The sequence below is a fragment of the Ursus arctos genome, chromosome X (genome assembly GCF_023065955.2).
Source record: "Ursus arctos isolate Adak ecotype North America chromosome X, UrsArc2.0, whole genome shotgun sequence".
Classification (NCBI taxonomy): domain Eukaryota; kingdom Metazoa; phylum Chordata; class Mammalia; order Carnivora; family Ursidae; genus Ursus; species Ursus arctos.
This window is the reverse complement of record NC_079873.1, coordinates 70,798,176-70,859,123: the sequence shown is the minus strand read 5'-3', so window position 1 is coordinate 70,859,123 and position 60,948 is coordinate 70,798,176. Positions and strand designations below refer to the sequence as shown.

The window sequence follows — 60,948 nt, the reverse complement described above, 5'->3', positions numbered from 1 at the left end:
TTTTTAAAGTAATCTCCACACCCAAAATGAGGCTCAAATTTGCAACCCAGAGATCAGGAGTTGCAGGCTTCACCAACTAAGCCATCCAGGTACCCACCTCTTGTAATTTTGAAACAACATTTTAACTTTTATTAGTCACAGTATATCAAGAGGTTGATATATATGCATGTCAAGAGGAATAACAGTATTCTTAGGTTTGAGATTATTTGTATGAAATGCTTGGAAAACCATAAAGCACTATATGGAGTAAATGTGGTAATAATAACAATAATTATAGTTCAGCAATTGTGAGGATGATTCTATTTTGTTTTTATGGAAGTCATTAGTACTACTCACCAGTATTTCTTTTTTTTTTTTTTTAGATTTTATTTATTTATTTGAGAGAGAGACAGTCAGCAAGAGAGGGAACACAAGCTGGGGGAGTGGGAGAGGACGAAGCAGGCTCCCAGCGGAGGATCCTGATATGGGGCTCGATCCCAGAATGCTGGGATCACACCCTGAGCCAAAGGCAGATGCGTAACGACTGCGCTACCCAGGCGCCCCTCTCACCAGTATTTCTGATTCTTCTCGTTTTCAAGGTATAATGGACCATTGAACTTCCCTTCCCCTTTCAAAATAGGTATAGCCATAAGAATTATCTTGAACAGACAATAAAATGTGAGCAGGTCATAAGTGTTACTTCTAGGCAGAGCTCTTAAAAACAGGTGTCTTGTTCTCCTTCATAATTCCCTGTGCCAGTGAAAGTAAATGGCAGTCATCTAGACATTGGACGATGTGAAGCAGAATGGCCCTCCCCAATCTATACAATGGATATGTAGTACAGGTAGTATGAGGGAAAAACAAACTTAACTGTTTTTAAGCCAGTGAGATTTTGGTGTTGTCTTTTACCATAGCATATATTATTCTATCCTGATCAGTGTAACTTTATTAATTTTAGTCTTTCATTGTATTATTTTTTTTATTGTGGAAAAATATTTATGAACATAGGATGTCTTTCCACTTATGTCTTCTTTAATTTCTTTCAGCTACATTTTGTTGTTTTCAGTGTACAACTGTTTCATCTGCATAGTTAAGTTTATTCCTAAGCACCATATATATTTTTCAATATGTTACTTTTTATTGTAGTAAAATATACATGAGATAAAGTTTACCATTTTAACCATTTTTAAATGTTTAGTTCTGTGGCATTAATTATTTTCACATTGTTGTGCAATCATCACCACTATCCATCTCCAGAGCTTTTTCATCACCACAAACTGAAACTCTGTGCCAATTAAGTAATAATTCTTCATTTTCCTTACCCTAACTTCTTGGTAACCACTATTCTACTTTTTGTCTGTATGAATTTGACTACTCTGGGAAGTTTATATAAGAGGAATCATATATATTTGTCTTTTGCAACTGGCTTATTTCACTTTGCATGTCTTCAAGTTTCCTTCATGTTGTGACGTGTCAGAATTTCATTTGTTTTCAAGGTTAAAGAATAGTCCATTGTATGTATATACCACATTTGTATATCTATTCAACTGTTGATGGACATCTGGGATGTTTCTGCTTTTGACTATTGTCAATAATGATACTATGAACACAGATGTACATTCTTTAACTTCTTTTAGATATATACCACCCAGAAATGTAATTGTTGGATCATATAATTCTATGTTTAAATTTTGAGTAATTGTCCTACCATTTTTTATAGTATCTGCAACCATTTTACATTCCCACTATCAATGCAAAAGAGTTGCAATTTCCCCACATCCTTGCTGTTTTCTTTCTTTTTTCTTTTCCTTTCCTTTCCTTTCCTTTCCTTTCCTTTCCTTTCCTTTCCTTTCCTTCCTCTTCCCCTCCTCCTCCTCCCCTTTCCTCTTCTTCTTCTTCTTCTTCTTCTTCTTCTTTTCTTCTTCCTCTTCCTCTTCCTCTTTTAATAATAGGTGTTAGGAGACAAACTGAACAGAGAGAGAGAGAGAGAGAGAGAGAGTGAGCACTGAGCTATTAGGTGTCACAGTAGCAAATGAAAGCAACAAACCAAAAATGAGAGTTAAACCTTTAATAACTTACTGTGATAGTATAAACAAGAGGCCAAAACCAGAAAAAGAGCCACCTCCTCCTGTTGCATTTTCTCCCATGGAACAGTACAAAGATGAAAGGTCAGGTAGATCAATGCAGAAGTGGGGTTTATCTCACTATTGAGAGAACACAAACAAAAGTTTCCAACAGTTTTATGGATTCTGGTGTTGGAGGTTAAAATGTGGGAAGCGTTAGAAGTGGAAAAGTACTAGGTACTGAGTCAGAATGGGGAAAATTGTCTTTAAGTTTTTCTCTTTCTTCCTCCATAGGGAGGTCTTGGTAGAAGTGCCTGAAGAGGACCTCAGGGAAGTCCCCAGATTAAGAGACTTGGAAATCCAGGTATCAGGACTAAGGATGTAAATATGTAAAGAGCATGATCACCTAGGGGAGATTGAAACCTTGAATGCAACTCTATCAGAGATTGTGATGCACTGGCTATGCCTCAAGTCTGATGTGAGGATAGTAGCTTTCCCTGTGAGGCCTGTCAGGTAAAGACTTTCTAATTGCCTGTGGTCAAGCCTGAAAAATCACACATTGGTTTTTAACCAGGAATGGGACACCTCAATAGACATCCTAATGTGTATGAGTGGTGGTAGCTCACTGTGACTGATTTGTACTTCCCTAATGACTACTGATGGTGAACATCTTGCTTTTATGTGCTTATTGATCATTTAGATATCATTTTTTAAAAGTATCTATCCAAGGCCTTTGCCCATTTTTTTAAAAAAATCAATCTGGGTTTTGTTGTTCTTGTTGCTGTTATTGCTGCTGTCGTTGTTGCTGTTGTTGAGTTGTAGGAGTTCTTCATATATTCTGGAGAACAATCTTTTATCACATATAAGATTTGCAAATAATTTTCTTATTCCATGGATTACCTTTTCACACTGTTAATAGTGTCCTTTAATGCACAATAGCTTTAAATTCTGATGATGTTTTGACTTTTCTAGTTTTTCTTTGTTCTTTGTCTTTTTAGTGTCCTATCCAAGAAATCATTGCTAAATCCAATGTCATGAAGATTTTCTCTTAGATTTTCTTCTTTTATCACTGTAGCTCTTACATTTACATTTTTAATGTGGTATAAGATAAGGGCCTAAATTCATTTATTTTTGTATGTGGATATACAGTTTTCTCAGCACCATTTGTTGAAGAGACTATTGCTTTCCCTTTGCATGATCTTGGCATCCTTGTCAAAAATCATTTGGCCATTTGTTGTTTTGATTACCATGACTTTGTAGTAAGTTTTGAAATCAGGAAATGTGAAATCTTCATTTTTTTTTCTTTTGCAAGCTTATTTTGGCTATTTGGAGTCCCTTGAGATTCCATATAAACTTTAGGATGGATTTTTGTATATCTACAAAAAAAAAACAGCATTGGGATTTTAATAGAGATTGCATTAAATTTATACATCAGTTTGGGTAGTACTGGAATTTTCACATTAGTTCTCCATTCGATAAACATGGGATTTATTTCCATTTATTTGTGTCTTCTTTAATTTCTTTCAATCACGTTTTGTAATTTTTTAGTTTATAATTCTTTCACTTCCTTACTTAAGTTCAAGTATTTTTTTGATGCTATTGTAACAATTTTTTTAATTTCTTTTTTGGATTATTTCTTATTACTGCATATAAATACAACTGAATTTTGTGTGCTGATTTGTATCATACAAGTTTGCCAAATTTATTTTTCAGTTCTGTTTTTGGTGTGTGTATAACCTTTAGGCTTTTCAAAGTAAAAGGACACGTGGCCTTCAAACAGCTAATTTTACTTCTTCCTTTCCAATTTGGATGACTTTTATATCTTTTTCTTGCCTAATTGCTCTGGAGGGAAATTCCAATACTATAGATTGCAAGCACAGCCTGTATTATTCTTTCTTCATCTCCTTTTCACAGAACAAATTGTCTATAAAGATTTGGGTCTTCCCACTAGAGCATGGGATGAAGAAGTAACTTGGATTTCTTTTTGATACATACAAAATAGGCATCGAGGAAAGTTTAAAAATTATTAAAGTATAGGGGCGCCTGAGTGGCTCAGTCGTTAAGCTTCTGCCTTCGGCTCAGGGCGTGATCCCAGAGTCCTGGGATTGAGCCCCACATCAGGCTCCTCTGCTGGGAGCCTGCTTTTTCCTCTCCCACTCACCCTGCCTGTGTTCCCTCTCTCGCTGGCTGTCTCTCTCTCTGTCAAATAAATAAATAAAGTCTTTAAAAATAAAAAATTTAAAAATAAAAATTATTAAAGTATAACTAAAATTATTAAAGTATAACTCCCACCTTTTCAGTCTTTTACAAATCTTAGACCAAATGAAGTGGAGACCACTGAAGAAGGGAATGCTTAAAAATATAAAATTGAAAAGTAATTGGTCAAATAGTTTTATGACTGTTAACTGACTCAGGTATAATAGGATTTCTTGCTCAGGTACAGCGCATACTTGCAAAAAACAAAGAATAGAGAAGGAGCCCAAATATGTGTATCTTTTTCTTCCTGTGTGTGTTAAAGTTTGTGAGGGTCTTTTAAAAAATATTTCCTCAAGACTTTTAAAAAAGTAGAGACAAATAACTTGAGTCCTTTTGAGGAAAGACATTGTTTAATCTAAAATAATAATATAGAATCCTAGAACTGAAATTTATCTTTGTTTCTAGAAAGTAGGATTATTTTATTACATCAGAATATAATTTCTTTTAAAGACAACAAAGGAAGAAAGACTGCATATCATTTTACACATGTGTTGGTGCTCTTGTGATTTTTTCCAAAATATTTTATCTTTCATAACATTTGTGTTGCTGTCAAGACTCCTCCCTTTGCGTAATTAATGCCTTGTAGTTACTAGAGAAACATAATAATATTATAAAGATGTTTAAGATCAGTGCAAGTCTTTATATTCTTATAGACTCCTTCCCTGATTATGTAGTAAGCCGCTCACAGTCTTATCTTGTAATATCAACTACATCTTTACAAACATCTTCAACTGTCTCATAATATCCTGAGACAACATTGGAGACCAGGGAGAAAAGCTTCCTAAATAAGTAGACATTAAAATAGCATTGACTACCATAAAAAATTAGATGGTTAATTTATGAATACTTTCTGCTCATTTATCTCCTATTCTTTTTTGTTATTTACTCTGATCATTTCATATGTATTTTGATTTAAAATAAGTAAATAATAATAAATAATAACAAATAAATAATGTTTTTAAATAATAAGGCAGACATTCTTACCTTATCTGTACAGCCATTGGCTTTTTTTCTTTGCCTAGTACAAATTATTAACCCCATAGACTAGCCATCAACACTTTAAACTGTATCACAACCCAGGGAAATGAGAAGCTAATAGTGCCATTTTTACTGATGAAACCATTGAAACACAAAGATTTTTTTTAAAGATTTTATTTATTTATTTAACAGAGATAGATACAGCCAGTGAGAGAGGGAACACAAGCAGGGGGAGTGGGAGAGGAAGAAGCAGGCTCATAGCGGAGGAGCCTGATGTGGGGCTCGATCCCATAACGCCGGGATCACGCCCTGAGCTGAAGGCAGATGCTTAACAACTGCACCACCCAGGCTCCCCTGAAACACAAAGATTTGATTATATACCTGTGGTCACAGAACTGGCTAATAGTAAAGTAGGAAAAAAAAAAAGCTCTTAATCTCTCAACTTCTATCTTATTCTTTGATGCTATCTCATTTTATTTAATATCAGGAAATATGACTCAAACTTTAGAATATTTATTCTGTCATTTAACCCTCCAACCTTTTTTTTTTCTTGAATAGATATCAGGATAAATGATAATAAAAAGACTAAGTACAATAAAGATAATATTGAATGTCATTTCTGACTTATTCAATGGAGCAAAAACATAGAAAGTGAATAGATAAGAAAGTGCATAAATGCATGGAAATTTAAAACATTAAATTGAGAAAACCTTAATGATAAAGTTTAAATAGCATTTGAAGAACCATTGTCTATTTCTTATTTTCTGAAATAGCTTGTTCTGACTTCAGTATATAAATATTTTTAAAATAAAAAAAAGTGGTAAGATGATGGAGATATGATTAACAACTGTTACCCTAATTACCAATACATGTGATTCTCACTTGCACTTATGAGATGTGCTGTTAAAAGCTTGGAATGTATAAGATTGTTGAATCTCAATATTTTAAAATGTACAGATATTATCATTATTTTATATAATTGAAAAGATAATATTGAATGTGGCTTTTTTTGGCAGGTTTAATAGTGGATGATTGATAAAAGGAATGTGGCAGCATGAATATTCTAAAAACCTTGGGTTTTTGGAAATCTTATAAGTGAATAATCTTTTTCTAAAAAGTGGCTTATAAGCCCAGCTACAATAATTATTACATCTATGTGCATGACAGAGATTATATGGCAGTTAGCCTAAATTCAGAAAGTGTTTTTTTCTTAAAAAAAAAAAAAACAGGCAAATGCCTACATTGACCCTTTTACTGAGGTGTGGGAGGCACATGAAGTTGGTAAAGCATTGCAGAAATTTGTGTAAAAGAAATATGTCACCACTGGGAGCCATTGGGGGAATAGTTGAGTGTGGATTTTGGGAGCAATTTATTCAAGACCTTACTCTTATTCACAAAAGACTGCTCAACAGGGCAACTTTCATTCTCTGTAATCAAAAGGTGAGCAGCATGTGAATGGCATGTAGTATGTAGGCATTCTGTTCCCTTGAAATCTCCTATATCTTAGTATTTGATTAATATGGGAAAAGACCATAAAAAAGCTTATGCATAAACAGTGAATATTTTTTATTTAAATTCAATTAGCCAACTTATAGTTCATCATTAGTTTCACATACAGTGTTCAGTAATATATCAGTTGCGTATAACACCCAGTGCTCATCACATCATGTGCTTTTCTTAATGCCCATCACCCAATTACCCCATCCCCCCACACACCTCACCTCCAGCAACCCTCAGTATGTTTCCTGTAGTTAAAAGTCTCTCATGTTTTTTCTCCCTCTCTGATGACTTCCCATTCTGTTTTCCCTCCCTTCCCCTATGGTCCTCTGCCCAGTTTCTTATGTTCCACATATGAGTGAAACCATATGAAAATTGTCTTTCTCTGATTGACTTATTTTGCTCAGCATAATATACTCCAGTTCCATCCTCGTCTCTGTAAATGGAAGTTTTCATCATTTCTGATGGCTGAGTAATATTCCATTGTGTGTGTGAGTGTGTGTGTGTGTGTGTATTTACCACATCTTCTTTATCCATTCATCTGTCAATGGACATCTTGGCTCTTTCCACAGTTTAGCTATTGTGAACATTGCTTCTATGAACATTTGGGGTGCAGGTGCCCCTTTGGATCATTACATTTGTATCGCTGGGATAAATACCTAGTAGTGTAATTGCTGGGTCATAGGATAGCTCTATTTTTAACTTCTTGAGGACCCTCCATACCATTTTCCAGAGTGGCTGTACCAGCTTGCAATCCCACCAACTGTTTAAGAGGGTTCCTTTTTCTCTGCATCCTCTCCAAAATCTGTTGTTTCCTGTCTTGTTAATTTTAGCCATTCTGAACTGGTGTGAGGTGGTATCTCATTGTGCTTTTGATTTGCACTTGCCTGATGGTAAGTGATGTGGAGCATTTGTATGTCTTCTTGGGAGAAATGTCTGTTCATGTCTTCTGCCCATTTCTTTACTGAATTCTTCATTTTTTGGGGCTTGAGTTTGATAAGTTCTTTATAGATCTTGGATACTAGCCTTTTATCTGATATGTCATTTGCAAATATCTTTTCCCATTCAGTAGGTTGCCTTTTAGTTTTGTTGACTGTTTCCTTCACTGTGCAGAAGCTTTTTATCTTGATGAAGTCTCAATAGTTCACTTTTGCTTTTGTTTCCCTTGCCTTTGGAGATGTGTCTAGCAAGAAGTTGTGTGGCCGAGGTTGAAGAGGTTCCTGCCTATGTTCTCCTCTAGGATTTTGATGGATTCCTGTCTCACATTGAGGTATTTCATCCATTTTGAGTTTATCTTTGTGTATGATGTAAGAGAATGGTCGAGTTTCATTCTTCTGTATGTAGCTGTCCAATTTTCCTAGCACCATTTATTGAAGAGACTGTTCATTTCCATTGGATATTCTTTCCTGCTTTGTCCAAGATTAGTTGGCCATAGAATTGAGAGTCCATTTCTGGGTTCTCTATTCTGTTCCATTGATCTGTGTGTCTGTGTGCCAGTACCATACTGTCTTGATGATTACAGCTTTGTAATATAGCTTGAAGTCTGGCATTGTGATGCTACCAGCTTTGGTTTTCTTTTTCAACATTCCTTTGGCTATTTGGGGTCTTTTCTGGTTCTATACAAATTTTAGGATTATTTGTTCCAGCTCTGTGAAAACTGTTAAGTGTTTTGATAGGGATTGCATTGAATATGTAGGTTGCTCTTGGTAGCATAGACATTTTAACAATATTTATTCTTCCAACTCAGGAGCATGGAATGTTTTTAAAGAGTGGAGGAAACTGAGTCACTCCTGGTCTAAATTAACTCATTCATTTTACAAATTATTTTTCATCATCTTTAAGTTTTTGATAAAGCCACCAGTGGTTTACATTTTAAAGATACTAAAGGTCAAACTACAAAATTATAAATTTTTTAATAGAAAGAAATCCACTTTTGGATGGCTTAACGGTATCATTTCTATATTATAATAGGTTACACTGTTCCCTGCATCCTTTTGTTAACTAATCATAGCCATGTTCCCAAGATCTGAATCTTATTCCTTTCCTACATTAGTATGAAAGTAGTACTCTGTCTTGAGCTCATGTTCATTTTTTTGTTTCCCGCTTACTTGTATCATATTAATAATCAGAATTTTATTTTATAATAATTTAATCTTCACCTACTCTATTTTGGCCACTCTACTATGAACTGGAGCTCTCAAGATGAATCAAGTATCATCATTGCTTTCAAAACTCTCAAAGTCTAACAGGAGAAAAACACATAGAAAATTGAAATACAGTGTGATAAAATTGATATGGAAAAGGCTTAGAGGGCACAAAAGATAATATCTGTATGTATGTTTGAATGAAAGCAGTACCTGGGTAACCTCTATATAAAAGGAAATACTTAAGCCCTGAAATAAAACAATTAGTAGTCATGAGAATAAAAGGAAAATCATTCTTGATAGGGAGAATAGTGTACAAGAGAGATATAAAAAAGAGATTTAAAAAAGATGTTGGTGTTAGGTGACAGTTAACAGTTCAGTACAAGATTCATGAGAAAAGTGGTGTAAAAAGATACTACAAATTAGTCAGGGTCTTGTCTGTCTCTCTAAATGACTTTGTATACCACTCTAAGTATTTTATAATTTATCTTATAGGCAATAATTTGAATAATTTTGACAGAGAACTGACATAGGCTTCTGAATTTTAAAAAAAAGGTTTTTGTTAGCAATGAGCAGGGTAAAAGCATGGGAGAGGTGAGGGTTGGAGGGTTGTGTGGGAAGGCAGTAAAACTGGTTTAGGAGGCTGTTGACATTGTTCAGTAGATATTTATCAATGTAGAGGCAGAGGGATGAAAAATAAGACAAAACTGAAAATTATTTTATTATAATTAACCCATTTTTTTGTTTATTTGCATGATAAGGTCTGGCCTACGGTGATTTAAAAGTATCTTTGTGTTTTTTTAGGATTTATTTATTTATTTATTTATTTATTAGAGAGAGAGAGAGAACAGGAGCAGGGGCAGAGGGAGAGGGAGAAGCAGACTTCCTGCTGAGCAGGGAGCTCAATGTGGGGCTCAATCCCAAGACCCTGGGATCATGACCTGAGCCGAAGGCAGACACTTAACCGACTGAGCCACCTAGGCACCCTAAAAGTATCTTCGAATGGGAATTCTAGAGTTTCAAGCAGTAGGTACATGTCTAAATTCCCATTTCACAGCTCTCTCTTACTGCCAACCAATGCCAGTATATCAGTAAGATTGCAAATATTAACTATTTTTTCTATTACTGTCACTAGGACAATGCACTAATATTAGACAAATGGGTTTGCATGCCCCTACTTGACTCCATTAAGATATCAAATATTTTAAACTTGTTTACAACTATAAACATGAAATATTCCTCTGATATTTTTCTTTTCTACCAATTCATGCACATCACCTTCTTAAACACTTGGCTTAAGATCCACTTCTGTGTTAAATTTGTCTCTTCTTCTAGATGCCCTTTACCTTGCATTTCTCAGTATTGTAGTATCAAAGTTATACTAATTTTGTGGTTATTGATTTGTTCCTTTTTGTTTCTTACTATCCTTAAGACCACAGAATCTAATAATTTACTCATCACTAATCATCATTTAGGAGACCCCCACATAATGAATTGAATAATTATCTAGACTAAGCTAGACTTATTTTTAATTACTCTTTTTTTTTCTGTACCTTGGATTGATAAAAAGGCAAAGTCTTGTTTGTACACCTTCGTATTATGGAAAGAACTCCCAGAGTTCTGATTTATGGAGATCTTGAAGTACATGGGTTATTTCTGCTTGCAAACTGGACAATTCTTCACTCAGCTTATCTCTTTTAATACTTCCTTAAGGAGGAAAATTTTGAAAAGGCATACTGTGACTCTGATTCAAACTCTTTAGAACAAGAGGCTCAGTGGCATATGGTTTGCTTTCCAAGTTATAGCAGGCAACAGATTTAGCAAATGTTTTCCCACTGCATAACAGGATTTTTCATCTCTTCAGTCTTCAAATCACTTACATTACTGCTCACTGTCTGACTCTTAAACTAATGTATTTTAGGATTTTGTTGTGGCAGCTCCCAACCACAAATAACTAATTTTTGTTAAATAAGGCTAAGATAGCTATGATAACAGATAAATCCTCAACTATATGTGGCTCAAGAGCTACATAAAGTGAAAAACAGAGGTTTTAGATGAGCTGACAGCTTTCATCCAAGTGCTGATTCAGGAATATAGGCTCCATCTTGTAGCTTCTCTACCTTCAACACACAACATCTGAAGTCACTGCAGAAAACAGCATGGGTGATCGCAGTAGAAGGTTTTTATACGATAGCTTTGGAATTAGTGCCCAACACTCCTACCCTCATTCTATTACATAGAAATCAGACATAAGATAACATTTAGCAAAAGCCAGAAAGGCTGAGAAGTTTAGTTGAGATGTGTGACAGAAAAAGGCAATGAGTTTGGTCAGCATATATTAGAATCTGTTACATTGGGAGAACTGCTTTTTTTTATGACTTAATAATATCAAATTTGGGGGGACCTAAGATAGTGGTGTAGTAGGAGGACCCTAGGCTTGCCTTGTTCTTTGAACACAGTGAGATAACTATCAAATCATTCTGAATATCCAAGAAATTAACCTGAGCACTGACAGAACAAAAGCACAACTAAAAGGAGAGAAGAGGCCACATCACGGAAGGTAAGAAGTGCAGAGACATGCTTTGGGGGAGAAATAGATAATAGGAGCTGTGGAGGGGAGGGAACCCTGGTTGCAGAGAGAGGCAAAAGAAAGTGGAGTGCACAAGGGGAACACTTCCCCAAAGCCATTGGCTAGGAAAATGAGAGGGGCTGAAATTCCTGAGTTTTTGCAACCAGTGGGGGCTCAAAGCATGGAGTTTTAGAGGTTAGCAGGCTTGGCTGGGATAGACCCTTGAGGGTGCTGCTCTACTCCTAGAAGGAAAGCAGGCAAGCAACCCCAATCGAGGGCAGGGATCATGATCTGAGAATTGCCTAAGGCACACAGGGAGAGACTGTTTGCTCTTCTTGGAGTACCTCTGTGAAAAGTGGCATTTGTGGAGACACCTCTCAGTGGACAAAAAAATCAGTGGGCACCATTTCCCTCCCCTGCCCCTAAGCATAGGCACTGAGAAACGTGCTACGGGTGGCTAACCAGGACACTGGCTGCCTAGTCTGCTTTGCTCTGAATCCCATGCCTTTGTGCTCTGAAAAACTGTCTTTCCTGGTCAAACATGCATTTGCCCCAGTGCAGCAACACCCTCCCCCAGAAAAGCGCAGACCCCAGCCACAGTATAACCTTAAAGTTTGGAGTTTTAAAAGTCAGAAGACTTGGCTGGGATAGGGCACAAAGTGCACTGTGTTGCTCCAGACAGGCAAGCAACCCAGAGACAGATAGCATGAAAACAGTGATCTGAAAACTTCCTGGGGCACAAAAGGGGAAATTATTTATTCTTCTGGGAATGCTTCCCTGAGAGCAGCAAGAATGAAGAACCCTCTCCTGGGACAAAGGAGTTGGCTGGCACCATTTCCCTCCCCCACCCCCCAACAAAATCCAACTTCAGTAAACAGCACAGCAACAATGCTGGCTGCTTAATCTGCTTACATCAATTCCTACCCCCTTGGGCTCTGCTATTACTACTTTACTTGGGCAGGTGTGCCCAAGGAAAAGCACAGCAGACCTGTTCTCCAAAAGACCAGCAGAAAGGCTCACAAGCACCACAACCACTGGCCAGAGTTCAGCAAGGCATCAGTTCTAGTGGAAGTAGCATCAGGTCTCATTTAAAAAGCAGAAAAGACCACACTTAGTTAAAACTCACCACACTCTAAGGTCCAAACACTGCCCACCGCAGGCAAGGAAAGCCTCTGCAGACATCTGACCTGAGGGATAGAGCAGCCAAAACACAGCAGCAGACTGCACACAACACACACCAGAGACATTCCCTGAAGCCCCAGTCTCTGGACACTATACAACTTCTTCATAAAGCCATTACTCTCAGGAGGTTTGGCTTTTCTAACACACAGAAGAAGGCAGAGCTGTAGACAAAATACCAAGAGAGAGGAATTCACACCCCCCCAAAAAAGAAGGAGATAAAGTCACAGCCAGAGATCTAATCAAAACAGATATAAGTAACATGCCTGATGGACAATTTAAAGCAATAATAATAATGATACTAGATGGGCTTGAAAAAAGCATGGAAGACATCAGGGAGAACTTTTTTTTAAATATTTATTTTTTTTATTATAATAATATTTTTTTACTATATTATGTTAGTCACCATACAGTATATCCCTGGTTTTTGATGTAAAGTTCGATGATTCATTAGTTGCGTATAACACCCAGTGCACCATGCAATACATGCCCTCCTTACTACCCATCACCAGCCTATCCCATTCCCCCACCTCCCTCACCTCTGAAGCCCTCGGTTTGTTTCTCAGAGTCCATAGTCTCTCATGCTTCATTCCCCATTCTGATTACCCTCCCTTCCTTTATCCCTTTCTTCCCCTACCGATCTCCCTAGTTCTTATGTTCCATAGATGAGAGAAATCATATGATAATTGTCTTTCTCTGCTTGACTTATTTCACCTAGCATTATCTCCTCCAGTGCCGTCCATGTTGCAGCAAATGTTGAGAATTCGTTCTTTCTGATAGCTGAGTAATATTCCACTGTACATATGGACCACAACTTCTTAATCCAGTCATCTGTTGAAGGGCATCTCAGCTCCTTCCACGCTTTGGCTATTGTGGACCATGCTGTTATGAACATTGGGGTGCATATGGCCCTTCTCTTCACTACGTCTGTATCTTTGGGGTAGATACCCAGTAGTGCAATGGTTGGATAATACGGTAGCTCAATTTTTAACTTTTTAAGGGACCTCCACACTGTTTTCCAGAGTGGCTGTACCAACTTGCATTCCCACCAATAATGTAGGAGGGATCCCCTTTCTCCACATCCTCTTCAACAATTGTTGTTTCTTGCCTTGTTCATTTCTGCCATTCTAACTGGCGTAAGGTGGTATCTCAAGGTGGTTTTGATTTGAATTTCCCTGATGGCTAATCATGTTGAACATTTTTTCATGTATCTGTTAGCCATTTGTATGTCTTCTTTGGAGAAGTGTCTCCTCATGTCTTCTGCCAATTTTTGAACTGGATTATTTGGGTTTTGGGTATTGAGTTTGAGAAGTTCTTTATAGATCTTGGATACCAGCCCTTTATCTGTAATGTCATTTGCAAATATCTTCTCCCATTCCATGGGCTGCCTCTTAGTTTTGTTTACTATTTCCTTGGCTGTGCAGAAGGTTGTTTCTTGATGACGTCCCCAAAGTTCATTTTTTCTTTTGTTTCCCTTGCCTTTGGGGACGTGTCATGAAAGAAGTTGCTGTGGCTGATGTTGAAGAGGTTAGTGCCTATGTTCTCCTCTAGGATTTTGATGGATTTTTGTCTCACATTGAGGTCTTTCATCCACTTTGAGTTTATCTTTGTGTATCTTTGAGTGTATCTTTGTGTATGTATGTATCAATGTATCCATTGATCTATGTGTCTGTTTTTGTGCCAATACCATGCTCTCTTCGATATCACTGCTTTGTAATCTAGCATGAAATCAGGCAATGTGATGCCCCCAACTTTGTTTTTCTTTTTCAACATTTCCTTGGTGATTCGGGGTCTTTTGTGGCCCCATACAAATTTTAGGATTCTTTGTTCCAGATCTGCAAAAGATGCCAATGATATTTTAATTGGGATGGTTTTGAAAGTATAGATTGCTCTGGGCAGGATAGACATTTTAACAATGATTATTCTTCTGATCCATGAGCATGGAATGTTTTTCCATCTTTTTGTGTCTTCTTCAAGTTCTTTCATCAGTGTTCTGTAGTTTCTAGAGTATAGATCCTTTACCTCTTTGGGTAGGTTTATTCCTAGGTATTTTATGGTTTCTGATGCTATTGTAAATGGAACTGATTCCGTAATTTCTCTTTCTACAATTACATTGTTAGTGTGTAGAAAAGCAACTGATTTCTGTGCATTGATTTTGTATCCTGCCACATTACTGAATTGTTGTATGAGTTCTAGTAATTTTGGGGTGGAGTCTGTTGGGTTTACACATAAAGTGTCATGTCATCTGAGAAGAGAGAGATTTTGACTTCTACTTTGCCAATTTGAATACCTTTTATTTCTTTTTGTTGTCTGATTGCTGATGCTAGGACTTCCAGTACTATGTTGAACAATAGTGGTGAGATTGGGCATCCTGTGTTCCTGATCTGAAAAGCTGAAAGCTTTTCCCCATTGAGAATGATATTCGCTGTGGGCTATTCATACATGGTTTTTATGAAATTGAGGAATGTTCCTTCTATCCCTACACTCTGAAGAGTTTTAATCAGGAAAGAATGCTGTATTTTGTCAAATGCTTTTTCTGCATCAAATGAAAGGACCATATGATTCTTGTCTCTTCTCTTATTAATGTGTTTTATCACACTGATTGATTTGTACCCTTGCATCCCAGGAATAAATCCCACCTGGATGGGGTGGATAATCCTTTTAATGTACTGTTGAATCCTATTGGCTAAGATCTTGTTGAGAATTTTGGCATCCATATTCACCAGGGATATTGGTCTGTAATTCCCCTTTTTGATGGGGTCTTTGCCTGGTTTTGGGATCAAGGTAATGCTGGCCTCACAGAACGAGTTTGGAAATTTTCCTTCTGTTTCTATTTTTTGAAACAGATTTGGGAGCATAGGTATTATTTCTTCTTTAAATGTTTGGTAGAATTCCCCTGGGAATCCATGTGGCCCTGGACTCTTGTTTTTTTGGGAGGTTTTTGATTACTGCTTCAAATTCATTATTGGTTATTGGTCTGTTCAGATTGTCTATGTCTTCCTGTTTTGTTCTTGGTAGTTTATAGGTTTCCAGGAAGGCATCTGTTTCTTCCAGGTTGCTTAATTAATTGGCATATAGTTGCTGATAATAATTTCTAATAATTGTTTCTATTTCCTTAGTATTAGTCGTGATCTTTCCCCTTTCATTCATAATTTTATTGATTTGGGTCCTTTTCCTCTTCTTTTGGATAAGTCTGGCCAGAGGTTTATCGATCTTATTAATTCTTTCAAAGAAACAGCTTCTAGTTTCGTTGATCTGCTCTCCTGTTTTTCTGGTTTCTATTTCATTGATCTCTGCCCTAATCTTTATTATTTCTCTTCTCCTGTTTGGTTTAGGTTTTATTTGCTGTTCTTTCTCCAGTTCCCTAGGTGTAAGGTTATCTTGTGCATTTGGGATTTTTCTACTTTTTTTGAGTGAGGCTTGGATGGTTATGCATTTTCCCCTGAGGACCTCCTTTGCAGTATCCCATATGTTTTGGAGTTATGTGTTTTCGTTCTCATTGGTTTCCATGAATTGTTTAAACTCTTTTTAAATTTCCTGGTTGACCCAAACATTCTTTAGCAGGTTAGTTCTTAGCTTCCAAGTGTTTGAATTCCTTCCATTTTTTTCTTGTGATTGAGTTCCAGTTTCAAACATTGTGGTCTGAAAATATGCAGGGAATAATCTCAATCTTTTGGTATCATTTGAGACCTGATTTCTGACCCAGTATGTAGTCTATTCTGGAGAAAGTTCCATGTGCATTCAAGAAGAATGAATATTGTGTTGTTTTAGGGTGGAATGTTCTGTATATATCTACAAATCCATCTGGTCCAATGTGTCATTCAAAGCTCTTGTTTCTTTGTTGGTCTTCTGCTTAGATGATCTGTCCATTGCTGAGAGTGGAGCGTTGAGATCTCCTACTACTAAAGTATTTTTATCAATGTGATTCTTTATTTTGGATAACAATTGTCTTATGTAGTTGGCTGCTCCCCTGTTGTGGGCATGGATATTTACAATTGTTAGATCTTCTTGTTGGATAGACCCTTTAGGAATGGTATAGTGTCCTTCTGTACCTCTTACTACAGTCTTTAGCTTAAAATCTAATTTGTCTGATATGAGAATTGCTACCCCAGCTTTCTTTTGAGGTCCATTGGCATGAAAAATTGTTCTCCATCCCCTCACTTTCCATCTGGTTGTATCTTTAGGTTCAAACTGAGTCTCTTGTAGACAGCATATGAATGGGTCCTGTCTTTTTATCCAATATTCAACCCTGTGCTATTTCATGGGAGCATTTAGGATGTTCACGTTGAGGGTGACTATTGAAATATATGATTTTGGTGACATCATGATGCCTGTGAAGCCCCTGTTTCTGTAGATTGTCTCTGTAAATTTCTGGTCTATATTACTTTTGGGATCTTTCTTCATTTATAGACCACCCCTCTTCATATATCTTGCAGGGCTGGCTTGGTGGTCACATATTCCTTCAGTTTCTGCCAGTCTTGGAAAATCCTTCTCTCTCCATCCATTCTGAATGAGAGCCTTGCTGGATAAAGTATCCTTGTTGGCATGTTCTTCTCATTTAATACCCTGAATATGTTTCGCCAGTCCTTTCTGGCTTGCCAGGTCTCTGTGGACAGGTCTGAGATTATTCTGATGTTTATGTAAGAAATCTCTGTACGTAAGAAATCTCTTCCCTCTAGGTATTTTCAGGATTGTTTCCTTGAATGTAAGATTTGCAAGTTGTACTGTTATTTTTCAGGGCATTGACCTGTTCACATTGATCTTGGGAGGGGTCCTCTCTGCCTCTTGGACAGGAATGCTTGTTTCCTTCCCCAGATTATGGAAGTTCTCAGCTACAATTTGCTCATGTATATCTTCTAGACCTCTCACTCCATCCTCTCAGGGATCACAATAATTCTGACATTGGAACATTCCATGGCATCATTAATCTCTCTCAGTCTGATCTCTTGGGCTTTAAAATGTTTTTCCCGGGCCTCCTCAGTTTCTTTCTTTTCTATCATCTTATCTTCTAGCTCACTAATTCGTTCTTCTGCCTCATTTACCCTGGCAGTCAGAGTATCCATTTTAGACTACATTTCATTCATAGCATTTTTAAGTTCGGCCTGATTAGATCTCATTTCTGCCCTTAGAGATTCTATATTGTCATTAATATTTTTCTCAAGCCTAGATATTACCTTTATAATTTTTACTCTGAAGTCTATCTCCAACATCTTGCTTATATACATATCTGTTAAGTCTGTGGCAGAGGCCATAGTCTCTGATTCTTTTCTTTGTTGGGGGTTCCTCATCTTAGTCATTCTGTTGGGGGTGGTGGTTGAGGGAATATACAGAGTCCAAAGTATTAACCACAACCCAAACAAGATGCACCTGTTTGTAGGGACCCTATGGTTGTTGTGCTCTTGTTCTTCCAGCCTGTCTTCTGGTGGAGGGGCCTGCCTCGCTGTTATTCAGGAACCCTGCTTGGTAGAGTTGCCCTGCCCCCTGTTGGGGGGTTGTGAGCTCAGTCAAAACTGGTTTTTTGAGCTTTTGTTCTCTGGTGGCTTTCCCTGTCTGCTCTCCATGTCTCTTACAAGAGTCAGAGCATAAGTAACCGCAACCAAACCTCTGTACCAGAGCAGAGAAATCACAGTTTGCTCTTCACTGAGCTTTCTAGGACACAAAGTCTCAGTTTCTGTCTGTGCTGCTAGAAACTGCAGCCTCCCTGGTTGTGCGCCCCACAGCAACTCTCCCAGAGGTCGATTCCAGGGCCAGGCAGGTCTCTGCCCTTTGTGCTTCTGAAATGGTGAGCTGCCCTTGGTTTGCATGTGCCCACCCGCAGCTCTTGGACCCTGTCTGGGGGCTGGAATAAAGTCCTTTCCCCCCACTACCAGTCTACAAGTCTGTGCCCGGTCCCCAGAGCAGGACTCTTTTATCCTCTGGTGTTAATCACCTTCCTGGCACCAGCTTATGGCGGCTCCCTCCCCCTTCTGTTTATCTTCTGATATCTGCCCACAGAATCATGGCTTCATCCTTCATACCTCGCTACCGCCGGAGACTTTCTGCTCGTAGAGATCCAGATATATATTCTTACATCTTAGGCTGATTTTGTGGGTGTTCAAAATGCTTTGGTAGATATCCAGCTGAATTCAGGGGACCAGTTGAAATAGAGTCCCCTACTCCTCTGCCATCTTCCCTCCTCCATATTGTTTTCCATAGTGGCTGCACCACTTTACATTCCCACCAACAATGTTTGAGTGCTTCCTTTTCTTCACATCTTCTCCAACACGTCCTATTTTTTTGTCTTTTGATAATAACCATTCTAACAGGTGTGATGTGATAACTCTATCTGGTTTTGATTTGCATTTCTCTGATAACTAGTGATGTTGAGCATCCTTTTGTATGACTGTTCATCATTTGTCTTCTTTAAAAACAAGAAAAACAAAACATCTAGATCTTCTGGCCATTTTTCAAATTTGTTTTTTTTTTCCGTTTTTAAGTTGTGTGATTTTTTAAATATATTTTGGATACATATCAGATATATGATTTGCAGATATCTTCTCCCATTAAGTAAGTTGCCTTTTCATCCTGTTGATAGTTTCCTTCACTGTGCAGAAACATTTTAATTGGATATAGTTCCATTTATTTATTTATTTATTTTTTAAAAATGTTGTTTCCCTTGTCTTTGAAGTCATGACTATAGCCATCGTCATTCACTTCTGGCTTTCGAGCCCTTTAAGGTGTGGAATGGAGGGCAGGTTGACATACTGTCTCTGTGGATGCTGGGGGCTCTTTGGATTCTACTCCCTGAGACTCCATGTGCACAGTTGCTGAGGTGGATCCTCAAACAAACCTCAAGGGCTTCAAGAAGCCTGCACACTTCTCCCAATCCACATGTGGTTCAGTTTTTCCCGTCTCAGGACCCCAAATTATCTGGGACTAGGGTCACAACTGCTAGCCAATGGTTGCTCAGCCACCACTCCAGAAATCTCCATTTGATGTACCTCTTCTGAGCCACTGAAAATGAGTAGGAATCTAGGAGACTGCCATTTCCTTGAGCTATTTAGTCACTTCCTCTGAAGGAGAGGGAAGGGTCATAATTAGCCACTTCCCAGCAGCACTTGGACTCCTAAACCAGCCACTTCTCCCAGAGATCCCCAAACTAGCTACTCTTCTCCCCGGGATCCTTAGCCCAGCCAACTCTCACGAGACCCACAAACCAGCCACCTCTCCTAGTTGTTGTATTAATATTTTCTGTTTCTTCATGAGTCAGTCTTATTGTATGTTTCTATTTATCCATTTCTTTTAGGTTGTTCAGTTTGTCAGCATATAATTGTTTGTAGTATTCTCTTTATTTGTATTTCTGTGGTATCATTGGTAGCTTCTCTTTACTGATTTTATTTATCTGAACTCTCACTATTTTTTTTTTTTTTGGTGAGTCTAGCTAAGGTTTGTGAGTTTTGTTTATCTTTTGAATAACCAGCTCTTAGTTTCATTAATCTTTTCTATTGTTTTTGTAGTCTCTATCTTTATTTTCACTCTGATCCTTATCATTTCCTTCCTTTAATTAACTTCGGCCTTCATTTCTTCTTTTTCTTTTCTTTTTTTTATTATATTATGTTAGTCACCATACAGTACATCCCTAGTTTTTGATGTAAAGTTCCATGATTCATTACTTGCATTTAACACCCAGTGCACCGTGCAATACGTGCCCTCCTTAATACCCATCACCAGCCTATCCCATTCTCCCACCCCCTCCCCTCTGAAGCCCTCAGTTTGTTTCTCAGAGTCCATAGTCTCTCATGCTTCATTCCCCCTTCTGATTACTCCCCTTTCTTTATCCCTTTCTTCTGCCTCTTAGTTTTTTTGTATATTTTCTATACAAGTCCTCTATCAGATAAGTCCTTTGCAAATATTTTCTTCTGGTCTGTGACTTTTCTTCTCGTTCTCTTTGCATTTTTTTTTTTTTGCAAAGTCGAAATTTTAAATTTTAGTGAAGACCAGTTTATCAAATTTTTCTTTCATAAATGGAGTTCTTGGTGTTCTGTCCAAATAAGTCATCATCATACCCAAGGTCATCTAGATTTTCTCTTATGTTCTAGGAGTTTTATTATTTCATGTTTTACATTTACGTCTATGATCCACTTTAATCTTTGTGAAGTGTGTAAAATTTGTGTCTAGATTTTTTTTTTTTGGCTTCTGAATGTCCAGTTGTTTTAGCACCATTTGTTGAAAAGACTATCTGTTCTCCTTTGTATTGCCTTTGCTCCTTTGTCTGAGGTCAGTTGACTGTATTTATGTGGCTCTATTTCTGGGCTGTGTATTCTGTTCTATTGATCTTTTGTCTATTCTTTCCAGCATCACACAGTCTTGATTATTATAGCTTTATAGTAAGTCTTGAAGTCATGTAGTGTCAGTCCTCAAACTTTGTTCTTATCATTCCATATTTAGTTGGCTATTCTGGGTATTTCACTTATAAATTTTAGAATTAGTCAATATCTACAAAATAACTTGCTGAGATTTTGTTTGGAATTATACTTAATCTGTAATTCAAATTGTGAAGAACTGACGTCATGATAATATTGAGTCCTCCTATCCATGAACATGAAATGTTTCACCATTTGTTTTGTTTTTGATTTATCAGAGTTTCGTAGGTTTTTTCATATAGATCTGATACATATTTTGTTAGATTTATATCTAGCTATTTTATATTTGTTGATATTTCAAAGAAACAGCTATGGGGTTTGTTGATTTTCTCTATTGATTTTTTGTTTTTAATCTCATTTATTTCTGCTCTTATTTTTAATATTTGTTTTGTACTGTTTGCTTTGAATTTAATTTGCTCTCTGTTACTAGTTTTCTAAGGTTGAAGCTTAGGTTGTTAATTTTAAGTATTTTTCTTTTCTAAATATACATTCAAAGCTATAAAATTTGCTCTAAGCCTTGCTTCTTCTTTATATATTTTGATAAGTTGTGTTTTCATTTTAATTTAGTTCAAAATATTTGTTTTAATTTCTCTTGAGACTTCTTTAACACTGTTACTTATAAATTTATTGTTTTATCTCCACGTAGTTTGTGGTTTTCCAGCTATCTTTCTGTTGATTTCTAGTTCAATCCTGTCATAGTCTGAGAGCAGACATTGTATGTATTCTATTCTTTAAAATTTGTTAAGGTGTGTTTTATGGCCCAAATGTTTTCTATCTTGGTGAATGGTTCATGTGAGCTTGAGAATAATGTGTATTCTGCTTTTGTTAAGTAATCAATAGTTGTCAATTATATCAAGTTGGTTGATGGTGTTATTGAGTTCAACTATGTCCTTACTGATGTTCTTTCTGTTTGATATGTACATTTATGATAGAAAGGAGATCAAGTCTTTACCTACAACAGTGTAGATATATCAATTTTTCCTTGCAGTTCTATCAGTTTTTGTCTCACATATTTTGATGTTGTGTTGTTAAGTGCATACATATTAAGGATTGTCATGTAATTTTGGAATACTGACTCCTTTATAATTATGTATTGCCCTTCTTTATCCCTGGTAGCTTTCCTTTCCCTGAAGTGTACTTTGTGTGTGATAGTAATACAGCTACTCTTGCTTTCTTTTAATTAGTGTTAGCCTGGATTATCTCTCTCCATTCTTTTAGTCTATTTTTTTTCTTTTTTAAAAATTGTGAAGTTTTAAAAGTTGTAAAGTTACATTATTTCAAAGGCACAACATAGTTATTTGACAAGTCTATATGTTATGCAATGCTCACCACAATTACACTACCCTCTGCCACCATATAATGCTATTACAATAACATTGACTATATTCTCTATACTATGCCTTTTATCCCCATGACTTATTCCATAACTGGATGCCTGTATCTCTTATTCTCCCTCACTCATCTTGCCCATCCTCCCACTCCATTCCCTTTGGGAATCAATGGTTTATTTTCCATATTTATGGGTGGGCCTGTTTCTGCTTTTTGGTTAGTTGTCCATTTATTCATTTTTTTACATTCCACATATAAGTGAAATCATACTGTATTTGTCATTCACTGTCTGCCTTATTAGCATAATATAGTCTAGGTTGATCCATGTTGTTACAAATGGCAAAATCTCATTTTTTTATGGCTAAGTAAGATTCCATTGTATATATATCATATCTTCTTTATCCACTCATCTGTTGATGGACACATTGGTTACTTCCCCATCTTGGCTATTGTAAATAATGCTGCAAACATAAGGGTTTATATACCTTTTTGAATTAGTGTTTTTGTTTTCTTTAGGTAAATACACAGTAGTGGAATTACTGGATCATATGATATATATACATATATATTTGAGGAACCTCCACACTGTCTCCCACAGTGACATCACTGATATACATTTCCACCAACAGTGCATGAGGGTTCCCTTTTATTCACATCCTCTCCAACACTTACTATTTCTTTTTTTTTATTCTAGTCATTCTGACAACTGTAAAGTGATATATCATTGTGGTTTTGATTTACATTTCCCTGATGTTTAGCAATGTTGATTTTCTTATATGCCTGTTACCCATCTGTATATCTCTTTTAGAAAAAAAGTACTCAGGTCTTCTGCCCATTTTAAAATCATAAGAATAATAATTATTATTTTGGTATTGAGTTATATAAGTTCTTTATCTACTTCAAATATTAACCCCTTATCAGATCTATCATTTGTGAATATCTTCTCCCATTCAGTAGGTTGCCTTTTTGTTTTGTTGATGGTGTCCTTTGTTGTGGAATAGTTTATTTTTGCCTTTGTTTCATTGGATTAAGGAGACATAAACAGAAAAATGTTGGTAAGGCCAATGTCAAATAAAGTATTGCTTATGGTTTTTGCTAGGAGCTTTATTATTTCAGGTCTCACATTTAAGTCTTTAACCCATTTTGGGTCTATTTTTGTGTATGGTATAAGAATGTGGTCCAGTTTCATTTATTTACATGCAGCTGTCTAGTTTTCCCAGAACCATTTACTGAAGAGAATGTCTTTCTCCCATTGTATATCCTTGCCTGCTTTTTCGTGGATAATTAACCATGTAAGCATGGGTTTATTTCTGGGCTCTTCATTCTGTTCCATTGATCTATTTTTGTGCCAATACAATACTGTTTTGATTTCTACAGCTTTGTAGTGTATCTTGAAATCTGACATTGTAATACCTCCACATTTGTTTATTTTTTTATTTTTTTTTAGTTTCAGAGGTAGAATTTAGTGATTCATCAGTTGGATATAATACCCAGTGCCCATTACATCAAGTATCTTCCTTAATGCCCTTCACCCAATTATCCCTTCCACCTACCCACCACCCCTCCAGCAGCCCTCAGTTTGTTTCCTAGAGTTCAGCATCTCTTATGGCTTGCCTCCCTCTCAGTTTTCATTTTATTTTATTTGTCCTTCCCTTCCCCTATGTTCATTTGTTTTGTTTCTTAAATTCCACATGAGTGAAATAATATGGTATTTGCCTTCTCTGACTGACTTATTGCACTTAGCATAATGCCCTCTAGTTCCATCCATATCATTGCAAATGACAATATTTCACTCTTTTTGATGGCTGAATAACATTCCTCTGTGTGTGTGTGTGTGCATGCGTGTGTGTGTATACCACATCTTCTTTATCGATTCATCTCTTGATGGACATCTGGGCTCTTTCTATATTTTGGCTACTGTGGACTCTGCTGCTATAAACATTGGGGTGCATGTGCCCCTTTGAAACACTGTTTTTGTATCCTTTGGATAAATACTGAGTAGAGCAATTGCTAGGTCATAGGGTAGCTCTATTTTAAAATTTTTGAAGAACCTCCATTCTGTTTCCAGAGTGTACCAATTTGCATTCCCACCAACAGTGTAAGAGCATTCCCCTTTCTCCACATCCTCGCCAACATCTGTTGTTTCCTGAGTTGTTAATTTTTAGTCATTCTGACTGGTGTGAGGTGGTATCTCATCGTGGTTTTGATTTGTTATTTCCCGATGCCAAATGATGTTGAGTGTTTTTTTCAATTGTCCATTGGCCATCTGTATGTCTTCTTTGGAGAAGTGACTGTTCATGTCTTCTGCCCATTTTTTGACTGGGTTATTTGTTTTTTGGGTGGTGGGTTTGATAAATTCTTTAGAGATTTTGGATACTAGACCTTTATCTGATATATCATTTGCAAATATCCATGCTCATGGATTGGAAGAACAAATCATGTTAAAATATCAATCTTATAAATTCTTTCACAGAATCAGCTCTTAGTTCATTGATCTGTTCTACTGTTTTTTGATTTCTATATCATTGATTTCTGCTCTGTTATTTATTATTTCTCTTCTTCTGTTGGATTTAGGCTTTATTTGCTGTTCTTTTTTCCAGCTCCTTTAAGTGCAAGGTTAGGTTGTGCATTTGAGACTTTTCTTGCTTCTTGAGGAAGGCCTGTATTGCTATATACTTCCCTCTTAAGACCTCCTTTGCTGCATCCCAAAGCTTTTGAACTGTGGTGTTTTCATTTTCATTTGCTTCCATTTATTATTTTTAACTTTTTCCTTAATTTCCTGGTTGACCCATTCATTCTTTAGTGTGATGCTCTTTAACATCTGTATATTTGTGGTCCTTCCGATTTTTTTTTCTTGTGGTTGAGTTCAAGTTTCAAAGCACTGTGGTCTTAAAATTTGCATGCTATAATCTCGATATTTTGTACCTTTTGAGAACTGATTTATGACCCAGTATGCGATCTATTCTGGAGATTATTCCATGTATATTCGAGAAGAATGTGTATTCTGTTGCTTTAGGATGAAATGCTCTGAATATATCTGTTAAGTGCATCTGGTCCAGTGTTCTTCTTTTCAAGATCACTTTGCCAATTCATTCTTTTGTGGCTTTTAGTGTTACTTATTCTATTTCTGTGAAAAATGCTATTGATATATATATTTTAGTAATTGCACTGAATCTGGAGATTGCTTTGGGTAGTTGAGACATTTTAACATGATTCGTTCTTCCAATCCATGAGCATGCTATGTTTCTACATTTGTTTGTGTCATCTTCAATTTCTCTCATTCATGTTTTATAGTTTTCAGAGGACAGGTCTTTCACTTCCTTGGTTAGGTTTATTCATAGGTATTCTATTCCTTTTGATGCATTGTAAATGGAATTTTTAAAAAATTTCTCTTTCTGCTACTTTGTTATTAGTGTATAAAATGCAACAGGTTCTTGTGTATTGATTTTGTATCCTCCAACTTTACTGAATTCCTTTATTACTTCTAATAGTTTTTTTTTAAGTGAGGTCTTTAGAGTTTCCTACAATATAGTGTCATGTCATCTGCGAATAGTGACAGTTTAACTTTTTTCTTACCAATTTGGATGCCTCATATATATATTTTTTTCTTTTCTGATTGCTCTGGCTAGGTTTGCCCATGCTATGTCGAATAAAAGTGGTGAGAGTGGACATCCCTGTCTTATTACTGACCATGGAGGAAAAGTTCTCAGTTTCTCACCACTGAATATAATGTTAATTATAGGTTTTTCATATATATGACCCTTATTATGTCTTATATGGCCCTTATTATGTTTTTTAAGATTTATTTATTTATTTGAGAGACAGAGAGAGAAAGAGTAAGCATCAGTTTTGGAAGGGACAGAGGGAAAGAGTCTTCAAGCAGACTCCCCACTCAGTACAGAGCCTGATGTTTGGCCCAATCGCATGACCCATGAGATCATGACCTGAGCAGAAACCAAGAGTCAGATGCTTAAGTGACTGAGCCACCCAGGCACCTCTGGCCCTTATTATGTTGAATGGTCAAGTTTCATTCTTCTGTATATAGCCATCCAATTTTTATGTCTTTATATTTAATGTTGTTTTTTTGCAGCCAGCAAAAAGTTGGGTCTTGTCTTATGATCCACTCTGACATCTTATGTGTTTTAACTGATGTATTTAAGCCTTTTATTATTGATGTATTTGGACTAATATCTACCATATTTGTCACTCTTTTCTATTTGTTGCCCTTTTTGTCCTCCACACTTTTGTGGTTTTAATTGGGCATTTCCTATGATTTCATTTTTTCTCCTTTCTTGGCTTGTCAACCATACTTATTTTGTTATATGTTTTTAGTGATTTCTCTAAAGTTTACAATGTATATTTGTAAGTAATCCATGTCCACTTCCAAATAACACTATAACACTTTATAGGTAATGCAAGTACCTTATAATAACAAAATATTCTTAATCCTTCCTGTTCTTTTTATTGTTGATGACATTTCATATATGTATATATATGTGTATATATATATATATATATATATATACATAAAATTTAATACATTGTTGCTGTAATTATTTTGAACAAACTGTTTTCTGTTAGATTTTTAAAAAGACTTTATTTATATGACAGAGAGAGTGAGAGAACATAAGCAGGGGAAGTAGCAGAGGGAGATGGAGAAGCAGGATTCCCACTGAGCAGGGAGCCCAATGCAGGGCTCAATTCCAGGACCCTGGGATCATGACCTGAGCCTAAGGCAGATGCTTAACCAACTGAGCCACCCAGGCACCCCTGTTTTCTGTTAGATTAAGAAAAATAATAAATATTGTATTTCAATTATTCATTGTCCAATGATTTTTCTGTTTTTTAAAAATCTAGATTCAAGTTTTTAACCTGTATCATTTTACTTCTCTGAAGAACTTCTTTTAATATTTCCTGCAATGCATGTATATGGCAACACATTTTCTCAATTTTTGTTTGATTAATCATTTACTTATTCAGCTCTTAGCTTATTAATAGTTTTTTTAAAATCCTGGTCTGATAATTCTAACATTTCTGTCATATTTCTGCCTCTGATGCTTTTTCAGTCACTTCTCTCTCTCTCAATCTCTCTCCCTCTCTCTCTTTTATTATGTCTTGCATTTTTTAAAAAGGGAAACATGATATACTGAGTAAAAAGCATTCATTAATGTAGTGGAAAGGTTTTTATCTCTTAGGATCATCCATACTGACCCTCCAGCAATTTATTAATTACAATTTAGGGTTTTTTTTTTATCTTGGTGCCAGTTCCTGCAGAGATTTTTGCTTGTGGGTTTCTGTTCAGGTAAGTTGTGATTCCCTGTATTTACTTGTCTATCTCCAAAGTTGGGGCAGTGGTTTGCCCTGTAACTTCACTTTTCTGACAGACTTAAGAAGAGTTATCAATTTTTCAGTTTGTTCATCTTTTTACTGAGTGAATACTTTTAAGAACCTTAATAAAAAACTGGAAACCAGAAGTTTTACTTTCTTTAAATCTTGTGTGTGTGTGTGTGTGTGTGTGTGCGTGTGTTTTGAGAACTGAATTTATTTTTTTATTTTTATTTTTCTATAATAATATTTTTTATTATATTATGTTAGTCACCATACAGTACATCCCTAGTTTTTGATGTAAAGTTCCATGATTCATTAGTTGTGTATAACACCCAGTGTACCATGCAATATGTGCCCTTCTTACTACCCATCACCAGACTATCCCATTCCCACATGCCCCTCCCCTCTGAAGCCCTCAGTTTAGTTTCTTTAAATCTTTAGTTGATAGTAGTACTATTAGTATTCTCAAAGTAATATTAAAGAAATTGCAGGAACACAAATGAAGAATTGAATATTACTTCTTCAATTTAATTATTTTCTATTTTCTATGATTGATGCTCTATGTTTAGCATTGCATACTGAAGTAATTAAACAGGCCTGTTTTGTTAATATCTTTCATGTATTTTACCATTATAGTAGTTGAATATAGCCTTATTAGCAACAAATAGTATATATACAGAATAATTTGAAATAAATATTTCTAGACTGTGCTTTTATAATAATATACAAATCTTGCACTAAAATAGCAATGACATTGTTTTCTAACACACTATACATGTACTTTCTAGTCTACTCTGGATTTTATATGTCCAAATAGGCAAATACATAGAAATACTAAGTCTGAGGTATGGGTATTCATTTATAAGATGATTCAGGAAGCACAAAGGAGAGTGGAGAAAGTGAGAGATGGAAGAAAGAAAAGTCAATTAATGGTTGTGTTGATGTGAAGTTTGCTAATGTGGGCAATTGATGCTCAGTCCTGTTGGTAATTCTCTGAGACATTGTGCTGAATATGCCTCTGAAATGTCCCACCGAGGGAAAGAAACACTGGGGCATTTATTTACCTATTCCCATCCCTCATTGTTGGAGATTATTTTGTGAGAATTATATCCCTTGCCCTTCGTCTTGCCCTGCCGTCCTGCTGAGAAAACTCATGACCTATAGGAGAAAGGTCTCAGGCAGAGAAGCAGATGGCATCGTGTATTTGAGGGAAAAAAAATGCCACTACTGTTGCCAGTAAGCTTAGTGATGAATAGAGTGGATATGGGATAGGACTCCAATTTTTACTATTTTATGTAAAAATTATAAGATAATCTGTCACTTAATAGACATTACATAAATGTAGCATTATTTGTTTTTATTATTAATGAACTCAGAAAACTACTGAGAAGGTGTAATACATACATCAAAGGTCATTTATGAAATTGAATGTTATGGAATATTTTAAATAGTACTATTTTTCTTCCAAGCTCAATAAACTTATCTGCTGATTCCTTTGTGAAAGAGAAGATGGCAGCTATATACCTAGGGAAAAGAAAAAAAAAAGCAGCTTTACTCAATTCTTGTGAAATCAGATTAGACTGTCCTGACTTTGCAAATATTGGTTCCCTTTCTCCCTTTTATCATGTTATCAGCAATACTCATTGTACATTTTTGGTAGATTTAGAGTTAAAAATGACATTAGAGACATATTCTGTCTTAATTTTATTTTACTCAGGCCCAATAGAGGAGAAATCTAAACTGATAGTAACATTAAGATTACTTTCATGAGCATAAGAAATTACAGCTAAATTCTCTGTCTCTTTGACAGTACAGTGTATTTTGCAGGATTCTATATCTGATTCTTTTATCTATTTTTTAAGTGAATTAGGCACTCAATTGACATTAATGGGAATTGAAATTCTCTGTGCTATTCTAGGTATCATGAATTCTGCCATGTAAATTTTATAAAGGTATTCTACAACCTTAATCAGAATAATCTTTTCTGACAGTGGTGCTACATTGTCCTTCACTGGTCCTTTCTAACACTAAGCATCCGTTTTTTAAAACTGATGACAGGCAAAGATATACTGCCAGTTATTCAAGGCCTGTGTGAGTTTCAGTGAAATATATACTAATAATATAAGCTGAAGCATGGAAGTTAAAATGTACTACATACATTCAAATTTTTTAATGCTACCCCTATATAATTGCTTTGAACTTGAACATAGATATAAACTAATGGCTTCCATATTACTATGGGGAATTCAGATGACTTCATTAGGAAATTTTTTTAAAAAGTGACAATCAGTGTTCTCTGTTATCAGTACTAGGCATCTAATTTTCCTTTTCTGTTACAAAAATATTCTCTAACATTGTCTTTTTTTGAGAGAGAGAGAGAGAGAGAGAGAGAGAGAGCGCACAAGCAGGATGGGAGGGGAAGAGGGGGGAGAAAGAGAATTAAGCAGGATCCATGCCCAGCACAGAGCCCAACATGGGGCTCAATCTCATGACCCTAAGATCATGACCCTGAGATCATGACCCGAGTGGAAACCAAGAGTGGGACGCTCAATCGACTGAGCCACTCAGGAACCCCTAACGTTTTCTTTTAAAAGGCTTTGCTGTCTTGCCTTACAAATGGAGGTGTTTTATTTACCTGTAATTGATGTTTGGGTATGGTATACAGTGCCTAATTATTTTCCCACATGTGTATTTTTCCAGCACCACTTGTGTAATAAACATATATGATAAATAAGTAGGTAAAGATGTCTTACATATTTTCATCAGTGTAACTTCTCTTCCTAAATCAAATCATTCCATAAGTGTGTGAAAGTAACAGCCCGGACTTTCTGTTCTATTAATCTATTAGTCTCAATACTTAATTCACCATTTTAATTATTATAACTTTATTATAGTCTTGATTACAAGTTTATGTAGTTTTGATATCTGACAAAACTATTTCTGCCACCATATTTTTTTTCAAATTTATCATGACTATTCCTGACCCTTTGAATTTCCATACAAATTTTTGTAGTTGTTGTTAGAATTTTTTTTTATTCTGAGAAAGAACCCCCCCGACACAAAGAGTTTTCCAACCACACACAGGAGGGTATGTGTAGGGGCAGGTGTCCATCCAGCCAGCCCCAGCCCCTAGTCCATGTGGTTTTGGCACCTATAAGGGGTGTGGGGTAATGACCCAAGCAATAAAAAAATGGTGTGTGCGTGTGTGTGTGTGTGTGTGTATGGGAACGACAGGGGTGCAAAAGCAGTGGGGAGTGGTGGGAGAAAAGAAGAGATGAGGTCAATACTGGGAATGCCACAGGTGGGAGGACATTTCATAACATTTCTTGTTGATCACACCACCGTGGAACCTTCTTTGCCCAACAGCAGGACTAGCATCTTGGCAGTCGTGGTGACAGTGATGTTGAATGTGGGAGTTCTACCAGTGCTTGGTATGAAGATCCATGGTGAATACCCCATCGTGTAGCAGTAAGTCCCAGATAACAGAACACTTCTGGCCTCCAAGTGTCAGTCCATTCATTAAAAAACTTGACCAGTCTTTGCCAGCCAGGACACCAACCTATGTTGGTGTGATGTTGACGAAGGTTTTCCCAGGGACTGCGGCCCAGACCAAGGTCCAGTCCTTATAGCCGACAATGGTCATTTCCTGACAGGTCCCACCAGGAGGCTGTCTGTGTAGGCTTTTCGTGGGCCATGGTGTTGCTACTGGGGCTGGTCTCAGTGATGTTGCTGAGGCTGTCATGGCCTGGCCTGGGCTGGGGGCCTCAGACTGGGAAGGCAGAGAGCTCAGGACACATCCTGCTACCCTTGGGACAAAGGCTCTGCTAGCTGTACAATAGCTCTTGCACATCCACTTCTCCCATACAAATTTTAAAATCAGCTCAACCAGTTCCACATAAGAAAAAAATGTTGGGAATTTGACTGTGATTGCATTTAACTTAGAAATCAATTTTGTATAATTTCTTTGACTATTAGGCCTTCTAATTTGTGAACATTGTACATCTTTATGTTTTAATAATGCAAATTGAAGTGTTCAATTTTTCTAATTTTCTGTTGGTTATTTTATACTTAGATACTTTTTAGACTATATAAAAGGGTATACTTTTAAATTTATATTTTTTGTTTGCATATAGAAAGGCAATAATTTTATATTAAAGCTGAGAGCTTTTCCCTTAAGGTTAGCAACACAACTGGGACACCCACTCTCACCACTGTTGTTCAACATAGTACTAGAAGTCCTAGCATCAGCAATCAGACAACAAAAAGAAATAAAAGGCATCCAAATGGGCAAAGAAGAAGTCAAACTCTCTCTCTTCACAGATTACATGATACTTTATGTGGAAAACCCAAAATAATCCACCCCCAAATTACTAGAATTCATACAGCAATTCAGTAATGTGGCAGGATACAAAATCAATGCACAGAAATCAGTTGCTTTTCTATACATTAACAATGTAACTGTAGAAAAAGAAATTAAGGAATCAATTCCATTTACAACTGCACCAAAACCCATAAGATATCTTGGAATAAACCTAACCACAGAGGTAAAGGATCTATACTCTAGAAACTACAGAACACTGATGAAAGAAATTGAAGAAGACACAAAAAGATGGAAAAACATTCCATGCTCATGGATCGGAAGAATAAGCATTGTTAAAATGTCTATCCTACCCAGAGCAATCTATACTTTCAATGCCATCCTTATTGAAATACCATTGACATTTTTCAAGGAGCTGGAACAAACAATCCTAAAATTTGTACGGAACTAGAAAAGACCCTAAATCATGAAGGAAATTTTGAAAAGGAAAACAAAGCTAGGGGCATCATGTTGCCTCACTTCAAGCTATATTACAAAGCTGTAATCACCAAGACAGCATGGTATTGGCATAAAAATAGACACATAGACCAATTGAACAGAACAGAGACTCCAGAAATTGACCCTCAACTCTATGGTCAACTAATATTTCACAAAGCAGGAAAAAGCATCCAGTGGAAAAAAGACAGTCTCTTCAGTAAATGGTGTTGGGAAAATTGGACAGCTATATACAAAAGAATGAAACTTGACCACTCTCTCACACCATACACAAATATAAACTCTAAATGGATAAAAGACCTTGATGTGAGACAGGAATCCATCAAAATCCTAGAGGAGAACATAGGCAGTAACCTCTTCGACATTGGCCACAGCAACTTCTTTCATGACACGTCTCCAAAGGCAAGGAAAACAAAAGCAAAGATGAACTTTTAGGACTTCATCAAGATAAAAAGCTTCTGCACAGCAAAGGAAACAGTGGACAAAACTAAGAGGCAGCCCACGGAATGGGAGAAGATATTTGCAAATGACATTACAGATAAATGGCTGGTATCCAAGATCTATAAAGAACTTCTCAAACTCGACACTCAAAAAACAAAGCCCAGTCAAAAAATGGGCAGAAGACATGAACAGTCACTTCTCCAAAGAAGACATACAAATGACCAACAGACACATGAAAAAATGTTCAAAATCATTAGCCATCAGGGAAATTCACATCAAAAACTTGGGATGTACTGTATGGTGACTAACATAACATAATAAAAATTATTATTAAAAAAAGAAAAAAAGGAAATTCAAATCAAAACCACATTGAGATACCTCCTTACACCCATTAGAATGGCAAAAATTAACAAGACAGGAAACAACAAATATTGGAGAGGATGTGGAGAAAGGGGAATGCAAGTTGGTACAGCCACTTTGGAAAACAGTGTGGAGGTCCCTCAAAAAGTTAAAAAATAGAGCTACCCATGACCCAGCAATGCACTACTGGGTATTTATCCCAAAGATACGGACATAGTGAAGAGAAGGGCCATATGCACCCCAATGTTCATAGCAGCAATGTCCACAATAGCCAAACTGTGGAAGGAGCCAAGATGCCCTTCAACAGACGAATGGATAAAGAAGATGCGGTCCATATATACAATGGAATATTAGCCATCAGAAAGAATGATTACCCAACATTTGCAGCAATATGGACGGGACTGGAGGAGATTATACTAAGTGAAATAAGCCAAGCAGAGAAAGACAATTATCATATGGAACATACGAAATAGCAGGAAGATCGGTAGAAGAAGGAAGGGAAGAATGAAGGGTGGGTAAACAGAGGGGGAAATGAACCACAAGAGACTATGGACTCCGGGAAACAAAATGAGGGTTTTAGAGGGGAGGGGGTGGGAGGATGGGATAGGCAGGTGATGGGTATTAGGGAGGGCATGTATTGCATGGAGCACTGGGTGTTATATGCAAACAATGAATTATGGAACACTACATCAAAAACTAATGATGTACTGTATGGTCAGTAACATATCATAATAAATAAAAAAAAACAAAAAAACAAAAACAAAACAAAACAAAAAAATAGACATATACAGATGAAGAAAAAGAAACATGAAGTGTCATTTTAATTAACTACTAAAATTTCTTTAGATAGGTAAAAATAATTACCAAAGTATTCTGCTTAATTTGCAGCAAATGCTTTTGTCTCTGTTCTTGTCATTCTATAAATAGATTCATGAGATGCTTGTTTTGTTTATCTATCAATAGTTGCTCTGTTGGTTAAACAATTCATTTTAAAAATGACTACAGATACCTATTGAGGCTAACATCTACATTATCCTCATTCCCAAGTATCTTTACACTATTTGTGTTTTTTTGGACAGATTATATAAAATATGTTTCCTTCCATATTGGGTGAAAACACAAACTATTTCTTTCAATAATGATTTTTCCTTAACACTTTTATTCTATTCCAGATATACTTCATTTGGTAAAACCTTTAAATTTTCATTTCTTTCCTTGCAGTTCTGAGTTAGTAAATGCTGAAGTCATATTGGCCATTATCTCTACTCCTGTTAAGTGTTTCAAGTATTGTAATTACTTTGACCAGACAACTGTGATAATCCTCCCTCTCCCCAAACACACAAACACATATAAACAAACAAACCCACACACCCATACACACACCCACATGCATGTGTGCACAAACATGCTTATTTGGCCTAAATGATCAAATAGATTTTTGGTGTAATTTGGATGCCAAAGTAGAAGAAAGTTTAAGATCAAGGTAAAGCTATGAATTCTGGGTTGGCAGATGATAATTTCATTTGAGTCTCTCCCTTCTTTCTGGATTCTAACAATAGAAAACCAACAATCAGAAGAGAAACAGGATATGTGTTTTCAATAACTCAATTAACCAAATAGGTACTGCACGCCTTCTATGATCTCAGCTCTGTGGTAGATGTAACTCCTTGAGAAAAGCAGATAAGAGATAAAGAGAAGGCCATATTTGAAGAAAGTGAGTTTTTCTAGCATGCAATAGTTAAACTTGCCGACATAAAGCACCTTTTTTTTTTCTTGGAGATACGTTGTGGTAAAAGAGTGGGATGTTCTCATGGCCCTAGGAGAGTGATGAGGCATGGGAATTGCTCCAGAGATCTTTAATGAGGGTTTGAAAATGAAATATTCCAGCCTAATGGGGAACTGTATATATGCAGGTTTTAGGATGGTAATCACTTGTTCAAACACTATGAATAACTTTAAGGATATGAAAGCAAATTGCCAATAGTTTTTTAAAAGCTTTAGAAAGTTAAACCTTGATTAGCAATAGTTGAGAGTGCTTGTTTTAACTACAACCTCACCAACATTGACTTGTTTTTTCAGTATTACTAATTTGGTAAGTGAAAATGGTATCTCAGTAAATTTGCATTTCTTAATAGTTACCTTGGATATTGTCATATGTTTGCTATACAGTTATTATTTGCCTCTTTTTCTTTTGAAGTTGTCTGTATATTTCCCCCACAAACTTTTGCTCATGTGCTCTTGTATTGATTTATGAGATTTCTTTATACAAAATTAAAAATTGTAACCATTGATCTGGCATAATTGGTATGAATATTTCCCTGTTTCTAGTTGCCTTTCAATTTTCATCCAGTTAAGAGAAATATAAGAATAAAATATTAATCTAGACAAACTTATTGAGCTTTAATTTTTTATTTATTCTATTATATTTTAAGAATCTTTAAAGTTCTTCAATTTTATCCATTATAAAACCATATCTAGCCATTAAATAAAATTTGGAATATCCAAAAAATAGAAAAGTAAAAAAATACACATTATTCCAATTTTCAGACAGCCTCATATGCATTATAAATATTTTGTTGAATTTCTTTTCATTGCTTTTTTGTTCTCTGTGGAAAGGTTTTCATGTTGCTGTTGCTTGATTATTAGCAAAATTCATTCTGCCATATTCTATGATATAATCACCACTCTTTCCTGTCATGTTACATTCTATTAAGTCGTGCAGTTCATTTGTTAAATTTCATTTACTATCATTACGTATCAGTCACTCTTTTAGGCATTGGAATACAGTTTGGTGGTAGTGGGGTGAGGAACAACAATGGCAATAAACAAAATATATCACATATTTTTACATGCTGTGAAGAAAAATCAAGTAGGTTAAGTAAGAGGAATAAAGAGTTCAGGAAGGGAGTGGGGTTTGCAATTACATATAGAGGGGTGAGAAAAATCCTTTCTTATTTGGTGTTATTTTAGTTGAGACCGAGTAAATTGATAGAATAAGCTGTGCAAATATCTGGATAAAGACAGCTCCAGGTGAAGGGACACAGCTGGAACAAATGAACTGACATAGGAATGAACTTGATATTTCTGAGAATATTGAAGTGACAGTGTGGTGGTAGTGATGTGAGTGAGGGGAAGAAGAGTAAGATATTTAATCAGCAAGGTAAGGTCTTGGTAAGGAGTTTGAACTTCACTGAGTGTGAGAGGGACCACCATTGGACATTGAGAGCAGGGGGAGGTTATATAATCCAACTTATAAGGAATCACTCCATCAGTTTTGTGGAGAATAGAGTGTAGTAAGAAAAGGGTGAGAACAGGAAGATCTGTTGGGAGACTGATGAAATAATCTAGGTGAGGGATGATGGTGGTTAGGACTAAGCTATTGGCAATAAAAAGTGATAATAAGTCATAAGATTTTGAGTATATTTTCAAGACTTAGACATCATAATTTCCTGACAGACTGGATATGGGATGTGAGAAAAGAAAAGAGTTAATAATTACTCCAAGATATTTGGCCCCAAAACACCAAGAAAGGAGCTGCATTTACTGAGATGAAGATACAAGGAGGAGCAGACTTAGAGGGTGAGGACACTAAGAGTTTAGTTATTATAAAATCTTTGTAATAATATTTTAAATAGTTATCTTTATTAAAGACATTCTACATTTCAGTTATAAACTATTTAGAAAGTATAAATAATGAAGAAGAAAAAAATACACAAAAATCACCTATAATTTTATAACCAAAGAAAATTACTCAATGTCTTGATGTAACTGTATAGTCTTTACACACACACACACACACACACACACACACACACACACACACACAGTATACACATGCATACTTTGTTTATGTATATAACATTTTTCTTACTAAAATGAGATGCTTTTCATGAGCTGATCATTTCAGATACTTAACATTTAGAATTTGTTTAGATTTTTTTTTCCTACCCAGAAATTTGGGAAAAAAATGAGCCATCTGTATTATGTTCTAGCACATATATGGTTTGACTATTATCATTATTATTTTACTTGGCATAATTTGTAACTTATTTTACTGATTTATTTAATAAGGTTTTTTAATATTATTATTACTTATTTACTCTAAGTAGCTAACCTTGGGAAATACTTTCTAGGCCAATGTATCTAGAGCAGTGATTCTAGATCAGGGGTTGAAAAACTATAACTTGCCAAAACTGTAACAGGCCAAATCTGAGCTGCCACTTTTTTTCATATGGCCTACAAGCTAAAAAAGGCTTTTGATAGATGAACACATTTACAATTGATTTGATGATTGAAAAAACCAACTTTGAACCTTAATTAAGCCAAATGTATCCCCCAAATTATTTTAATTAGAATTATATTACCAAAAAATACTCTTATCATTGTAATTATACTTTGAATTATGCCAATTTTAAAATTTGTGGAAATTTTTTTCTTGTTATATAAGTATCCACATAATATCTTTGATGTTACTTCTTTTTGTCCTCCAAAGGCTAAAATAATTACTATCTGGCCTTAACAGAGAAAAGTTTGCTGATTCCTGTTCTGGATCATTAAAAGTGTGCTTAAGAATTACCCAGAGACTATGAGAAAAATGTAGATTTATGTTGTTCACCATACCTTCACCACTGCTACATCAATTTTGATTCAGTAAGCCAAGGGTGAGTACTAGGAATCTCAAATTTAACAGACACCCTAGGTAATTCTGATACACTCTGAACCAAATTTTTAAAAAAACAACAACACAGAATGCCAACTTGCACTGAGCAAATTTCAGTACTGCCTTTGAGCTACATTTGGGCCTGTACTTCACCACTGGCATGCTGGTAAATATCACTTCATTATAAAGATCTTCATTGGGATGAACTGCCACAGGGACCACACCTGCTTATGATTCTTTCCACCTGTCACCATTTGTGCAGTCATCTTTCCTTGGAACACAGCACTGTTGGGGAACCAAAACAATGTTTTTGGTCTAGGAAGTCTGTAATTTTTAATTTGAACCTCTATGATAGGGATAGACAGATGCATCATTATTCCTGGGTTCCATACATCTGTTCTTATCTCCTTTTTTATTCCCTCTTTATTATTATGTATATATGTATGTATGCACATATCCACCATCCATCCAATTTCCCTATAAACCCAAGATTTAAAAAAAAAATAAATACAGGATTTTAATTTTGCTAGAATTAGTACCACCTCCCACCCCGATCACCATGCTAACCTTGAATTTTTGAGAGGAATGATATACTCTTTGTGTCATAGTCAATTTAGAAATTTACCAATGCACCTGGGAAAGACAAAATGTTGTGACATTGGAGTACAAACAACAAAACATAAGGAGCTTTAAAAAATCAAAACACTACAATATATTCCAGAGTCATTGTTGTTAGAAGTTAGAATTTATTGCTGAAATACCTTAATGAGAATTCTGAGAAGTCCTGGGATGCCTGGGTGGCTCAGTCAGGTAAGCGTCTGCCTTCAGCTCAGGTCATGATCCTGGGGTCCTGGGATGGAATCCTGCATTGGACTCCTTGCTCAGCGGGGAGCCTCCTTCTCCCTCTGCCTGTTGCTCCCCCTGCTTGTGCTCTCTCTCTCTCTCTGACAAATAAATAAATAAAATCTTTAAAAGAGAAGAAGAATTCTGAGAAGTCCTGAAGCTTTTAGGTAGTACATGTGAAAATAAGAAAGGAAGAAATAATTTATCTTCTGAGACAACTTGAAGCATTAATTCTGGACTCTTCTTAATGAAGTTTATACAGGTTGCCTCAAGTTCATATTTCTAAGAACCAAACCTTTCCTCTTTTCTCTACTTTCTTGACATTTGCATTGCTTTTTTTGTTTATACTAATGGTGCATCAGAGAAATATGGCTTCCCTCTCTGAGTAGATGTGAAGGATTTCCATGACTTTTTTGCCCTCCTGTGTCCAATACTCACTTCTACATATTTTTTGTGAGAGTTCTCTCTCTGGAGACAATATATTAATTAGTATTAATTTATTTCTTGTGTTTCAAAACATGTATATTCAATTCATCTGAAATTATTCTATTTTAATTCAATTCTAATACTGACTAAAATTATTTAATATAGTGCTCTTAGTTATTCAATGAGCTTTAATTTTGTTTTTTAGGGACATCAAGTACTTAATTACATTTTCAGTTTCATTCAGAAACCTGATAGACTGCCTTTGCACATTAAGCAAGATAAACAGTTCTACCAGACAATATTCTAAAAATGTATGATCCCATAGCGTGCCTGGCTGACTCAGTTGGTGGATTGTGCAACTCTTGATCTCAGGGCTGTGAGTTCAAGCCTTATGTTGGGGGAAAAACCTAAAAAAAATAATAATAAAAATGTATGATCCCAGTGAATTAAAACATAATTCTTATAGCCCTAAATTCTTGCACCCAGATTAGAGATCAATTTCAAACATGCAATTACTTATATGAGAAACCCAGCTTAAATGATTTCTGTAGATGAAACTTGCTGTTGAGGCAAAGTTGTGACACTGTTTTACAGTTTATATTTCACCTTATAAATAGATTATTTGAGGAGACACATTTATCTTTGAGCATTAAAATAGATTACATATATGCATCTCTCACAATCTAAATTTTTTTAAAAATGCAAATGACTCAGTGGTCTACGAAAATCATTCAGTCTAAGTAAAACTGTTTTTCTTTTGGAAACTAAAGTGGGAGACATATTTAGTTCATACTTGCTTTTCAATCATCACAGTTTTTTTCACTTATATCAAAATATAATAGAAGTTGCAGAAAACTATCTTCTTATATATTTTTACTCTTTAACTGAGAGAGTTTACATTATTGTGGTATATCCCCCATAAAACAACTAAGGGCTACATATAGTTCATTTTAATTGCCTAAGTTGCCACTTCAGAAAAGTTGGTTAGTGTCTCTTAGCATTATTTCTTGTTATGCTTGGGATGTTGCTTTCACATCTCAAAATTTTTATCACATTAGCAATGTACAGTTCTAGTTGTATTACCCAGTCTTTGGTACTCAGATGCTCTGGAGCATGTATACATTATGAAACCACAATTCCAAACAGAGCCCATAGCTTTGTTGTTGGCTTAATTGCATCATTTTGATATTTACATTTTTAAGAAGAATATCTTCAGCTAGATACATTCATCCATATATAAACAGTACATGTCCTACCATCTACTGTGGCTTAACATGCAAGTCCTGAAATTTTATTTCAACAAGTTGGTACAAAATCACATACACACACATCTACTAGAAATGTTTGAGGTAATGTTTAAACAAACTATGTAAACTAAAAATGCGTTGTAAAAACTTCTGTGTTCAGCAAAGGATGGAGTTGAGATTAAGAGAGAAGCAGATTAGCACTGATGATTTTTTTTAAGAAATTCATTTACAAATGAAAGGTTCCTGAGGGTTACTATTACTGTAGTAGTCAAATCAATGTTAAGCATAATCATACAGGGGCGCCTGGGTGGCACAATTGGTTAAGCACCTGACTCTTGATTTTGGCTCAGGTCATGATCTCAGGGCTGTGAGATAGAGCCCACGTGGGGCTCCACACTAAGTTCAGAGTCTGCTTGAGATTGTTTCCCTCTCCCTCTGCCCCCCTCATTGTGTTCTGTCTCCCTCCCTCTCTCTAAAATAAATAAATAAATCTTTAAAAAAAAGAAGAACCATGCAAACTAAATGAAAACTATTCATTATGCTTCACCTTAAAGTAGATATCAAGCCAGGCAGACATTTACTGCCTTTACTCTTTAATGTTTATAACATTCAAATTACTATTTATTTATCTGTGTCCCTTTTTAAATTATCCTTTGTTTAATTCATAAATCCCATATATTTAAAAAAATTCTTTAATGAATAGAGAAAAAATATTCTCCATCTTGACTTTCATTACTTTGTCACCATTCCTACCATATTGCAATAAATCTTCCCTTTATCACAAAAAGTATGATTTTTACTCCTTTTTTAAGGAAATTAACATATAATAAATTTCTCTGCAATAAAATAAATTAGGGATATATTTTGTGTTTCCTAAATCACTGGAAAAGAAAAGCTTGCAAATTCTTCTCTGTGTTTGTTCTGCTCAGGGATGTAGTCTGCCCAAAATCCTCAGAAAGGTGATTTAAAACACAGGAATCAATAGATGTTGATGAGAATGTGGAGAAAGGAGAACCCTCTTACACTATTGGTGGGAATGCAAACTGGTGCATAAACTCCAGAAAACAGTATGGTGTTCCCTAAAAAAGTTAGAAATAGAACTACCCTATGATCCAGCAATTGCTCTACTAGGTATTTATCCAAGGATACAAAAATACTGATTCAAAGAGACACATCCACCTAATGTTTATAGGAGCATTATCAGCAAGAGCCAAATCATGGAAAGAGCCCAAATGTCCATCAAGTGATGAATGGATAAAGAAGTGTTATATATGTACAATGGAATATTATTCAGCCATAAAAAAGAATAAAATCTTGCCATTTGCAATGACATGTATAGAGCTAGAGAGTTTTACGCTAAGTGAAATAAGTCAGTCAGAGAAAGACAAATACCATACGACTTCACTCATACGTGGGATTTAAGAAACAAAACAGATGAACATAAGGGAAAAAAGGAGAAGCAAACCATACAACAGACTCTTAACTATAGAGAACAAACTGAGGGTTGCTGGAGGGGAGGTGAGCAGGGGGATGGGTTAAATGGGTGTTGGGTATTAAGGAAGGCACTTGTGATGAGCACTGGGTGTTATATGTAAGTGATGAATCACCAAATTCTCCTGGAAACTAATACTGCACTATTTATTAACTAACTGGAATTCAAAAAAAACTTGAAACAGGGGTGCTTGGGTGGCTCAGTCAGTTAAGTGTCCGCCTTCTGCTCAGGTCGTGATCCTGGAGTCCCAGGATTGAGGCCCAAATCGAGCTCCCCACTCAGCAGGGAGTCTGCTTCTCCCTCTGCCCTTCATCCCACTCATGCTGTCTATCACCCTCACACTCTCAAATAAATAAACTCTTAAAAAAACCTTGAAACAAAAATAAATAAATAAAGAGCTGTTGGCACCCAAAGAAAGTGAAAATGCTAATTCCAAAAGATAAATGCTCCCTATGTTTATTGCAGCATTATTTATAATAGCCAAGATATGGAAGCAGCCCAGGTGTCCATCCATAGAGGAATGGATAAAGAAGATGTGGTGGTATATATACACAATGGAATATTACTCAGCCATAAAAAGAATGAGACCTTGCCATCTGCAACAGCATGCATGGACCTACAGAGTATTATACTAAATGAAGTAAATCAAAGACAAATACCATATGATTTCATTTATATGTAGAATCTATAAAACAAATGAATGAACAAATAAACAAATAGATTGTCAAATACAGAGAACAAAGTGGTGGTTGCCAGAGGGGAGATGGGTAAAATAGATGAAGGGGATTAAAAGGTACAAACTTCCAGTTATAAAGTAAGTCCTGGAGATGAAGAGTACAGCATAGGGAATGTAGTTGATAATATTGTAATAACATTGTTCAGTGACAGATGGTAACTACACTTACCATGGTGAGCACTGAGTAATGTACAGAATTGTTGAATCAATAGGTTGTGCACCTGAAACTAATATAATTAGTATGTCAATTTTGCTTAAAAAAAGGAGTCATTTGCAATCCTGTGTAATTTTGCTTAAAATTACTTTTTAAATGCTCCTAAATATCGATTTAAAAAGTCCTTGATTTCCCAAGAATATAATTTACCCTTTTGGAAGTTTTAAATCAATCTCAAAACTTGTAAAATTATTTATTCCACATTACAGAAGGCTTATTTTTTATACAACAGATGCCAACATCTGGTATTTCCCTTACTAGTTCTAAAACAAAGAAACTAATTTACTCTGATAAATGAGACAGTCATAACATATATCATCATTCATCTCTTTTCTAGCAAGTGTCTCTAAAGAATTAAATATTTTCTTAATTAAATAAAATACAAAGTCTCCAAACTTTCGTTGAGAAATTTAATGAGAACACTGATCATTTTTGGTTGCCAAATGGGAAATCTTTTAAAATTGGCTTTGACTTTTGAAGGTGAAAGTACTTGGAGTTTTGGTTTTTTTTCAAGTTTCATAGTAATTTTATCCTCAATATTTGTACATTGAATTAGGTCTTCTCAGATTTACAATGGAAGCTAGGTTATCTAACTACTGATCATGGTCCTTTGGAGCCAAGTAGGATACATTAACTCTCTTCAGGCTCCAAGAAACCGTGTTAGGTCATACTTCATGGGAAGTAACACCCTAAAATATGTAAGAAACAATTAATTTCACATGCATAATCATTAGTCTTTCAGGGATTATTGCAATCATTTGATTTAATGTTGGAGGAGGGCCTTGTATGATAGTCTTGGTCTTGAAGCAACATCCCATTAATTTATTTAAAAAATGTATCTATACAAAGAGAGTTTCATTTGAGTTATGCCAATTATTAGAAGCTTTGTCTAAGATAAACTCATCAATTAATTGTTGAACAATAACAAAAAAGCAAGCATGGGAAGTATAAAAGTATTGGTAACATCTTACCGGTATAAGCACTAGTCTATGTCACCAGTAACACTACATTAGAAGCACCAATCTATGTAACTAATCAGTTCTCAATTATTTCTTCATGGGATGAAATTTAATAAAAATGTCTTAATCTGTAATTCTTATCTTGTGAAATTCTGAGAAGAGAATTGAAAAGCAAACAAATGGAGGGATAATTCAACAAGTAATCATGTAATGCTAACTAAACTCTGGGTATTACTGTAGGTGCTGGGAACACATATATCATCTATAATCAGTCATTTATTAATACATTTCTAACTATTCCCTTAAATTAGGCCATTTATAGGTAAGATGGTATTCGCACCATTCTTAAATATTCCCTTAAAGACACAGTATTCTTATTTTCCCCCTGTGCTGAAAATATCTTACACATGTAACATTTTATTTTTCCTCTTAACCAGATACAACCAGAAAGGCACCAGTATGTATGAAATTTTCTGTACAGAAAAGACTCACCAAAATAACCTTTAATATGATTGTTTACAATCACAAACCAACATTTTTTTGAAGATTTATTTATTTATTTTAGAGAGAGAGAGCGCGAGAGCAGAGGGGAGGGGCAAAAGGAAAGGGTGAGAGAAACTTAAGCAGATTCTGCACTGAGGGCAGAGCCCAACGCAGGGCTCTAGCCCAGGATCCTGAGATCATGATCTGAGCTGAAACCGCGAGTTGGACACTCAACCTACTGCACCACCCAGGCGCCCCACAAAGCAATGTTCTTAATTTTCTTCTCCCTGGGCACATTTGAAGTTTGTACAATGACTTTTTGAAAAGATAAAAAAAAAAAAAAAAAGGAAGAAAAACAAACAAAACCTGTGTTAAACAGTCCATTCTTAAGTTTACCATGACAATTGATAGTATTGTTTTACTAATTTTTACTAATTATCTTGTGCTAGAAAATGTTTTTAATGCCTTTTCACCAATTCAAGCGGTTCGGTTGTTTTGCTCCCCCTTGGAAGCCTTAATTATTAGTCTATTAAATGCAGTTAAAAATGAAAAGTACAAGACTGGAAAACTACCCAGGTGTTTGTATTCAAATAGAGATTATCTTTGCTTTATCTTTTCCTCCTTTTTAGCAACTAAATTTAGAGAGTTTTTGACTATTTTACAGTGTCCTAACATGTATGTTTTATCTGTCCTTGGGCATATTTTAATTAGACCTTTATTTATACTGGCTGACTTCTTGAAAATAGTAATTATTTAAATACTTGACTAATTTCCCAAAATGTATTAAATGCTTATACTTGAAGATTTTTACCTACTAGAAATCTTTCGTGATTTATACTGAATCAAAGCATTTGTCAAGGTTTTAAGTTAACACTACCACTTCAAGTTCATAAATTTAAATGAAAACTGGTAATGGGTAAAAAGGAGTAGAGAGTACATATGGTAAATAATTACCAAAGTAACTATTTTAAAATTTGTTTGCATTGTTTTCATATATTTTAATGATCACAATGGTATAAAACAAGTGGGCTCAGAAAATATGAAAACTTATATCCCATTAGTTTTTAGTTTTACTTTTGTCAACTTAAGAATATATCTTGAATGTTTTTTCAGAATTTTGATACATATATCAATATAATGTGCATTTAAATTTTTCTGGCAGACTTAAGATTTTATGTGCTATACTTTTTCTCAAGTTCATATAACTCATACTGTTTTAGGCAAGGAAGTTAATCACAACATTGTTTACAAATGTAGAGAACATTGGGGCGCCTGGGTGGCTCAGTCCTTAAGCTTCTGCCTTTGGCTCAGGGCCTGATTCGGGCATTCTGGGATCGAGCCCCACATCAGGCTCCTACGCTGGGAGCTGCTTCTTCCTCTCCCACTCCCCTGCTTGTGTCCCCTCTCTTGCTGGCTGTCTCTGTCTCTGTCAAATAAATAAAATCTTTAAAAAAAAAAAAAAAACAAATGTAGAGAACATTGAAAAGCATATAAATCTTATTCAATAATGTGTTACTTAGATAATCTATAGTACATCCACACAATGGAATCTGTGCAGTCACTAAATGATACAGATCAATATTTATTGACATAAAAAGATTATGTTTTAGTTTAAAATTTAACAAAACACAGTACATATAGTATGTTTTTTTTGTTTGTTTGTAAAATAGTGTGTGTATACATAGGAGAAAAAGCATGGAAGTATACGTATGCATTGAAAACACGAATAGTGGTTATCTCTGAACTGTGGAAATCTTACTTCTTTATAAATGTCTGCATTGTGTACATTTTTTAAACAAGCATGTATTATGTATATGATCAACAAAAAGTGATTTCCATTTGAAAATACCTGATAATGAATAAAAATGTAATTTGTAGATAACAATTACACAGAACCAGCTTTTTTCTCATTATTTTATGGGCACATAGCTAGCAAAAGTGTTAACAAAATTATATATTTATATTGCACTGTGTATTTAACCTAAAATATCTATATAACATAATAAAAGCCAATTAAGAATAGAGACAAAACATTTTCTTATGGTTGGGTCTGTGATTTGAGTGAATCCTATTTTTAAAAAGTAATTATTTAAATTTTACATAAATTAATAACTTTGCTCCTTCCAAAATGGATTTGAACACCCACATATTAAATGAAAGGCAATCTAAAGAAAATATAAAAGTAAGTATAATATGGATGGAAGGTAGATGGGTGGGGAAAAGAGGGGACTACAAGTAAAACATGGAAAATCTGTAATCAAGAAATTACAGGCTAAATAACGTAATGCAATATAGAACAGAACATTTTGTCACTGCTTCCAAGCAGCCAGACACAAAGAGAACCATACTGGCTTAATAGCTCTCATATAATAGATGGAGGCATAGGATTTAACCAAGAGAGACAAGCTTTTCCTTACTTTTGATACATATGTGAATATTATCACATGGATGTATTCAAAAATTTACAAGAGATAATGACAAGTTTAATAGAAGATATTCTTCAATGTAGTTTTTCAACATCACTATATGGATTATTTATCTTATACTGACACATTATAGAGGCAGAGATAAAATTTTTAAATTATCTATAGGTAAAGGCAATTCAGTGCAGTTATTCATCTTTTTCATTATTTTAACATGACCCATCTATACTACGAAGGAGTTTTAAAAAATGAGTGGCAAGAATGCTCCTTAAATTGTCCTCATATGTTAAATCTCTCAGGAAAGATTTTTAAGGTGAAACTCATCATTTTAAGAATGCTTAAAGTGTTAATAATTTCCTAACATACTGATTGAGAAAACACCAATATGTTTATTTCTCTGGGCATGAAGTTAAAGAAAACTCCCAACACTTAGTCAAAGCCACTATCAACTCTGTGATGCCCACAATATATTAGAAAAGGGGGGAAAAAGTATAAAGAAACTCACATCTCTTTAAAATAACATTCATTTTAAATAAGGTAAAATTATGCACAAATGTTAAGTGGATCACATACATTTTCCCCTGCTCTACTGATTTCTCAAAAAGCAAGTTAGAGGTTTTCTGTGTGATAGATTCAGAAATAATGTCCATTTTGAGAATATTTTCACAGAAGCAATTATATTTAGTATTATAACCAGAATAAGGAAGGAACAATACTCAAGCAATTACCTTACCTGGACTGGTTTAGGAAAAAAACAGTATGTGGAGGGATGAATTTTATTCTACATATTCCTAAGGATATTTTATCAAAAAATAGTACAAAATGACAGTTTTACAATTAGAAATTATGTTCTTCACTAAAATGAACAGGTTTTCTAGTTTTACTTTTTTTTTTTTCCAAAAGAAAGTATTCACTTAAAAAAAAAAAAAAACCAACCTGGAATAAAATAACCTCTTATCACAAAGTAGCCCAAACTAAGTAGGCACCAGCTTAAGGCTGAAACAAACTGAGCATTCTAATTCTCACCACCTGCGCCTGGACTGGCCCAGGGTTACATGCAGGGGCTTGGAGCCCACTGTGCGACCATTCATCTCATCCACTGCTTTGGTAGCATCTTCAAAAGAGGAGAAGCAAACAACACCAAACCCTTTGCCTTGCCCTACTTCCACCATCACTTTGGCCCGGCTAATTGATCCAAAGGAAGAAAATTCCTCCTTCAGTTTCTCATCATCGATGGTCTCATCCAGGTTCTTAACATAGATAGGCACCCCCGGAGGCCGACTTTTTTCTTTTAATCTCAGCCGTTCAAATCTTCGTCTTAACTCAGCCAATCGTTCAATTTTCTTCTGTGCTCGCCCTACATATAGAACTTTCCCATTGATGGACTTTCCATGCAGGTCTAATACAGCCTTTTGGGCAGCCTCGTGTGTCTCATACCTCACAAATCCAAAGCCCTTAGATTTCCCACTGGCATCTCTTATTACCTTAACACTCTCAGTTGGCCCATATCCACTAAAGATTTCCTTCAGTTTTTCATCATCCATGTCATCTCCAAAGTTTTTAACAAAGACATTGGTGAAAGTTGCTCTATCCCTGGTTCTGACTTCAGCTGCCCGCTCTTCTGGGAATTTGAATCTGCCAACATACACCTGGCGGTTGTTAAGCCGCACTCCATTCATGTGCCAGATGGCTCTATTGGCAGCGGCCAGGCTGTCAAAGTGCACATAGGCATAACCCTTAGAGCCATTGTCATCACATACGACCTTGCAGGAGAGAATGTTCCCAAAAGCAGAAAATAAATAAAAAAGGGCCCTATTGTCTATGCATTTGTCCAGGTTTTTGATGAATATATTTCCAACTCCAGACTTTCTTAAGCGGTCATCTGGCTGAGACCACATGAGGCGGAAAGGTTTGCCATTAATCAAATCAAAATTCATGGTATTCAGGGCCCACTCAGCATCTGCAGGAAAGCGGAAGTTAACATAGCCATAGCCCAGGGGGCTGCGGGTCACGGGGTCACGGCAGATTCGGGTGAAGCGCAGAGGGCCAGCAGGCCTGAACTTTTTATATAGCATGTCCTCCGTGACATCTGGGTCCAAGTCACCCACGTACAGGGCAGCCTTTAGGTACTTCTTTTTCTTGCCAGCAGGATTAGGCTCTCCACTCCCCATCTTTCTGAGTACAGGGAGTGGCTCTCTTGGGAGAGAAAAAAAGGCTGGTTTCTCTAAGCTATGGGCCAAGCAGCTGTTCACAAACAGAAGAAAGCCAAGGAGAAGGAAGCTAAAAGCAGACTCAGAATCACTGTTGAGGCTGAGAAAATGAAGTTCAGAAACAGCTGGTCAGCAGGCTCAGAACAAACACATCAGACAAAAATGCATCCCAATAACGAATCTGTTCTACCTAAGGGGACGTATAATTTCCACCCATTAAGATTTAAAATCTGTTTCAAAGGCCAGTAGTAAGAAAGAAATTTCCTGTTTCCCATTTAATTGTAAGAAATCATCAAGCAGCTGGCTGTCACCCCACATCCAGCATTGCAGGCAGAGGCCTCGAGACCTGTTTTCTGCATAAAAATAGGCCTCGAGCTCCTGTTGGCTTAAAATTCTATTAACATGGGCAGGGGCCAAACGTGTATTCCTCCGCCGGCTGCCTGGCCGGTCTCAGGCGGGCTCTCAGCTAACTAAGGCCGCTAAACACACTCAGCGTCAGCAAAAGGGCAGACTAAACACTTGGTGCGCTGGGGCCGGAAGGCAGGCTGCAGAAGGCGGATCGGATCGGACAGAAAGACAGACAGACACACACACGCGCTGGAGACGGGAGACCGCCCAGATACCCCAGATGCCCACCGGGTACGGACCGAGTGACGCGCGGTAATTTCGGCAGTCTGAGACTCGCGGCAGGTCCGGAGGGACTGACTGGCAGACACGCACTAGGTCAGCTCAGGCGGGAGGCGGTTCCGGACAGATGCGGGGCGGAGTCAGAGGAGAAGGGCAGATGCGCAGCGGGCGGGCAGAGCCGGGACCATGGCCGTGGATTGCTCTCCGCAGGACAGACCGATCCAAGGACGAAAACCATTTAGCTGTGGTAGGGCGGGCGGGGCGTGAGGAAACCCGGAACCCTGCTAAGTAACTTCCCGCTTCCTCTGTGCCAAGATTAAAAAAAAAACAAAAAACAAAAAAAATGTTTTTTTAAATATTTTTCTTTATTTTAAAATTTTATGTTTTTATTTATTATCTTAAAATATTAATTTTAGTCTGCTGATCCCAAAATCAAAGCAGGAGGTGATCACCTAGGCAGAACTCTCATACTTTTTTTTAATAAAAAAATAATTCCCAATACTATTTCTGCTTAGGATATAAGATATAGGGTTGCATACTTTTCTGAGTTAATTGGAAAGTCAGAATTGACAGCTGTACTGGATTCCCATTACAGTGCTAAATGATCACAGCGTCAAATAAAACACAGGGCCATGTTGTGTTTGGCCTTTATCCTTACTCCATTAAACTCCAACATAATGATCACATTATCCCCAGGTAGTAGGCAGAATTCTTTTCACTGCTCCAGTAATACTAAGATTTTAACGACTGGAGAACCATAAAATGGCTTTTTATGATACCTTGTGCCACAAAACGTTGAAAATGTGCCGCTCCATAATCACAAATTACAAAATCTTACTGAAAGAGATAAAAGCTGCAGAATCAACACAAAATGTATGATTAATGTTCACAGATGAAATAAACATGTAAAGATATAGGCACTTTATGTATTAATTGCTAATTATTTTTTTAAGTTTTTATTTAAATTCCAGTTGGTTAACATACAGTGTAATATTAGTTTCAGGTGTGCAATATAGTGATTCAACAATTCCATATAACACCTGGTGCTCATCCGCAAGTGCACTCTTTAATCCCCATCACCAATTTTACCCATCCCCCACCCACCTCCCCTTTGGTAATCATCAATTCTCTATAGTTAAGAATCTGTTTCTTGGGGGCGTCTGGGTGGCTCAGATGTTTAAGCGGCTGCCTTTGGCTCAGGTCCTGATCCCAGCCCCACGTGGGGCTCCTGGCTCAGTGGGGAGTCTGCTTCTCCCTCTGATCCTCCCCTTGCTCATGCTGTCTCTCTGTATCTGTCTCAAATAAATAAAATCCTTTTTAAAAAAATCTGTTTCTGGGGCGCCTGGGTGGCACAGCGGTTAAGCATCTGCCTTCGGCTCAGGGCATGATCCCGGCGTTGTGGGATCGAGCCCCACATCAGGCTCCTCCGCTATGAGCCTGCTTCTTCCTCTCCCACTCCCCCTACTTGTGTTCCCTCTCTCGCTGGCTGTCTCTATCTCTGTCGAATAAATAAATAAAATCTTTAAAAAAAAATCTGTTTCTTGGTTTGCCTCCCACTCTTTCTTTTCCCCTTTGCTCATTTGTTTTGTTTCTTAAATTCCACATATGAGTGAAATCATATGGTATTTCTCTTTTTCTGACTTATTTCCCTTAGCATAATATTCTCTAGCACAATGGCAAGATTTCATTCTTCCTTATGGCTGATTTATAGTCCCTTGTATATATACAATGTTGTATACAATATATGTAATATTCATATATAGACATACCACCTCTTCTTTATCCATTCATCAATTGATGGACACTTGGGCTATTTTCATAATTTGGCTATTGTAGATAATGCTGCTATAAACTTCGGGGTGCATGTATCTGTTTGAATCACTATTTTTGTATTTTTTGGGTAAATACCTAGTAGTACAATTGCTGGATCATAGGGTAGTTCTATATTTAATTTTTTGAGAATCCTGCATACTGTTTTCCAGAGTTTCTGCGCCAGTCTGCATTTCCACCAACAGTGCAAGAGGGTTCCCCTTTCTCCACATTTTCACCAATACCTGTTCTTTCCTGTATTGTTGGTTTTAGCCATTCTGACAAGTGTGAGTTGATATATCATTGTAGTTTTGACTTTTATTTCCCTGATGATCAAGGATGTGAGCATTTTCTCATGTGTCTGTTGGCCATCTGTATGCCTTCTTTGGAAAAATGTCTATTCATGTCTTCTGCCCATTTTTAAATTTGATTATTTGTTTTTGGGGTTTTGAGCTGTATAAGTTCTTTATATGTTTCAGATACTAACCCTTTATCAGATATGTCATTTGCAAATATCTTCTCACATTCTGAAGGTTGCCTTTCAGTTTTGTTGATTGTTTCCTTCACTGTACAGAATCTTTTTATCTTGATGAAGTCCCAATAGCTTATTTTTGCTTTATTTCCTTTGTCTCAGGAGACATATCTAAAATGAATTTGCTATGGCTGATGTCAAAGAGGTTACTGCCTGTGTTCTCCTTTAGGACTTTAATGATTTCAGGTCTCACATTTAGGTCTTTCATCCATTTTGAATTTATTTTTGTGTATGGTGTAAGCAAATGGTCCAATTTCATTCTTTGGCTATGTTGCTGTCTAGTTTTCCTACTGTCATTTGTTGAAGAGACTGTCTTTTTTCTTTTGGATATTCTTTCCTGCTTTGTTGAAAATTAATTGGCTATGCAGTTGTGGGTTCATTTCTGGGTTTTCTATCCTATTCCACGGATCTATGTGTCTGTTTTTGTGTCAGTACCATTCTGTTCTGATCACTATAGCTTTGTAATATAACTTGAAGTCCAGAATTGTGATGCCTCCAGACTTGCTTTTCTTTTTCAAGATTGCTTTGGCTATTTGGGGTCTTTTATGGTTCCATACAAATTTGAGGATTGCTTATTCTAGCACTGTGAAAAATGCTGATGGTATTTTGATAGGGATTTCATTAAATGTGTAGATTGCTTTGGATAGTATAGACATTTTAACAATATCTGTTCTTCCAATCCATGAGCATGGAATGTCTTTAATTATGAATTTCAATATGAGTTTTCAACTTTAAACCATGGCAAGAAACAATGTTATAAGTTTAGACTCAACTCAGGTTTCCCACTATATCTCTCCTTAAAGTTTGTGAGAAACTATTTTGGAGAGGAGTGTTTCCCTCTTTTTGGAAAATCATCAATGTCTATAACACACAGCTCCTCATCCAGTCCCTTCCACCACCCCTTACCTGTAAAAGAAAATCCAAACAAAACTTATCTCAGTACTATTATGCTGGAAAAGATCCTGGCAATAACAAAGAATGCAAGTGAAGGACATCACCCCAGAGGATGTCGTTTAAGAAGAAATTATTATAATAACAGGCTAAATTCATGTGGTGCTTCATTTTTTACATCTTATATTTTCTATTAGACCGTGTAGTTAACTAAAGATAACAATTTACCCTCATTATTTACTCAAATATTTAGTAATATTCTTTATTGGGCTCTTGTGCTTGCTTTATAGGATTCTTGCTTTGGTGGGACATGGAGACCATGTGAGAAAAGGCAAATACAAACAAAAAATATAATAGAGATAGACTAATAAAAACTAGTATTGCAATATAACCATAGTGACCAATATGTAGAAACACTTGTGAACACCTGCTTAGCTTATTGTATTTTGAAAAAAAATAAACATCTTTCCTTATAACTTTAGTTAACAATGGGCTAGAATTTTGGACAGTTTTTGTTTTTCTTACTTAAAAATATTACTTTACTGCAAATATTATATTAAAATAACATAAATCCAAGAGAATAATTCCCACAATATTATCATTGAGTCAAATCAATATTTAATTTTTATGGAACCATCTAAATGTTTTCCATATTCCAATTCATTTTTACATATTTTCTCTAAGATTATAGATGTATTTGGGTTGTTAAAATATTTATTTTCAAAATAAACACCTTTGTACACTTATTTGCTATTTTGGAGTCATTGAAGTATAGACATTCTAAACTAAAGTGAACTTTTGATCAGGTCAAAAATCAGAAATTTAGAACTGTTTTGAAATGAGTAAATTTTAGTAGAGTTCCCTCCACTAAGCAGAAGTTTATGGGGAAAAAACATTTTTACCTATAATTTGTTTAATCCTTTTAAAATTTAAATTGAGTAGAATCTATAAAACAAAAATTAGATATAGAACATTTCTCTGTCATTATTATTATATATTAAAGGTAAGTTTATAGCCTATTGTAAATATGATTCACATATTAAATCCCTTAAAAATCCCCACCCAGATTCCTAAGGCACTTGGTTGAAGCACATCTGAGTCTTTCCAAGTTTGAGAAATGTTTTGCATTAGGAAAGAATCCTGAACAACTGGCATTCTAAGTGCATCCCATCACATGTTGTTATTTACAGTTAATAGCAATGTGTCAGCATGAGTGGAAGAAGAGGGAGAGCTGGGAATTTATTTTTCAGCTTTGTCTTAACAGGCACTTGATTCTATGTTTCCAATTAAAAGTACCAACAGTACAAATTGCTGAGACCTCACAATGAAACTAAATTTGCTGCTTTCTTGAGTCTGGGATGACTGAAAAAAATATTATAAAGTTAAAACTTCATTACCTAGTTCTTGACTCATATTTTTTTAGATACAGGAAAATTGCAAGAAAACAGTTTGTCGTTGAGAATGTGGTATGAACAGGTATTTTTATAGTAGATTTTGGAGACAGTAGCGATTCGTTTTTTCTATTACCAAAAATTTTATCCTGAACCATGAGTACTTATGCTCTGAATGATAATCCAGAAGGTACCTTGATAATATTATCAAAAGACTATTAATTTGTGTTTATTAGAATATACTTACTAAAGTGAGATAGTGGCCCAAACTAGAAATATTTCAAAAGAGTTTACAATGGAACAGAATTAATTATTCATCCATCAAAAATAATGAAATTTTGCCATTTGCAGTGATGTGAATGGAGCTAGAATGTATTATGCTAAGCGAAATAAGTCAGATAAAGACAAATACCATGTTATTTCACTCATATGTGGAATTTAAGAAACAAAGCAGATGAACATATGGGAGGGGAAAAAGACAGAGTTTAACTAACCATAAAAGACTGTAATGATGGAGAAGAAACTCAGGGTTGCTGAAGGGAAGTAGGTGGGGGTGGGCTAGATGAATGATGGTTTTTTTGTTTTTGTTTTTGTTTTTTTAAGATTTTATTTATTTATTCGACAGAGATAGAGACAGCCAGCGAGAGAGGGAACACAAGCAGGGGGAGTGGGAGAGGAAGAAGCAGGCTCATAGCAGAAGAGCCTGATGTGGGGCTCAATCCCATAACGCCGGGATCACGCCCTGAGCCTAAGGCAGACGCTTAACCGCTGTGCCACCCAGGCACCCCATGAATGATGGGTTTTGAGGGCACTTGTTATGATGAGCGCTCGGGGTTGTATTTAAGTGATGAATCACTGAATTCTACTCCTGAAACCAGTATTGCATTGTATGTTAACTAACTAGAATGTAAATAAAAATTTGAAGAAGAAAGAATGAGGCATATTTGTATGTACTGTATAGAAAGTTTTTGAGAATATTTTATTTAATAAAAAAATGCAAAGTACTGAAAAAATAATTAATGTTAAATTGTTAATAAATCAGAATGTCTTATTCTTCAATACTTAACCAAAATTTCAGTATTTTTAAATTATAGAACTATATTTTAGATATTCAAGGCAGTAACTATACTTCATACATTTATAACCCTAGGGGACTTGTTGAAAATTAAGACAAATGTGTTAGTTTAGTATATTTTCTTTTTTCATTTGTATCATGAACTAAATCTCTGTTGAATAAAAAGTCATATCCTTTTGATTCTAGTCATTTTGAAAAGTGTAAGGTAATATCGCATTGTGGTTTTGATTTGCATCTTCCTAATGGTTAGTGAAGTTGAGCATCTTTTCATGTGCCTGTTGACCATCTGTATGTCTTCTTTGGAAAAAAAATGTATGTTCAGGACTTCTGCCCATTTTTAATGGTATTATTTATATTTTTTGGTGTTGAGTTGTGTTTTTTATATATTTTGGATATTAACCCTTTAGCAGATATATCATTTTCAAATATCTTCTCCTATTCAGTAGGTTACACTTTTATTTTGTTGGTGGTTTCCTTTGCAGTGCAAAAGCTTTTTGTTTTGGTGCAGTTCCATTAGTTTTTTTTTTTTTTTTTTTGCTTTTGTTTCCATTGCCTGAGGAAACATATATAGAAAAATGTTGCTAAGGACAATGTCAAAGAAGTTACTGCTTATGTTTTCTCCCAGGAATTTTATGGTTTACATGTCACATTTAGGTCTTTAATCCATTTTGGGTTTATTTAATTGTGTTTGGTGTAAGAAAGAGGTCCAGTTTCATTCTTTTGCATATAGCTATCCAGTTTTGCCAAAAACATTTATTGAAGAGACTCTGTTTTCCTCATTGTATATTATTGCCTCTGTCAAAGATTATTTGACCATGTAAGTGTGGATTTATTTATGAGCCTTCTATTCTGTTCTGTTGATCTATGTGTCTATTTTTGTACCAGTACCATACTGTTTAGATTACCATAGCTCTGTATTATATCTGGAAATATGGAATTGAAATAACAAGTGTTGACAAAAATATGGAGGAAAAAGAACGCTTGTGCACTGTTGATGGGAATGTAAATTGATGCTGCCAATGTGAAAACAGTATGGGGGTTCCTCAAAAAGTTAAAAATGGAAATAGCATATGATCCAGTAATTCCACTCCTGGGTATTTACCCAAAGAAAACAAAATAATCTAATTCCAAAAGATATATGAACCTTATTTTTTTGTAGCATTATGTACAATTGCCAAGATATGGAAGGAACCCAAGTGTCCATCAATAGATGAATGAATAAAGAAGTTGTGGTATGTATACACAAGGTATGTATACACACAGAATATTTCTTAGTCATAAAAATGAATGAGATCGTGCCATTTGCAATAATATGAATGGACTTAGAGGATATATTGATAAGTGAAATAAATCAGACAGAGAAAGACATATACTTTATGATTTTACCTATATGTGTAATCTAAAAAACAAAACAAGCAGATAAACACTTTACAATACAGAGAACAAACTGAAAGTTGCCAAAAGGAAGGTGAGTAGATGTATGGGTGAAATAGATAAGGGAGATTAAGAAGTACAAACTTCCAGTTATAAAATAGATAAATCATGTAGGTGAAAAGCATAACTAATAGGGAATATAGTCAATAATATTTTTATAATACTGTTTGTTAACAAGTGGTGACTACAGTTATTGTGGTGAGCACTGAGTAATATATAGAATTGCTGAATCAATATGTTATACACTTGAAAGTAATGTAACATTACATGTTAATTATACTTCAATAAAAATAATAAAAATAAAATTGAAAAAAAATGCTGCAAAAATGTCATGCATTCTACTGTGAAGAAATCTGAGTATTAATAAACATAATACAACATTATATAACAACTTTATATATATTTAGGTTTTATTAGCACCCCTTAGGTGCTTAGATCCTCTAAGTTTAAAATAAATGTAAAGAATACTACTTGTGAATTTATGCAATTGAGACGTAGTCACAATCTAGTCTATCTAAAAGTTTATATAGCATATATCATGTAGAATCAAAGTATTTTATGTTATGATGCACTAAAATAAGGTATGAGTATCACCCACTTGGCAGATAGTCTTAAACAAATTTCTTTCTCCTCACTAGGGTCTGTTTACTGAACATATGTCTCATACAGGAAAATACACACACACACACACACACACACACACACACACACACACCACATACTCTGATTAAAACATTGAGTTATAGTCATTTTACTTGACTTATAACAAGAAATAAATATTTTTTAAACATAAACTTTGCACTATATTTTTAATTTTTTTAAATTATTGTTAAAACGCACAAAATTTACCATCTTAATGATTTTAAGTGTACCATTCAATGGCATTAACTATACTCACATTGTTGTGCTAACAACACCACTATCTATCTCCAGAACTCTTCATCTTGCTGAACTGAAACTCTCTACCCTTTAATCTATGCTTTAAATGACACTTAACATATGTTACACCATTTCTTTATTGGGCATTACAGCTTTTAATTATTTTATTATCATGATACACAATGTTTAATAAACATCCTTATTCACATACAATATATTCACATTGCAATATATTATTGCTCCTATTTCTATTAGCTAGATTTTCAGAAGTGGGGATTGCACAATTAAATGGTATATGTATTATTATTTGGTTATATATACTGTCAAATTTCTTTCAAACATGCTATAGTAATTTGCTTATTTTACCAACAACATGAAAATTTGGATGAAATGGCCAATTCCTAACAAAATAAGAATTACCAAATTTGATTCAAAGGAAAAATAGAAGAACAATTGCTAATGGCCAGATTAGATAATTATTTTACATATGCTATTAAAAAAACAGGCACAAGTGATTTTATAATTGAGTACTATTCTATAGTCTTTAAGAAAATACAAGTAGGGTCAGTGCTATTCAAACTATTTCCAACTATATTAAGTCACTTTTCTAAAATTAAGAGGGAATTCTCATAAACCCAGCTCCTCTTTTCAAACCAGAATAAAGTTATAGACTGGTAGTTAGCCCATTTAGTGATGTAACTTGAATACATATTGACTCAGTTGTGTGTTATGTGTGAGTGTGGCTGTAGGCAGATTGCTGGAGCAAGGTTAAGTTTTACATAATAAGGATTTAGAAGGGGATATGTGATGGGAAGATAATTAAATACTTCTGGTTTAGAATGTCAAAACAAAGTAAAACATTCCAGACATTGACCATCATATCTTATACTTTTTTCCTTCCTTCTGGACTATCTATCCAGAAATGTAAAACATGAGAAACAGTTCTCCACAGATAAGGAAAATTGAACATTTAAATATATAGACAGAAAATTTCTCTGCTTGTCTTTCTGACATAGAAGTTCAGGTGTAAAACAATACATTATTGTTTAATCTTTATCAATGGGAGGATCATAGTTTCTTTCTCTTAAAACATCCCACATCCCCAAACCCCTGTCTTGTGGCTATCGGCACACTGAATACTCAGAAAATTCCTGAGAAGGTTGTTGGGACTCTTCTTGTATAGTTCTTGGTCATCCATATTAATCCTCATAACAGATGACAGGAATTGTATGCTCATTTTGTTCTGAAATAATATAATAATAATTATCTTCATGCTTTCATACATATAGCAGTAGTTATATTAAGTGGACATTAGATTCACAGGGTGAAAATCCTACATTTTCAATTTGGTCTTTGAATGAATTCCTTTGCCATGTTTCTATTTATTTTTTTTTAAAGATTTTATTTATTTATTTGAGAGAGAGAGCGTGCATGAGAGAGAACTCAAAAATGGGGGAGAGGGAGAAGCAGGCTCCCCACTGAGCAGGGAGCCTGACATGGCTCTCGATCCCAGGACCCTGGGATCATGACCTGAGCTGAAGGCAGACGCTTAACCGACTGAGCCACCCAGGCACCCCTCTTTGCCATGTTTCTAAATACACTCTTAAAAATAAAAGTCTTCATAAAATACTTTTTTGGGGTGTGTTGGCACAATAGAAATACTAATACCTTTATAAAAAGTTGTGATAATTTCTACAATAATTTAATTAAAATTATAATTTAATTTCTTACTTAAAAAAATAGTTCCTGGGCAATATTGGAGAGCCTAAATGGCAAACTAGATTTTGACAACATAAAATTTTGCAGAAACTTCAAAGTTTAAAGTAAACTAATTCACCTGATCTGGAAAGGAGATACAAATTCTAATTACTTAGATGTTCTTCAGTAAAGAGTCACCAGCAGTGCTTACGTTTTGATTTGTAGTATAATCAAAATAATTATTTATTGACTTGGAACAATGCCTAAGCTCTAGCACATTTCCAGTGGAAATGCAGTCCTCTTGTAGATACTTAAATAAATATAGATAGAGGGGATAAATCTACCACAAAATTTCAAAAGATATAAGGAGTACTGGGATTGTTACTATTAACTAAAATATTTTGCTTGTGGCTAGTTATTTCCTCTTATTTTCTTCATAACATATTTAAGAGTTACTACTAAATTTTGACTGCTGAAAAATTCTTTTTGTTTGTTTACTTCAAGTATAATTAACAGTGCTATATTAGTGTCAGGTGTACCATGTAATGATCTAGCAATTCTATACATCTCAGCGTTCATCAAGACATCAAGATAAGCATACTCTGAATCCCCTCTATTTTACCCATTGCCCCAACAACCTCCCCTCTGGTAACCACCATTTCCTTCACTGTATTTAAAGAGTCTGTTTTCTGGAGCGCCTGGGTGGCTCAGTCATTAAGCGCCTGCCTTCTGCTTGGGCCCTGATCCCAGGATGCTGGGAGGGAGCCCCACATCGAGCCCCGCATTGGGCTCCCTGCTCAGTGGGAAGCCTGCTTCTCTCTCTCCCATTCCCTCTGCTTGTGTTGCCTCTCTCACTGTCTCTCTCTCTCTGTCAAATAAATAAATAAAATCTTAAAAAAAATAGTCTGTTTTCATCTCTTTTTTCTTTGTTTGTTTTGCTTCCTAAATTCCACATCTGAGTGAAATTATATGATATTTTTCTTTCTCTGACCAACTTATTTCATTTAGCGTTATACCCTCTAGGTCCATTCATATTGTTGCAAATGGCAAGACTCCACTCTTTTTCTGAGTGATATTCTAAAAAAATGATATTATATATCTTTCTTTATCCATTCATCTATCAAAGAACACTTGGGTTGCTTCCATATTTGGCTCTTATAAATAATGCTGCAATAAAAATAGGGTGCATATATATTTCAGAATTAGTGTTTTTGTTTTCTTTTGGTAAATACCCAGTAGTAGAATGAATGGATCCTATGATAATTTTGTTTTTAATTATTTAAGGAACCTCCAATTATTTTCCACAGTGGTGCACCAATTTGCATTCCCATCAACAGTGCATGAGAGTTCCTTTTTCTCCACATCCTTGCCAACACTTGTTACTTCTTGTGTGTGTGTGTGTGTGTGTGTGTTTAATTTAAACCATTCTGACAGGTGTAAAATGAAATCTCATTGTATTTTTAACTTACATTTTCCTTATGATTGGTGATGTTGAGCATCTTTTCATGTGTCTATGGGCCATCTGTATATCTTCTTTGGAAAAATATCTATTTGGGTCCTTTGCTCATTTTTATTTGGATT

General features: G+C 35.6%; 1 protein-coding gene across 3 annotated transcripts; it reads right to left on the bottom strand.

The window, feature by feature from the left end:
• Positions 1 to 341: 341 nt before the first annotated feature.
• PABPC5 (poly(A) binding protein cytoplasmic 5) lies at positions 342 to 49,894 on the bottom strand. Of its 3 annotated transcripts, XR_008959645.1 has the most exons (4): positions 49,679 to 49,872; positions 38,760 to 38,942; positions 2,059 to 2,183; positions 342 to 1,946 (listed from the first exon to the last, which is right to left on the bottom strand). XR_008959645.1 is itself a non-coding variant. In XM_026480151.4 (2 exons), the coding sequence occupies exon 2, from the start codon at positions 48,990 to 48,992 to the stop codon at positions 47,844 to 47,846; it is 1,149 nt and encodes a 382-aa protein (XP_026335936.1). In that variant the 5' UTR covers positions 48,993 to 49,131; positions 49,679 to 49,894; the 3' UTR covers positions 45,964 to 47,843. The 3 variants fall into 3 exon arrangements, 2 of the variants coding, with proteins under 2 accessions (XP_026335936.1, XP_026335937.1); XM_026480151.4 differs by lacking the exons at positions 342 to 1,946; positions 2,059 to 2,183; positions 38,760 to 38,942 and adding an exon at positions 45,964 to 49,131 and having other exon boundaries at positions 49,679 to 49,894; XM_026480152.4 differs by lacking the exons at positions 342 to 1,946; positions 2,059 to 2,183; positions 38,760 to 38,942 and adding an exon at positions 45,964 to 49,017.
• Between the last annotated feature and the right edge of the window lie 11,054 nt (positions 49,895 to 60,948).

Bases quoted from the DNA above. Each gene is read 5' to 3' on its own strand.
- PABPC5 (XM_026480151.4), bottom strand. From the start codon at position 48,992: ATGGGGAGTGGAGAGCCTAATCCTGCTGGCAAGAAAAAGAAGTACCTA.